The sequence below is a fragment of the Lolium rigidum genome, chromosome 6 (assembly GCF_022539505.1).
Source record: "Lolium rigidum isolate FL_2022 chromosome 6, APGP_CSIRO_Lrig_0.1, whole genome shotgun sequence".
NCBI classification, from domain to species: Eukaryota; Viridiplantae; Streptophyta; class Magnoliopsida; order Poales; family Poaceae; genus Lolium; species Lolium rigidum.
The window spans coordinates 169,911,675-169,983,763 of NC_061513.1; the positions used below are offsets into that span (position 1 = coordinate 169,911,675).

General features: G+C 49.0%; 2 protein-coding genes across 2 annotated transcripts; both read right to left on the bottom strand.

The window, feature by feature from the left end:
* Window positions 1–26,303: 26,303 nt before the first annotated feature.
* LOC124666491 lies at window positions 26,304–27,761 on the bottom strand. The gene is made up of 3 exons (XM_047203842.1): window positions 27,427–27,761; window positions 27,096–27,331; window positions 26,304–26,892 (listed from the first exon to the last, which is right to left on the bottom strand). The coding sequence occupies exons 1-3, from the start codon at window positions 27,602–27,604 to the stop codon at window positions 26,320–26,322; spliced, it is 987 nt and encodes a 328-aa protein (XP_047059798.1). The 5' UTR covers window positions 27,605–27,761; the 3' UTR covers window positions 26,304–26,319.
* Window positions 27,762–31,592: 3,831 nt separating this feature from the next.
* On the bottom strand, window positions 31,593–35,024 carry LOC124665439 (V-type proton ATPase subunit c''2). Its single transcript, XM_047202856.1, has 4 exons — window positions 34,829–35,024; window positions 34,677–34,754; window positions 32,120–32,290; window positions 31,593–32,040 (listed from the first exon to the last, which is right to left on the bottom strand). Exons 1-4 carry the CDS (start codon window positions 34,939–34,941, stop codon window positions 31,872–31,874), a joined length of 531 nt encoding a protein of 176 aa, XP_047058812.1. The 5' UTR covers window positions 34,942–35,024; the 3' UTR covers window positions 31,593–31,871.
* Between the last annotated feature and the right edge of the window lie 37,065 nt (window positions 35,025–72,089).

A 72,089-nucleotide genomic window follows, 5' to 3' on the forward strand; every position in this document is an offset into this window, starting at 1 on the left:
TCGACCAGCACCGGATTGGCCAACCACTCAGTGCGTAGCACTTCCACGATGAAACCGGAAACCATCAACTTTGTTACTTCTTCTCCAATGATCTTTCTCCTGTCTTCAGCAAACCAGCGCAAGGTTTGTCTCACCGGCTTCGCATCCTTCTGAACATTCAGAGAGTGCTCAGCCAACTCCCTCGGCACACCCACCAAGTCATCAGTAGACCAGGCAAAGATGTTCCGATTCTCACGGAGGAAGTTGACGAGCGCGGTTTCCTATGCCTCACTTAGGACGGCACCGATACGAATGGTGCGCTCAGGGTAAGCCGGATCCAGCATGATGTCCTTTGTCTCCTTGGTTGGCTTAAAACCCGGTGTGCCCAAATTACCACTCATTGCCGCTAAGTTTAGCTGGGAAGATTGAACCAGCGCAACTTCCGTTTGAATTCTCCTTTTTTCTTCCGCTATCACTAGCGATTCAGCCAGATTTGATCCGGCGGACGCGGTTTCGAGCGACACTTTGTAGTTTCCAACCACAGTTAAGGGTCCTTTTGGTGCCGGCATCTTCATCTTGAGGTACGCGGTGTGAGTTGAGGCCATGAATTTTGCCAGTGCCGGTCTCCCCAGCAGCGGATGGTAGGGGCTGTCAAGGTCAACCACCTCGAACAAGATGTTTTCAACGCAACAATTGTCACGCCCTCCGAATAGCACATCAACCCGTACCTTGCCCATTGGCGAACAGGACAGTCCCGGAACGATGCCATGGAAAGTGGTGTGTGTTGGCTCGAGCATGTTTGGTGTTATGCCAAGCGTTTGCATGGTGTGCCGGTACATGATGTTTATGCTGCTCCCATTGTCCACAGCACCTTGCTGAACCAGACCCGTGACGATGGCCCATGCATGATTGGGTCCACCACCAGAGCATATCCACCCGGATTAGGCATCACTTTTGGATGATCTTTGAATGACCAAGTCAGTTCCTGATCTGACCACAGCATATATTTTGGTACTGCCGGTATCACCGCGTTCACTTCCATGGAACGGCGATGCACACTTTGCCGGTCCATCGGCTCTGTTACGAACACAACACAGCACAAATCCGGATCGTGGTAAACATTCCGGCCCAAAGGTGCCGGTGCTGGAGCTTGGTTATTACCTTGTGCCACCTGATGAACTTCTTGCAGCTCCTGCGCCAGTTTGGCTGAGTATGTACCGGTTGCGCATTTGCTCCAGTAAGCGGCGGTGGTGGTGGCAACCTCTCGAAACCTTGGTCTCTGGCATCTTTCATCATGCCCCTCTCCATCAACCTCTTGGTCCAGGAGCAATATTTCGTTAAATGGTTTGGCGGCCTTGCCAGGTTTGGCGTGTGCCAACGGCACGGTTGGTCCATAGCGGACTCCATGGTGTATTTTTCATGATCTTGCCACGACTTCTTCTCAACCCATTGTTTCTTCGGACCCGCCCACGGCTGCGATCCGGTTTTCTGTCTTTGGTTTCCGCCAGCGCTGGAATTGTCCTGCACTGCGGCCACTTGTTGCATTCCATACCTCCGATCCAGGAAGTCTTCCCTTCTTTTGTTGTGGTGGTTGTTTCGGTACTGATCTTGACACGGTTGACTCCTTTGCACCGGCTCAGCCTGCACTCCCGGCTGCATCGGTTCTCCTAATGCGTAGCTATCTGCCACCTGAATCATTTCGGCCAAAGTGGTTGGCATATTTCTCTGCAGCTTCTGCCATAGCGGTGAACCTCTCCGGCATCCATTGCTGAACCAAGCAATGTCTTGTGCTTCTATCACTCCTTCGCAGGAGTTCCTTGTAGAGTTCCACCGGGTTAAATAATCCCGGTCTGTTTCATTCTCGCGCTGCTGGCACAAGGCAAGCAGCTGCGGTCTGTTTGGCCTCCGGTATGTGCTGCTGAAGTTGCTCACGAAAGCCATCTCAAAATCAAGCCAGCCATTTATACTTCCCTTCGGCAAGTTGTTAAGCCAAATTCGTGCTAGTCCTACCAGGAAGGACGGTATGATTCTCACGGCCCAGCGCCGGTTTCCTCCGCCAGCTGCGGTTCCTCCACCTCCAGTGAAGTATACCGCGGTCACATAGTCCGCGAGCCAATCTTCCGGCTTCGTGGTGCCATCGTATGTTTTTGTGTCACATGGCAACTGAAAGTTGCGCACTGGCGGTTCATCTCTCATGATCCGCGGGCCAAAGCATTTAGGACCCGGAGGACCCCCAGCCTCGATCATTTCGGAAAGATGCACTCTGTCCAGCCTGTGCCTCGCATCCTGGTCTGGCATACACCTTTCTCCAACACGTTCTCCCAATGGGTTCCGGTAAACTCTTTCCATTCCGGAATCGGTTTCATCGTAACGTTCTGGTATCGCGGCCTTTCCTTGCCGGTACCTTGGTGGAGACATTTCCTCCTCACCATAAGTTGCTCTTGCCGCTCGATAATTTTGCCCGGTTTCTCCTTTAACGGCATAAGCGTTTCCGCCGTAGCCATTTCCGGCATAGGCACGACCTGCCCCTTGGCTTTTTCTATCGGCATCGTGTTGCCCAGCTTGTTGTTTTCCAGCTAGAACCGTATCGTACACAGTCATCTGTTGTGCATTCTCATCATTTTCTCTTCTGTCAGGATGGGGGGACGATGCCTGCCCATGCGACTTGCTTCCGGCATTTCTTGCCGAGCGAACCGATTTTGACGCTAGAGCCGCTTTGTTGATGCGAGCGAGCTCAACTTTTTGTGCCTCAATCATATCAAGCAACTCTCTTACTCGACCTTGCTGTTTTGCCAAAGCCTCACCTGAGAGTGAGTCACACATCTCTACCGCAGCCCTAGCAGCTTTTATTGTTTTATCCGGACTGTTGTACTTAGGTTTTTCTACCATGCTCAAAGATACTGACGCACTTTTACCGGAAAGAACTTCCCGGCGCAGATCCTGCTCTAGGTTGCGACCCTTAAGCCGGTTTCCCGCTACTCTAGCATGGTTCGCGCTAACAGAAGCAAAGTCATGGGCAGCGTTATACTCACGTAGGGTTAGGTTGAGCTCTTGCTGGGCCTTGATGATGTTTGTCGCGCCGGAGAGCAGCTTCTGCCGCTACGCCTCCAGTTCTGCTTGAGCCGCGGCGGGGTCAATGTTCTGCGCGATGGGCGTAGCCAACACGCTCATTGCCGCTTGGAGAGGTGTCTCTGGTGGCGCGGTAGATGTTCCGGCGACCACCTCGTCGCGCTCGGTCAGCGGTTTTGCCGTGCGCGTGGACTTGGTCTGCCCAGCGCCTTCCACAGCAGATTCTTTGCCGGCGCCTCCTGCGCCAGCCATCAGCACCTCCACGCTGCCAGCGGCGCGGTCGGAGCGCGGCCCCCGAGTTGGTGAAGACCTTGGGGGATCTGGGGCTACCAGCATCGGCGAGGGGTACTAGCGCTCCCTGACGGTGCCGAGGTAGACGCGGTGGCTGCCGAACTCGATGATGCGACCGTTCTGCGGGTAGCGGCCGCCGTTGGCGAAGCAGCCCACGTTATCTTCGATGAAGTCCAGCGAGCCGAGGCGGTAGACGAGGCCAGAGACCACGCGCTCGTCGGAGACGGTGAGAAGGCCCGCCCGGACATGAACTCCAGCAAGCGCAGCTGCTGGCCCCATGGTGGGCGCCAACCGTCGTCGTGGTGTAACAACAGATGCCATAAGATGGCTTAAGTTGGGGCCGAATGTGCGCTAGAGGATCCGGGTGAGGGTTTGGTTAACAAGGGAAATGATGGAAAGAAACCGGTATGTATTCCTTATCTTGGCCCTTGGCTAGAGGTAGAAGATGTACAATACAAGTTTCCTTCTATCTGCTGATGAGCAGCCTAATTTGATGAGGTCTAAGACCCCGTGTGTGGCCCGATCTTGCGGATTGACCTCGAAACCAAAGGGGGAGATGGGAAAACGCGAGGAACACGAAGAACACGACGGGCACGAGGAACTCCGAGACTCACGCACGCACACCAACCCGATACACCCGATGCTTACCTCCGTGGCTCGATGGACCACGCCAATAGAATCTCCATGGAAGAGACACGCGGTAGAATTCCCGGAGAGAGATTGGGATTGGAGAGGAAGAGCTTGGGGAAGGAGAGAGAGTAACAAGTACTAGAATCTCCTTCAACAAGATCTAAGTCAACAACCAAGGTGCCTTGATTACAGAGGGATGATACCCAAGGGAGACTAAGCTCAAAGGTAGGTTTGAGTTCAAAACAAGTCTAAAGAGCTAATGAGGGGTTCCAGCTACTTATATAGTCACACATGGCCAACAAGGGCGAACAGTACGCAAAAGGATAAGTTAAGGCAGTTTGGTGGGGCACTTCCGTCGGATCCGGTTTGGGGTCCGGTCGGACCGGGCTCGTGACCGGGCAGGCCGGTCATGGGTCCGGTCGACCGGTCGGAGACCGGATTCCTGCGAGGTTTCCGGTCCTGGGTCCGGTCGTCGTCCGTACGAGGGAGCTGGTCCGGTTTCCGGCCGGTCGACCGGGCTCTGTGACCGGGCGCCCGGTTGTGGGTCCGGTCCGACCGGGTCCTGGACCGGCCAGCGTCCGTCTCTTCCTTGGAGCGCTTCGAGCGACGTCGGCTTCGGCTCCGTGATCATCTCCATGTCCAGCTGCTTCTCTCCCTCCCTTGATCTTGGCGCCTCCCCCTCTCCGAGGTCTTGATGCGCCTTCTACCTAATGACACATAGCACGTCGGCATGAGGTAGCACTCCATCCAAAGGGGTACCAAGATCAAGGGTAGTGAGGAGCGAGTTCACCTCATCATGTAGAGCCTTGGCTCGGGCTCGTGTCATCGGCCCACTTGGGGGACTTGTTGGTCTTGGTGTGGAGGTGAAAGAGTCGTCCTCGACTCTTGCTCCTCTTCATCTTCATGATATGGCGATAAGTCCGACACGTTGAACGTGTTGCTCACCAAGTACTTGGAGGTGGGGATGTCGATGACGTAAGCGTTGTTGTTGATGCGTTTGAGGACCTTGAAGGGACCATCTCCTCTTGGCTTGAGCTTCGAATTGCGGTCATGAGGGAATCTTTCCTTCCGGAGGTGGATCCAAACGAGGTCGCCTTCTTGAAATATGCGTTCCTTCTTCTTGGCGTTGAGGCGGGTAGCTTGACGAAGCACATGTTCTTGAATGGTAGCTCTTGTTTCTTCATGAAGTTTCTTTACGGCGGCGGTGCGCTTGTCGAAGTCCATGTTGATCCGCTCATGAAGGGGGAGTGGGAGCATGTCGAGTGCCGTGAGCGGCTCAAACCCGTAGACGACCATGAAGGGACTCCTTGATGTAGTCGAGTGCTTGGCGCGGTTGTAGGCGAACTCCGCGTGTGGAATGCATTCCTCCCATGACTTCAAGTTTTTCTTCACGAGGATGCGTAGAAGGGTGGAGAGGCTTCGATTGACCACTTCCGTTTGGCCGTCCGTTTGTGGGTGCGAGGATGATGAGAATAAGAGCTTCACTCCAAACTTGGCCATGAGCGACTTCCAAAGATAACTCATGAACTTGACGTCTCGATCCGACACAATGCTTTGCGGTACTCCATGTAAGCGAACAATTTCCCTGAAAAACAACGAAGCAATGTGTGAAGCATCATCGCTCTTATGGCAAGGTATGAAATGAGCCATCTTAGAAAACCTATCCACTACCACAAAGATTGAATCATGTCCATGTTTGGTGCGAGGCAATCCTAGTACAAAATCCATGCTAATATCCGTCCATGGCGCATAAGGTATAGGCAATGGCGTATAAAGACCATAGGGATTAGAGGTAGACTTAGCTTGTAAGCAAGTGGTGCACCGGCGGCAAAGGCGTTCCACGTCGCGGTACATTCTTGGCCAATAGTAGTGGGTCGAGAGCATGGCATATGTCTTCTCTCTTCCGAAGTGACCCATAAGACCACCTCCATGTGACTCTTGCAAAAGCAATTTTCGAAGCGAAGACTCGGGAATACAAATCTTGTTAGCTTTAAACAAGTAGCCATCATGCAAATAGAAATCATCCACTCCTCGTTCAATGGAGCATTTCTCAAAAATTGGAGCAAAGAAAGAATCGGAAGTATAGAGTTCTTTGATCTCTTCGAGTCCCAAGACATGAAAATCCAAGCGAGTCAACAAAAGGGTGTTTTTGCGGGAAAGAGCATCCGCCACTACATTGTCCTTGCCCTTCTTGTATTTGATGACATACGGGAAGGACTCAATGAACTCAACCCATTTTGCATGACGTTTGTTCAAATTGTGTTGGCTTTTCAAGTACTTCAAAGACTCATGGTCGGAATGAATGATAAACTCTTTTGGCCAAAGATAGTGTTGCCAAACTTCAAGAACACGAACCAAAGCATAGAGCTCCTTGTCATATATAGGATAGTTGAGGCGTGCGCCATCTAACTTCTCACTATAGTATGCCACGGGTTTGCCCTCTTGCATAAGAACACCACCAATACCAAGCCCACTTGCATCACACTCAATCTCAAAAGTTTTGGCAAAATTAGGAAGAACAAGAAGGGGAGCTTCGGTAAGGCGTTTCTTCAACTCATCAAAAGCATTTAGTTGGGCCTTGCCCCAAACAAACGGAACATTCTTCTTGGTAAGCTCATTCAAAGGGCAAGCAATGGTGCTAAAATCTTTCACAAAGCGGCGGTAAAACCCGGCAAGTCCATGGAAACTTCGGACTTGACCAACATTTGTAGGAGTAGGCCAATTATGGATGGCCTCTACCTTGGAAGAATCAACTTCAATCCCATTAGCGGAAACCACAAAGCCAAGGAAAACCAATTTCTTTTGAGCAAAGGTGCATTTGGGGAGGTTAGCATAAAGCTTTTCATGACGCAAGATGCACAAGACTTCTCTCACATGTTGTACATGGTCCTCGAGGTTTTTGCTACAAATGAGAATATCATCGAAATAGACAACCACACTCTTGCCAATGAGAGGACGCAAGATGTGATTCATGAGGCGCATGAAAGTTGATGGAGCATTGGATAGACCAAATGGCATAACAAGCCATTCATATAGACCAAGTTTGGTCTTGAATGCCGTTTTCCATTCATCACCAATCGCCATGCGGATTTGGTGGTAGCCACTACGCAAATCGATTTTAGAGAAAATCGTGGCACCACTAAGTTCATCAAGCATGTCATCTAAACGCGGAATGGGATGGCGGTAACGGACGGTAATGGCATTGATGGGGCGACAATCCATACACATCCGTTGCGTCTCATCCGGTTTAGGCACAAGAATCACGGGAACCGCACAAGGGGAAAGGCTTTCGCGAACGTACCCTTTAGCGAGGAGGTCTTGTATTTGGCGTTGGATCTCCTTTGTCTCTTCGGGGTTGGTGCGGTAGGCGGCACGGTTTGGAAGCGGAGCGCCGGGTATGAGGTCGATGCGGTGCTCGATGCCCCGAAGCGGTGGAAGTCCATGAGGAAGTTCGTCGGGGAAGACATCTTGGAACTCCTTCAAAATAGACAACAAAGACGAAGGAATTGTGGTTAAGTCGTTAGTTTCCGAGGACGGTCCCTTGCAAATGAGGACGTAGTGCAATATGGTGGATGGGTTTGCTTGCACTTCTCTCCACTCGCTTTTGGTGGCTAGGAGGACACTCTTTCGCTCACTCTTATATGGCTTGTGGCGCTCACTCTCCATTTGGTGGGTCGCTCCCTCACCTCTCACCTCACTATGGTGGGAGTTGTGTTGTGCCCTCGCTAGAGCCTTCGCATTGTCGGCGATGATTTGGCTAGGAGTCATGGGGCGCAACTCGAACTTCTTGTCGTTGACCTTGAAGGTGTATGTGTTGGAGAGTCCATCATGTATAGCCTTCTTGTCATATTGCCAAGGGCGGCCAAGCAACATGTGGCACACCGTCATGGGTACCACGTCACACTCAATAGTATCCTCATAAGGTCCAATCTTGAAATTGACGGTGACGGTATGTTGTATCTTGACGTTGCCCTTGTCACTCAACCATTGGATATGGTAAGGGTGAGGATGCTCGGAGAGTGAGGTTGAGCTTCTCACACAACTTGGTGCTTGCAAGGTTATGGCTACTTCCACCGTCTATGATGACCTTGATCGACTTGCCAACAATTCCGGCACGGGTTTGGAAGATATTGCACCGTTGTTCTTCCCTTGCTTGAGGTTGAGTTGTTAGCACCCTTGTGACCACAAGTGAGGGACTTGGGTCATGCTCACATAAGAGAGGATCTTCTCCACATTCTTGCTCATAAGCTTCTTCACTTTCCACGGCGGCTTGCACAAGGGCTTCATATTCATCCTCATCAAGCGTCTCGATATCACCATTCTCCATGGTGATCATGACCTTGGTGTTCTTGCACTCAAACGACTTGTGACCTTGGGTGCCACACTTGAACCAAGTGACACTAGAAGGTCCCGTGGATGCCTTAGAGGAGGCGGTGGAGGAGACCGTTTGCTTCATGCGACTTTGGATAGTCGGTTTCTTGAATGTTGTCGAGGACACGTCGGCCTTGGCACTTGTAGCATGAGGAGTTGATGTAGTAGGAGTAGTCGATGTAGCGAGCTTGGAGGAGAAGTAGGTCTTGGCCTTGGAGTACTTGATGTCCTCAATCACTTGGCGCTCGGCCTTCGTTGCTTGATGGACCAATTCAACCATGTTGGAGTAAGGTTGGAACTCCACAATTCGCTTGATGGGATAGTTGAGGCCATTGAAGAAGAGAGCAATGGTTTGGTCATCGGACTCTTGGATGTTTGCTCTCATCATAGTGAGCTCCATTTCCTTGTAGAACTCCTCGACGGTCTTGGTTCCTTGCTTCAACTTTTGGAGCTTGTTGAAGAGGTCGGTCATGTAGTGCGTGGGGACAAAGCGAGCATGCATCTCTTTCTTCATTTCTTCCCAAGTGGCAATTGGAGGTTCACCCTTCTCTTCTCGAAGAGTGAGGACTTGCTCCCACCAAGTGTTTGCGTAGTCCTCGAACTCAAGCGACGCCATAGCCACCTTCTTGGCACCGGAGTAGTTGTGGATGCGGAATATCTTGTCGACCTTGAGTGCCCATGAGAGGTAGGCCTCGGCATCTTCCTCTCCCTTGAACTTTGGCATGGTGAACTTGAGTCTTCCAAACATGTTCTCTTCATCCTCTAAGTTTCTTCGACGAGGAGGGGCACCTTCATCTCTTGCGGCTTGAGGAGGAATAGGTGGTCTTCTACGGCCAACCATAGCATTGGGTTGGTGTTGGAGGTGCACACTTGCTTCACTTGGTTCACGGTGAGGATGTGGTTGAAGATCTTGACTAGGTGGTTGAAGATCTTGACGAGGTGGTTGACGACGCCCAAAGATGGCCCTCTCATCTTGCTCATGTGGTGGTTCTCCTCTTCCACGTTGGTCATGGCGAGGATGATTGCGAAGATCACGCCTCGGTTGGTCTTGATGTTCATGGCCTTGAGCATCACCATGTGGCTCCATGTTGTGGAAGACGTTGTCATGTGGGTGGCCGTCACGCCCATGGTGGGCATGGCCATCCGGTTGAGGACGATCTTGTGGAGGACGTTCATGAGGACGAGCATGGCGATGTATTTCTCCTCGCCTAGAGTTGGAGCGAGAGTCTTCATGACGAGCATGTGAGCGATGCGGTCGATGATGGTCTTCATGCCTTGAGGAGGAGCTTGAGGACGAACGGTGGCCATGAGAGTAGTAATCTTGTGATGAGCTTGAGGATGATGAAGTAGAGCGGTGTCGACGATGACGACCCAAGTTGGTGATGGCGCGCTCGAGGCTATCCATGCGTCGCTCCATGTTCGCATCATTGGCCGCCATTTGACCATTCAAGTTGTCCGTAGCTTCGCGAAGGAGAGCCAAGTCTTGGTTCACAACGGAGAAGTTGTGTGCCACTTCATCGTATTGCTCATCGATGCGCGTCTCGAAGAGGGTGAGTTGCTCCTTGAACTCTTGGCGTTGCGTCCATAGGTTGTGTTGAGTAGCCAACCTCTCGGTGTTGCGGAGGACTTCTCCCTCCCTTGCATCATCTCCACTCCTATCCATGATACAAAGACAAGCACTAGGTTGTTTATGTTAGTGGAAGGAGACTACCTCGCACTCTTACCAAGGTAAGATAGTATTGAGGCAATCCACCAAGCCGAAAGCAAGATCAAGTGTATCGGGGACACACGCAAAACCACACGCAAAAGCTAGCAAATATGGTGTTAGGCGAGTGTTGTGGAAAGCCAAAAGACAAATCCAAGATCGAGTATGTTGTTAAAAGTGGGTAAGGTCCAAAAATCCAAATGTCGATGTGAAGATCACTATAAACACGGAAAAGGTTGTGGAACACACACACGAGATAAGCGGGGTTAGTGCAACCAAAAGTGAGCGGAAAAGTGTATGTACGGATGCTCGGTGTCACACTAACACAAGGAGAGGCAAAGCTTTGGTTGCAAAGGAAGAGACAACTAGATTCACACGTGACCTCTCTTCTCGTATCTCTCTTTGCTTAAAAGCTTTTTCTCTTTTGTATATGTTGGCACTTTGCACTCGTTTGTATGTATGGGCGTATGGATGTATGGTGCTACTCGCACTCTTTTTGTGTTTTTGGGGCTTTTTCACGCACTATGTTAGCGTTAGCCTCGCTTTTGCTATCTTGCCACACGAGTGTTTACTTGGGTGCCTTACTCAACGCTACACACACACCTCACAATGCGGGGCCACGTGCAATGTCTCGCAACACTAGACAAGCAATGCTCAATGGGATAGATCGCAAAAGGAAGAGGGGTTACAAGGTGACAGCTGCAAGTTATACCTGCGATGGTGGTGGTGGTGGTGGTGGTGGAGATCACCTGATGTCGAGGTCGAAGGGGGCGCGAAGATGCGCCCGGTCTGGGGCCCGGTTGGACCGGAGTCTGGACCGGCGTGTCCGGTTTGCCGGCCGGTCGGACCGGGTTCTGCGCCGGGCCGTCCGGTCTGTGGTCCGGTTGACCGGGCTGGAAACCGGGTTTCACGATTTGAAGCTTTCTCTCTCCTGTTCTTCCCCAAACCAAAACCAAATCGACCAAATCGAAGGGAAACGATGGAATTGGAGGCTCAAAGTTGGGGAAATAGTAGATCAAGCACAACAACACCAAATCCACGGACCAAAACCACTCAAAACGCAACCAAATCACAGATCGGTCAAGAGGCAATTTAGGGCTATTTTTGGGGATTTTTTTGGAAAATTTTCTAGGAACGAAATCGGGTGGGTGGAGGGTCAAATCCGCGGAAACCAAAGGCTGCTGATACCATCTGATGAGGTCTAAGACCCCGTGTGTGGCCCGATCTTGCGGATTGACCTCGAAACCAAAGGGGAGATGGGAAAACGCGAGGAACACGAAGAACACGACGGGCACGAGGAACTCCGAGACTCACGCACGCACACCAACCCGATACACCCGATGCTTACCTCCGTGGCTCGATGGACCACGCCAATAGAATCTCCGTGGAAGAGACACGCGGTAGAATTCCCGGAGAGAGATTGGGATTGGAGAGGAAGAGCTTGGGGAAGGAGAGAGAGTAACAAGTACTAGAATCTCCTTCAACAAGATCTAAGTCAACAACCAAGGTGCCTTGATTACAGAGGGATGATACCCAAGGGAGACTAAGCTCAAAGGTAGGTTTGAGTTCAAAACAAGTCTAAAGAGCTAATGAGGGGTTCCAGCTACTTATATAGTCACACATGGCCAGCAAGGGCGAACAGGTACGCAAAAGGATAAGTTAAGGCAGTTTGGTGGGGCACTTCCGTCAGATCCGGTTTGGGGTCCGGTCAGACCGGGCCTGTGACCGGGCAGGCCGGTCATGGGTCCGGTCGACCGGTCGGAAACCGGATTCCTGCGAGGTTTCCGGTCCTGGGTCCGGTCGTCGTCCGGTACGAGGGAGCTGGTCCGGTTTCCGACCGGTCGACCGGGCCTGTGACCGGGCGCCCGGCTGTGGGTCCGGTCCGACCGGGTCCTGGACCGACCAGCGTCCGTCTCTTCCTTGGAGCGCTTCGAGCGACGTCGGCTTCGGCTCCGTGATCATCTCCATGTCCAGCTGCTTCTCTCCCTCCCTTGATCTTGGTGCCTCCCCCTCTCCGAGGTCTTGATGCGCCTTGTACCTAATGACACATAGCACGTCGGCATGAGGACTCCATCCAAAGGGGTACCAAGATCAAGGGTAGTGAGAAGCGAGTTCACCTCATCATGTAGAGCCTTGGCTCGGGCTCGTGTCATCGGCCCACTTGGGGGACTTGTTGGTCTTGGTGTGGAGGTGACCGAAGGCCACCCCGCATCATAATTTCTCTCTAGGTCCGATCGTCTCGCGCAGGGGTGTGCCCCCTCTCCTTATAAGGTCTCACCACCACTGCAACCAGAACCGAACGCCGCGCAACTGGCATGCCCCGACGCACACCAACCTGGGCCAGGCCTCGCCACACCACTGCACGCTCCCTGCACTGCCAATACCACCGCTCGCCACCGCACCTCCCAGCCACATCAACATGCCGTGGTGCCTGACGGTGGCAAGGACGCCACTGGCCACCGAATGGCCACCGGAGCAAGCAATCGAGCGCGACCAGATGGGCCCCAAGCCCGCGCCCGGACGCATCCACCGCTGCCTAGCCGGCCTCGTCACAACCACCACCGTCCGCCGTCGACCATCGCCAATCACCTGAGCTCGATGACCCATGCCGCCGGCTGCCTCTCCAAGTTCCCCTCGCTGGAGGGCAGCAACCGGGGAAGAAGGTCCCTCCGCCGCCGGATCTGAGTAGACGTTGGACGGAGGGAATGGTGGCAGCCTGGCAGGGAGGGTAGTTGAGGGAAGAGGGCTCAACGGGAGATACCACTCCCGATTCTCCCTAGGAAGAAGAGAGGAAATGGAGAAAAGGAAATTGGAGGAACGTGGGGTATGTTCGACCGCTTTGACCGAGCAAAACGCTAACTGACCGGAACAAAGGACAAATCTAAACACTAATACGTGGCCAAACAATCCAGTTGTCGATTGTGGAGTTATACCACGCGAACGACAAGGGAGCAGATCTGCTACAAGAAATAGTGTCCTACACGTACTTCAGCTACAGGCACATGACGGAAGTCCCAAAACAGCCAACACTGATGCACCAAGAAAGAAAAGGGCCCTTTTAAAATTCGTACAAAGCACTAAAGCTGTGTACACGAAAAAACAAAACGCAAGCACGCTGTTAATTCCCAACCTCTCCCAAAATTATCACAAAAAATGGAAGCAGTTCACGTATAGTATAGTACTTATACTTATGCACTGCTGGATTGAGTCATCGTTTTATCACGTATGGCTCACAACTAGTAGTATCATATGAGAATAGTACACAAACCATAGTATGCGAAGAGGTTCCGAAATAAATTTGAGCAATAGAAACGAACATATACATAATCATCTCATGCAATTAACCCACGCTAAACATAATTCTCTTCAGCACATAACCATGTATGCCAAAAACAGCTAGTCATACAATAATCGACACTTCGACAGGTTCAGATGATGCAATTTATAGCCAATACACAAAGCATCAATCGTTACCCTCGAAAGTCTAGAGTTAGAAAGCACCCAACTGGCAAAGGGTAGTAGTAAAGTTCAGGCTTGAGCACCATCAAAGCTCTCCCTCGCTCAAGAGGGACAGTTTGTCTCGAACAAGGCGAGACCAAGCAACGGTAACCTCAACCTTAGAGTGGCCAAGATCACATCTGCCCCAACTTGTTTTGCATTCTCTGGCTGTGAAGAAGACACAACCACGTGCTGTTTCCTTATGACCAGTTGATGAGTAGGTAAATATGACTACTTTCAGCATTCCGTGTAATTGTACAGAAACAACATGCCTTGACAGACTAATATGGCAATCTGACTGCGTAGCGGCCATTCTATCTCGAAGCACAACTGGCTTGGAAACTTTGTGTTGAAGCTCAACTGGCTTGGATGGCGGCTCCGCAACGCAGATAACTCGGCAGCCATGTTTGAAAGGCTTCCCCTTAACAACATGGACGCCAACAATAGTGGCCTGGACTGTCTGTTGAAGTTCCTCAAAGTCCAGCACAATTTTGCATAAGTCATTCGACAGAGTGGCATCTGAACCACATAAATTGCCACTGTAGTGAAAGGCTTGACTCATCAACACTCTATCTTCAGACTCCGTTCTGCCCCTTACTTTTAGTTCAATCTCGAAGTTAACAGGGTCTATGGCCACAATTGCACGAGACGGGCCAGTCAGATGCAAAAAAGGTTCCTGCATTTCCCAGGAACTATAGTCAACAAACCAAGAAAAAAGGAATGATGATAAACTGCAAGAATTTCTTCTGAAGAGATAATCAAACACAATACCTTTTGGGTGAGGGTTTGGCAGTTGTATCTTTGACGAAGGAAAATGAGGTTACGGTTACGATCAACAGTATCTCGAGCGGCAACCACTCCATACACGTGAAGTGGCCACTTCAATTCAAGAGCTTCATTAATTTCTTCAACTTTGATGGAGTATACCTGCAAGGTGTTGGCGACCACAGCAGAATGTGGAAGGTGTCCTGATGTGCAGTGTGTAAAGTGCATGGGACTCAATGAGGCTGCAACCATGGAAGAAGAATAAGACCCAGAGGATTAATTTGGCAAGCAAAGTAAATAGCTCCTAAGGAAACAAACTGTTTACTTGAAAGATGGATTCTAGGAATTAGGAAGGAATTTCAGATGAGCAGAAAATAAGCATGGGTGCACGTTTACTCACTCGTGTCGACGAAGCTACCAAAGCGATCAACCTTGCTGGACCACAACGACTCCCAACCATCACGGTACCGAGCAAAGAGATCCTCCATGTCCGTGGAAAGCACCGTCAGCGCCTCCAACATCTCATCGGGTTCTTCTTCTATCTCTGAGTTGCTCCCTGCTGCCATCTCCTTGGCTTCCACTATCTCCAATTTGGTATCCACCCCTGCCATCTCGATGCCTCCCTCCTCCAATTTGGACTCCGCCTCTGTTATCAGCTTGCCTTCCTCTATCTCACATTTGGTCTCCACCTCTGCCATCTCCATGACTTTATTATCCATCTCCAATTTGGTCTCCGATTTGGAGTGCTCCTCTGCCATCTTCACCTCGTGCAGCTCCTTGTCTTCCTCCTGTAACCCCAATTTGTTTCTGGTGTCTAATTTGATTTTGTAGATCTTGTTCCGCAACTCCATGAACTGCGGTTCCGATTCATGGGCGTCTATGTAGGGAAGGCACCAAATTGGAGAAGAAATCGGTGCCTGGACAACCAATTTGGATCCGGTGCCGTGTCTGTAATAACGTACATCCGGTTTTCTTGACGCACCCGAATCTTCGATGGGCTGGCCCATCTGGGTGTGGTAACCCGATAAACCGTGCCGGGCTCAGCCCGAGAGTCCAGGCTCTGGTTTTCCTATTTTAGGCTTCACGCGAACGTTAGCGCACTGGGGCTATCCGTTGCTCCCGGGTGTGGATCTGGTTCCTGATTTTTTTGTCAGTTTCGCTCTTGAATTCCCAACGTGTCTTCCTCATTTCTTGCTTGCACCCTGCTCCAAATCATCTCCTAATCTTCCCACGATGACCTACCCGCACTCCATGCTGGCATTCTCAATCTTCTCCTGCAGCTTCCCTGTATTCCTTTCTCCATCTTAGTATGCTCTTCCACCACAGGAATACAGGAGCCATAGGTGGCGTGTCGGTGGCGTCAGGTATGAATCAGAGGCGAAGAGGTAGGCCACTGCAGGGAGAAGTAAGGCCCTGCATCACTGCTGCCATCAAGGAAGAGATCAACATAGGGGGTGCCCTCCACGCCGACTGATGGATACAACTAGGGGTTGCACCGGCTGTTGCAACCAAAGTTTCCCTCGCTAAATGTTAGGTGTTCAAGATCCAAGACCTTGGGGGAATGGGTTGACTGCCTCGGAAAATATTGCAGTGCCAGGTTTTTGGAGATCCAACAGCTTCGGGGATCATGTCAACTGACTCAGCAAGCATGGAGGCTCATGTAAGCACAGATTGTATTACCGGATGACCTCATGTGCCAACATCAAGCACTAGAAGTTCATCCTCCGCTGGACCCTCAAGGTCATTTTCCCTGGCCGGTAATACAATCTGTGCTTACCGCTTGCCAAAGAAACAGGCTGTCACTGGATCAGGACGGCATGTGCTTAGATGCAATTGCATGCATTTTGCTTGTCAATTTTATGATGAGACTGTAATTGACTAGCTAGCCTACCCCAACTTGCATGAGAAAAAGGCTTTGATGTTGTTGTACTGTAATTGACTAGCTGAAGAAAGTACCTCAGATGAGATTTATTTCTATTGCTTCCATAGCACTGATTCTAATAAAGCACTTGCTTGCATAAGATTAAACCCGAAGCTTTTAGTTCTACTGATACATATCAACAACCTAATTGCATCTCATTCCTTATTCTTGTGGAAGTTCATTACTTATTTGTTTGGTCTACTTTGGTTTCTTGCACTGTTATGCTTAGTCTTGGCCCTACTATATTATTTAGTGGATGTCCTTGCAGGTGAAAAGTTAGATGATGGGAGAACACCGGGAGTCTGTTGGTAGGGACAACTTGAAAGCATAAATAAAAGGAGGATTCATGGGGCTTCACTAATTGATAGCATTATCTAGGGGGTGTCTAAAGTGGATTTACAAACAGATATATTATCCGCACAGTATGTGTTTCTGGGCAGACTATCAATACTTCTACTACTAATCTATGTTAAAGTAATTGGTGATACTATGGATGAATCATGCATCACTAATGGACATGCCCCTGTCAGTGAGAATTTCTTGATAAGTGACATTCTATTTTAGTTTCACCAATATTAGGATGAATGGTCATAGTTAGTTGGCCACATTCTGGAGGGAACCCATGTTAGTTCCAGGTTTAAGTTCAACAGTATGCTTATGAATAAAATTCATCTAATGTATCACAATATATACATTATTGTAGACTGAGGATGAGACTACAAAGATTGCAAAAACATTTTATCAAACTATAATCAGGCAATTCCAGTCATAGTACTACATGTTTTAGTTCGATACAAAATAGAAAGGGAGAATACTACATCTCTTCATTTTCACATGTGATTTCTGACAAAAGTATTTTCTTTGGAACTAGTAGTAACTTTCCAACATATTCTCATGTAGACAAGATAGGTATGTAGTCTAGAAAAAGATAGGTACCAATGTACCATAGGCAAAGTCAGTGCATCATTTCATAAAGCAACAGAATACCCAATTCAGACTGGCTCCAATTTGGCATAATGTCCCGTAAGGCGCTATTTGGCATAATATCCCATAAAACACTATTTGGCATAATATCCCATGAGACACATTATATGTCTAAATAGTATTCAGGTCTCGAGACAATGTCATGACTTCATTTCTGGGATGGGAGAACTATTTTTCAATGAAAAGGCAGGGTTGCGTCCTAGAAAAATGAAAAGACAGGATTCCTTGAAAAAGCAACTATAAAGCACCTCAGCAGCTCTTTGCTTGTCATGGTCCCTACTAGCCTACAACACCTACAGACCTAGCTGGCAAATTCTAGCTGCACTGAGCCAAGCAGTAAGAATCTGGGTGCTGCTGATGCCAGGAAAATTATGGTGTCATCTGATCAGCATATGCATGATCCAACTAAAGCAGACAATTCCACACCAAAGATGCTAAAGAACATCCTTACAAATGCTCAATCGCATCACTTAATCCATAGCAAACAGTGTCTCCACGCCAACATCTCAGTTGTATCAGGGATCATCATGGTGAACAACAGCTACCCTTGTCAAAATGCACAGCATGCACATAAAACATAGATATACCTCAGATAAAACATAGCTATCCAAAATGGCACAACGTAGAGATAAAGCATAGCTATACCTTGGCTCGTGTGATCTTTTATCCTTACATATATTGCAGCCCTGGTCAGAAGCTTCAGGGGTGGTGGAGCCAGCCAATCCTCCTAGTCCAAATTGACCACCGCAGCCCTTCTTCACGACGGCGCCACCCATCTCGTTAGCCTTATCGCCCTCCTACAGAACACAAAGATCGCCATCAACACGCTTTCGCACCCAAAAGTCTGAAACCTCACCCATCAAAACAAATTGAACTCGGTCGTACTCACAACGGCGGCGACAACAACATTGAGAGGAATGGACCACTAGGTCAAAATGGTGAAGAGATCAAACGGTCAGCAAATCACCAAGAATCCTTCCAACCTGGGCACGAATTACATACTTTAGATGTTTCCTCGATGGCGATCTGATGTGAATGAGAGGACAACCCTTCATACATATCAAGCAATCGGCCATATCAGCTTCAAGAATTACTTGACAAAGAACTATGCTAACAAACGAACCCTGCTTCTTGAAGAGAAAGATTGTGCTACCACGAAAGGTCTTGCTGATTTTTTGCTAAAACAGTATGCATGAGAAGATAATTTATTAACCAATACATAAATAGTCAGAAATATTGTGAGGACAAACAGTACCAGCAGTCCAGTACATTTTTTTTTGAGTGTTCACCGGGGAGAGCAAAGCTCCCACCTGAATATATTTCTCATTGCGTCACGAGGACAGGGGTGAAAAACGACCCCAGGGTTTTGCCAGCAGATGTACAGGGGGAGGGGAGACACATCCAACGCGTGGGGATGGGCTCAGGATTATTACAATCGGACAGGAAGGAGGTAGGTGAGCCAGAGATCGACGTCGGCGCGGTGGTCCAGAGGGAGACGAGCGCGCCAAAGGATCGCGTCATCACGGCAGCGCTTGCGGACCAAGGAGAGCGAGGGGGCGAGCCCATCGAAGACGACGCCGTTCCGATGCTTCCAAAGGTGCCAGAAGCAAAGCAGGCGGAGAGTCGAAGCCGAGCGAGCAGGGGTAGAGGCCGGCAAGGGGCAGACCGGAACCGTGGCCAGGTCGGCATCGTCGGCGACGGAGGGGGAGCCTAGAGCGGACCAGAATTGGCGGGCGAAGCTGCAGTGGAACATAATGTGGGCAGGTGTTTCGAGGAGGGCGTCGCAGATGGGGCAACGACTGCCGCTCGCCTCAAGGATCCCTTTCCGAAGCAGGTTGGAGCGGCATTGGATGCGCCCCTTCACCAGCAGCCAGGCGAAGAACTTGACGCGGGGCGGGGCAGAGTTGTGCCACACAAAGCCAGCGTTCCCGTCGCGGACGCCGCCGTCGGAGCAGAGTTTGTACAGCGCGCTAGTCTTCAGGCGCCCCCCATCACGAGCACACAGGGGCAGTGTGCGGCCGTCCGGGGCAGCGGAAAGGCGAGTAGAGTTCAAGAGGAGCTGCAGCTCCTCGCGTTGACGCGCCGCAGTAGACGAGAGCCGATTCACCAGGAAGGAGTCCAGGCCAGCGTGTAGAACCAGTTGGACCGTGGCCGCGGGGGCGGTGGAGTGGGAGAACAGCTCCGGCATCGCCGCGGAAAGGGGGCCGCGCGGGAGCCAGTGGTCATGCCAGAAGGCGGTCCGCGCCCCATCGCCCAGCTGGACCCGCGAAATGGCGCGGTAGAGCGGGAGCAGCCGCATGAGGGAAGCCCAGTGAGAGCCGCAGAGTGTCGTAGAGCGGCGGCTCGTGTCATCCAAGGGGGAACCGGCGAGGGCGGTCCAAACCCAACGGGGCCATGACTCGTCAGGATTGGCGAAGAGTCGGTGTAGGAGCTTGGCAAGGAGGCAGCTGTTCTGGACCTGGAGCGAGCGCACCCCGAGGCCCCCTTCCTCCTTTGACCTGCACACCACGTCCCAGGCGACCAAACATTTGGCGCCCGACACACGGTCTGCAGCAGCCCAGAGAAAGGCACGGCGCAGCTTGTCCAGAGCGGTGACCACGCCAGGAGGGAGCTCCATCGCGCCCATGGCGAAGGTGGGGAGAGCGTCCAGCACTGAGTTCAGCAGCACCAGGCGGCCGCCCGGGGAGAGGAGAAGGGCGCGCCACCCGGAGAGGTAGCGGTCGGCCTTGGCGATGAGGGGGGCAAAATCGGCGAGGCGGAGCTTCTCCGCGGAGAGGGGCAGGCCGAGGTAAGTTTGAGGAAACCCCTCGACACGGCATTGGAGCGCGGCCTGAATTTCCTCCAGCACCACGGCGTCGACGTGCATGGGCACCAAAGTGCTCTTGTGATAGTTGATTTGTAGCCCAGTCGCCTCCCCAAACTGGTCCAGGAGGAGCTTGAGCCGCCGCGCCGCCCCAGTTTCCGCGCGGAGGATGATGAGTGTGTCATCCGCGTACTGGAGGACGGGGCAAGGCGCGTCGTCGAGGAGGGGGTGCCGAAGCGTGTCGTCGCGGCGCACAAGCCGTTGCAGCACATCAGCCACCAACAGGAAAAGGTATGGAGACAGGGGATCTCCCTGCCGCAGCCCGCGCAGGATTTTGATCCACTTCCCAGGGACACCGTTGAGGAGAATAGCAGAGCGCGAGGACGAGAAGAGCAGGTCCATCCAGTCGCACCAGAGCTCAGGGAAGCCGCGAGCCAGCATCACGGTGCGCAGGCTGGCCCAGCTCACCGAGTCAAAGGCCTTGGCGAAGTCCAGCTTCAGCACGACGCACGGAGCGCGTCGGCGGAAACACGTCTGCACGAGCTCGGTGGCGAAGACGAAGTTCTCGGCGATGCTCCGCCCGTTGAGGAAGCCAGTTTGGTCGGCGTCGATGAGCCGCCCGATCTGCTGCTGGAGACGAATGGTGAGAGCCTTGGAAAACATCTTGACGTTACAGTTCTGCAGGGACACAGGGCGGAAAGAGCTGGGGCTCAGCAGGCCCTGCGACTTGGGCAGGAGCACGATGTGAGAGCGGTTGATCCGCTCCAGGTCCAGAGCGCGGGAATGAAAGCATTCAAACAGCCGCAGCACCGCAGGGGCGACCGTGGGCCAGGCGGCCTTGTAGAAACTGGGCCCCAGCCCATCAGGGCCCGGCGCACTGGACCGGTCGAGCGAGAGAAGGGCCGCCTCCACCTCCTGGCCCGTGAAGGGGCGGACCAGCTCGTCCCCGTTGATCCTGGGGCAGCCGCGATAGAGCTCGACGACGTCGAAAGCCGGGGAAGTGTCGGTGGAGCGGCCGAGCAGCTCGGAGAAGAAGGAGTGGAGGGCAGCAGCCTTGGCATCATGGGTTACCAAGGTGGCGCCGTCGACGACGAGGGAGCGAATCGAGTTCCGCCGCAGCCGTTGCGAGGCGCGGGCGTGGAAGAAACGCGTGTTCTCGTCTCCCTCCACCACCGCCCGAAACTTCCCACGCTGCTTCCAGAGGGCCGCGCGCTCGAGCACCAGGCGCTCAAGAGTAGTCCTGCAAAGCACACGCAGCGAGAGTTCGTCGTCCGAGAGGGGACGACATTCCTCGAACAGATCAAGCATGTCTATAAAAAAGGTACAGTTATATTGGTATTTGGGATTGAAGAGGTGGGAGCGTCTCCAGACCTTGGCGGCGTTGCGGAACGCTTTAAGGCGAGCGGCAAGGTCACCGGCGGCGTCTGAAACCGTAGCAGCTCTGGTCCAGGAAGGGAGAGTGGTGGGGAGGAACAAAGGGTTTAACAGCCACGCGTTCTCAAAACGAAAGCACGAAGACCGGGGGATTTTCGTGGAAGCGGTGACTAGGATGGGGACGTGGTCAGACGTGGGACGAGGGAGAGAGGAGAGGGAGGAGTTAGGGAGGGCAAGGTTCCAAGCCTGATTGAAAAGGGCACGATCGAGGCGAGCCAACACCGGCGTAGCCCTTTTATTCGACCAGGTGAAGAGCCTGTCAAGGAGAGGGAGCTCAAAGAGGGCAAGCGCTCTAATTGAATCGTTAAAGGCAGTGGCCAGACTGAGGTCGAAGTTGGCATTGTTTTTGTCAGAAGGATCCCGAATGAGATTAAAATCTCCGACAACGAGCCAGGGCAGGGGAAGAGCGGGCCAAGAGCCTCGAGCTCGGCAAGGAAGAGCGGAGTGAGGGAGTGGTCAGAAGGCGCGTAGACGTTGGTGACGGCAAAGACAAGGTCGCAGAGGGTGGACGAAAGGGTCGTGGTTAGGGAGAAGCGATCTTTGCGCGAGGCGACTAACGAGTAGAGCCGAGGATCCCAAGCAGTCAGGATGCCGCCAGAGCTCCCCACAGCGTCAACCGTGACGAACTCAGAGAGATGCGAGGGAAGGAAGGAGGCAGCGTCGAAGCGATCGACCGAAGCAAGTTTAGTTTCCTGGATACATATGACAGAGGGAGCAGCGGAGGAAATCGCATCACGAACGATGGGCCGTTTTTTAAGACAGCCAAGCCCTTGCGTGTTCCACGACTCGATGGTTACATCACGAAAGCCACTAATCATAACCACTAGAGGCACCAGAGAGATTACAGAGGGGGATACATGCTGCGAAGGCAGCGAGAAGATGGACAGGCGGGAGGGGGAGGATACAGGGGTGGGCGCGCACGCGTCGGCCACCAAGACAACAAAGGCGGTGATCACACATCAGCACCGTCGGTCACCGAGCTGGAGGAGGCGCAGATGGAGGCCGACAGCGCCGCGACCGCGCGCTTGCGGAGAGGTTTGGCGCACGACGCAAGGGCGGCATGCTTCTTAACCTGCTTCTGAAGAGCGGCGGTGCAGCCGCCGAGCGCGTCGCGGAGCCCACGGATCTTCATGGCCCGAACCGCAACAGGCTCGTAGAGCTAGGACTCCTTCAAGGCAAGGCGCTGGCTCCTCTTGGAAACCAGCGGAGCGGGCTCACCCTCCCCGGTGTCCACGGGCCCGTTGGCAAGCTCCGTGATCACCACGCTATGCCTCCGCGTGGCGGCTAAGGGAGGGCCGGATCCAAGAGTGGCCGAGTCCGCCACCGAGCCAACCCCGCTGCACCAAGAGATGGTGAGCGAGGACAGGGAGGTGGAGGAAGGCGACGATCCTTCGCGAGCAGGAGAGGTGGCGACGCTGTCAAGAATCGCCAGCAGAGCATCATGTGCAAGGCCCGCCGCGCTGCGCGCGCCGGGAGCGTGCTCGTCGACGTCGTCAAGGAAGCCAGCGCCCGGAGCGGGCGGAAGACGCGGGGGCGCGAGCGGCGCGCGCCCAGGACGGTGGCGCAGGTGCGGCGGCGGTGGAGAGCTGAAAAAGGGGATGTATTCCCCGTCAGCATCGTAGGAGTCCGCCGCGCGCCAAACCCGCACCTTGCGGATGGAGATGAGGCGCGAGCCCCAAGGCTTGCGGGTGAGAAGGACCTCCGCGGGCACATGCTGGGCGTGTTTCAGAAGCACGACCGCACGCACAACAGCGAGGTCCTCGCCGGAGAGGCAGGAGGCGTCCACCTCGAGAGCGGTGCCGAAACTGCTGAGGGCAGCAGCCACGTTGAGCTGGGTGACGTGCTCCACCGGGACCCTCCGAGCAAGGACGAGGGCCACCCACTGCATGTCACAGGGGACACGATCAGCTTCTTCCTCGCGCACAAGGCGAACGGTGGCCCCTTCCAGGTGGAAGGGTTGGTGGAGAATGGCTAGCTCGCGGTCCTCCTCCGACCGGAACCTGACATACATGTCGCCAAGCGAGGAGGGAACAAGCACAACCTGCAGACCAAGGAGATCAGAAAAGATCGCTTCCGCGATGGCCAACCCAGGGGAGAAAAAGGGGGGGAGGTCGTCAACGTAAGCAACCGCCATGCGACGGGCAGCGGCCATGTCCCCAGGAGGCATGAACACCTCGTCGGGCGCAGCATCAGACTAGCATGAATTGATACACTGGAAGACTAAAGAGGTAATTGCACTAGACATACATAAAGTTGTCATCCATGTGCAAATTCATACAACTTCTTGCAACTTGTGATGCAGCGGTACAGATAGTTGTCATTCCGGTGCAAAAACATACAAAACCAATCAGAACCTGACACTTGTCCGCCATGCTGGCTCTAGACCATCTTAAAGTCTTTAACAGAACTCCCTTAAGTTCCACACAAATTGCATCGCAGTCCTATTCGCCCAGGCTCTGGATATTTACGTGAAGCCTCCATTCTCTTTTGATTTCTTGGCGCTGTACCTAGCTGAACTATGGCTGACCTTCCTTGCCCTGCGTCGCGATGGGAAGTTGCGACCCCCTAAACGACCGTTTCATTTGAAGTTTGACACATACATCTTTCACTGAGATCCCCTAAACGCTTTCACTGTTATCATTATATCTCTTCCTATCCCATGGCTATCCCATGGCTGCGGGCATCTCTAATCGTGGCGGCGCCGTCTGTTTGCGACCACGCGGACCGAAAATACTTTGTACCCTATTCTAGTGGCCTGACGCATAGTGTTTGATCCGTCCGCCGAGATGCAAACGCCGCCAAAATATTCGGCATGTTTGCGTCTGCGTGGACAACACGGTCATCCACACGCTTCTCGTACGGGCCCGTCTGGCAGCGGCACAGATGATTCGTCTTCAGCGCGGCATAACTTACGAGCGGCATGCTGCAGCTTTTTAGGTCCAGGTTAATGGCCTCGCCTTCCACGCGCGTGCGCTAGTGGGCGGCATCGCAGTGGCAGGATATTGAAGGCGAGATGGCGTCCGATCCTTTTACATCGCCCATTTTCTCGACCACGCCATTGCCAGACTCCGCCGTATCCACCCGACTGATGTCATGGGGAAGAAATCTTGGCCGTTCCGCAGAACCAAGAACGACCACGAGGCTAGTGGCTAGCGGTCCGGCAAGAAGTCGTGGGGCGTGTGGTACGAGCGCCGCCTCTGGGAGGAAAACCGGCCGGTGCCATGGCCGGATGCTAGCCTGCTTGGAGGAGGCTGATACCTCAACTCCAGGCGCATGCCGGTCCCTTCCGTGACACGCGAGGGCTGAGAGCGTCGTGACGCACAGGGAAGGCCGGCGACTCCTCCGGCCATGCCGACGTGTTCCAATGACCGCGCTCCAACTCCTACTCCTTCAACGGTCTGGGATCCGTGGCCACCTTCACCATAGCCTCCTGCGCTACCGATGGCCTCGCCGCAGTTGCCGCAGGCTCTCATTCCTCCTCCACCGCCGGTGTACCAGCTTCCGTGGTGGAGGCCGGAGTTCATCGACCTTGTCAGCGACGACGAGCAGTAGCCCATAGCTAGGTTTTAGCAGGCTTTGTTGGCCATTTTATGTCTTTTTATGTATTTTTATTTATGTAAATTATTCGTTTTATCAATGGAAAAAATTATGCGTCGGCCCGCTGGTGACACCCCTAGACGCAAACGGACGCGCGGTCGATTTCGACCATTTGACCCGATTTAAAGGGATGTTTCGCGTCCGTTTTTACGTTCGAATCCGTCGCTCCGCTGGAGATGTCCCGAGTCTATTGCATTGGTGAAAATTGGTGATTCAATAGAGCGTGGCAGGTCCACTTGGGTTTGAGATTAATTAGGAATATCAAAGCGCATCTCAAAATAAAAGAATCTCTTGTTAAAAAAAAAATCTCTGGTGATACGTACGTCCCTGTACGTGTCGTACTTTGCCTGATTCTCAACATATTACTGAGCCCTCATTCCGCCGCTCCCCTTCACCTCCGGCTGCCGTTTCGGCACCGTGAGGTGTGGGGGAGCTCCGGTCCTCGTCGTGTTTAGTTAGGTTTGCTTCTAGGTGTGTGTGTGCCCTCCCGACGAGATCGAGACGGTGGCGATGGCGTCGGTGATGTGGGCGTGGTCCTCCCCCTCTTTTCCCCGTTCCGGTTTTGCCGGGGAGGTTGTGGAGGTGGTCCGTCTGGCGCTCTTCTTCGTTTTGTCTTCTCCGGCCGGCCGTGGAGGTGAGGGGAGGAGGAGGTCGGAGTGGAAGCTCTGGTTATTGGTGGTCCTGATGCTTCTCTTCGTGGGGGCTTCTCTGGCCGGCCGTGGTGGCGAGGGGAGAGGCCTTGTGGAGGAGCAGCTGGAACTTTTGGGGCGGTCGCCGGCGGACTCTGCTGGTGGTGTTCCGCGACGCGAGGTTGGAGGCTGCTGCTGCGGCTGTTGGTGGTGTGCTGGAAAGGGGTCTGGCTTCTCCCGGCGGGATGGGATCCTGCCTTGGCCAGATCTGGAGCAGATGGTGCTTGGGGTGCGTCCCCGGCTGATTTCCGAATCAGCGTTCAAATCCACCTTCACGGAGGTGGTGGTTACTGCAGCTCGCTTAAGCCTTAGGGCTCGGAGCTCATCCTGCTCCATGGTTTGTCCATTGGTGTGCTGTGCTTCTCCTCGGGTGGCAACGACGGGGGATCTCGGCGTCCATTGGCGAGGTGGTAGACGTCGGGCGGATGCGGTGGTTCAGGCGATATCCTCTGCGTCTTTTTCGTCTTGTACTTGTGTTAGTGTCTGTAATGTTTTCCTCATCGCATGAATACAAGTTCTTCATCAAAAAAAAAAGCAACAGAGATCTCCACCTCATAGTCATCAATGTAACATAAACCATGACTTACTTGCTCTTTTGGGCATCAAAGAATATATGACCGCGGGGAGCTATATCCCCAGATCGTGAGTAAGCATAAACAATAACTTTGAGCCGTCTGCCTAATTCAACAGAAACGACATGCCTTGCCAAATCAAGATAACCATCTTTGCACACGGACATTGCTCCATCTTGAAGCACAACTTGCCGAAATGAGGGCTCAGTAATATGTTGAGAATCAGGCAATATACCATTCAGAGGTGTTGAGGAGCAGACAACTCTACATCCATATTTAAAAGGAGGCGAACTATCTTTTTTTTTTGCAGGTAAACTACCTTCAACAATACGGACACCAACAATAGTGGCCTGGACCGATTCTTCAAGTTCCTCAGAGCTTAACACTATCGTGCAAAGGTTAGTGACAAGAGGGGTATATAGGGTACATAACCCACAATAATTATCCCTGTAATACCAGGTATCGGTCATCAATACTCTATCTTCAGACTTTGTTCTTCCCTTCGCTTTTAGCTCGATTTCCAAGTGAATAGGGTCCCGAGTCACAATTGCACGAGACGGACCAGTCAAGCGCAAAAATGGATCCTGCATTTGCCATTAAATAATCAGTTTTGCTAAGCTAGAAGTATTTTTCCCTCCCCCCTGCATGCATCTTGTGATTGTCTATTGTTCAATAGAGCATTGCTTGACAAGTGTTTTAACAGAACGTAATTCTAGATTCACCTCCTTTGAACTAATCAACAAGTGCGCAGATAACTAGAAGAGAATATAAATAGTATGATAAGAACCTTTTGAGTGAGCGTTTGACAATCATCCCTTCCACGCAGGAAGATAATGTTGCGATTGCGATCCACATTGTCTCGGGCAGCAACTACACCGTACACATCCAGCGGCCATGTCAACCCAAGAGCCTTTTTTATTTCCGCGACTTTGATGGAGTAGAACTGCAAGGTTCTCCCAGTAGAAGCAGCATATGGGTTGCGTCCCGGTGCACAGTATGTGAAGTGCATAGGACTCAATAACGCTGCAGCCATCACAGAAGAAGATTATTACAAGTAAATTCTCCCGTCCTACTTGTTAGGCATAAACAAGAAGCAGATCAGTGGCATGTTAACTCACTTGTGTCTTCGAATCGACCACAGCGTCCAAACTTGCTGGACCACGACTTTTCCCACTTGCGACGGTAGTCATGAAAGAGCTTCTCTTCCTTCTCCATGGAAACCCTCGGCGACCCCTTGTCCCTCTCTTTTGTTTCCTCTGTCTCCAAGTTGATTTTTGTCTTGTCCTCCGTCTCCATGGAGATCCTCAGCAGCACCTCGTCCGTCTCCTGGGCTTACTTTACCTCGCTCAGTTTGAAATCCCTCTCGCACGCGATTCTATAAATATTGTGTCGCAGCTTATTGAACAGATCGGAGATCGAATTGGATTGATGTTCCTCAGGAGGCAAAACTTTTCAATCTCCTCCAAGATTGACTCTCCGGATTCATATCGGATCCTCCGCTCCCGCATCACCGTCGTTGATTCTCCCTTGTCCTCAATCCTAAACTGCGTTTCCCGGGTCAACCCCAAATCCGTCAGTATGTCGACTATGTCGCCCATAAGGATCTTGACCTCGCCACTGATTAGCTCCCCCTCCTGTTTCAGAGTAGGCTGGTGCCAATGCATCACAGGTTATAGCCTCGCCACGTCAGTTTTTATCAAGGAAAAAAATAGCGCGCTATAACAAAATAGCGTGGATCTAAAAATAAGCTATTAGCATGCTATAGCGTGCTATTAACGCGAATAGCGCGCTATAGCGCCTAAATAGCGTAGCGTCGACTCTCCAGATATACTATAGCGTGCTATTAGCGTTGGAATAGCGCGCTATTTTTTTTCCACTTTTTACCCTCACTCTCACCCCACGGTGCCAGTGTACGGGCTATAGTCCCAGCTCTCACTTCTCTCTCCTCCACAGCACCCAACGGCTTGCTGACGTGGACGAATCAAATCGCGCCACCCGCTCTCGCCTCGCTACCGCCCCCACCCGCCAGCGCGCCGCTCCCGCTCTCGTCCCCTTCTCGCCCTGCTCTCGCCTCCTCTCCGCGCCGCGCGGCGGCAGGCCGGCGGTAGCGGGCGGTACCGCCGGGCGGTGGATCCGTCGCCCCGCGCTGCTGTCTCGCCGCCAACTCGCCCCGCTATCGCCCCGTCGCGGGCGATACCGCCCCAGCTCTCGCCCGCGTTGGCACCAGCCTAAGAGCATCTCCAACACAGGCGCAGTAATATGGCGCTGCAAAACAAGTTAACCAACTTCAAGCGCTACGCGCTGTGCCGAAATCCCCTCCACTGAAGATGCTATTTCGCAGTATAGTTTAAAAAAACAGTAAAAATATAATTAAAATAAATAAACGACTAGTCTACTCGTCGTCGGAGGTTGTCTCGGTCCAAACGTCGTCCGAGCGAGGATCATTGTCGACCCAAGTCGTATTTGGGTTGTCGAGGTCGAACTCGGCAATGGCCCGACGGCGGTGCCAGTCGGACCTACGATGTGTCATGAGGTCAGCGAAGAATGCCTCGGTGTTATCGACTTCACTGGGAACTACGCCCTCCACTGGCGCATCAGCTCCTCGTCGCGCTCGGCGATGGCGATCCGGCGTTGCGCCTGGCGGTGGCGACGACGGCCCTCCTCGTTGACGAGGCATGGCGCGTGCGCTAGGAACTCTGCCTCCTCCAGCGACTTGACATTCTGGAAGTTGAGGTCGTGTCGTGGCCACCGGAATCACCACGTGGCCGCGTCGTAGGCGCGCGTCGCCAGCTCCGGCGTGTTGTAGGTGCCAAGGGTGAGGCGGAAGCCGCTGGCGCGAAGCTCTGCGTAGAACGTCTCGTTCGGACGCGCTCGGACGCCACGGAAACCGAACGATCCGCGGCGATGCAGTGGCATCCCGGCGACGAAGGAGCGGAGGCGGCGGTGAAGGAGAGCGGCGACGATACGTGGCGCAGGGAAGCGGCGGGGCTTGGCGAGGCGAAGCGGCAGGTGAAACTTTCTGTGGCGGTTTGTTGCGCGCGCAAGCGCGCGCGAAGCGACGCGGCAACTTTGGCGCTCGGGATACCGTAATAGCGCGTGGGAAAACATTTCTTTCCCCCGCCGGTTTGGTGCGTTCACTGGAGGCGCGCGGGAAAATTCAGTTAAAATGCGATAGTGTGCCATTTTGCGCGACTGTTGGAAATGCTCTAATGATGTGTTGGGTGAGAATTCCAAATGACATGGCTATCTGAATATCCCGCCTGCTTCGCCATGTGGATCTCCTCAGTATGCTCCAAGAGCAAGTCTAGCAGGCCCCAAATTCACTCGACCCGTATTGGGCGTGTAAAGGGCCATATAAATGGCTTTTACGGACCAAAAACGCGTCCCAAATATCACGGGTTGAGAATAAGGGCCTGATATTTGGGACGCATTTTCGGCCCGTAAAAGCAGGGTTTTAGACAGATTTCCATACCAAACATGATCGTGAATACGATGTGATGCATAGTTCATAGTTTTTACATCAAATTATTGCGATCTTAGCAAAGTTCAGCCACGGCGGTACCAAAAAGTTACAGCTCGCCGTCAAGCATCATCATCGGCATCAAGCATCGGCACCGGCAGAGTGGTCGAGGACGCCATCACCACCACCACCACCACTCACCGGAGTAGACGCACCACCATTGCTTGCCCCGTGACCTTGACGCAAGAGCCTCTTGCTCGTCATGATGTCCTCCTTGGTCTCCTTCCACCATGCCAATTGAACCTCGTCCATGTCCTTGGTTGGCATCATCATGATCTCCTTCTCCTCGGCCAAGAGCTCCTTCATCGCTTTGGTTTCCTTGAGTGCGAGCATCCTCTCATCGAATTCAGCCTTGCGCTTGGCTTCTTCTCACCGAGCCTCCACCTTTGCTAGCTTCACCTCTCAATGTCACGTCCTCGATCTCGGTGTAGTTGGACGAGCGCGGCTTCGCATGTTGGGGCACACCCGGCTCAATCTCGACCACATCATCGTCGACCTCTTCATCGCCAACCTCCTCGTCGTACTCTTCATCGCCAATCTCCTCATTGAACGGAGGAACGCCATCAGCCACGTCCACGGAGGAGTCGTTGAGGGCGCTTAAGAATTCTGTTGTAGACGAATCACCGAACACGTTGTGGGTGTCGTTGACGGCTTGAGGCGGAGGCGGCGGAATGAATGGAGGAGGGACGGCGGCCTTGGGCGGCGGGGGCGTGAGACCGACACGATTCGTGGCCTTCTCCTTGGACGGCGGGTTTCCCCTTGGCCCCGCGGATTTGGTCTTCGAGCGACCCGTCTTCTGCTGCGCGGGCGCCGGCCGTTGCTGCGGCGGCGGTGACCCCCGCGCGGCTGAAGACGGGTCACTCGAAGACCAAATCCGCGCGGTCGAGGGGAAGCCAGCCGTCCAAGGCGAAGGCCGCGAACCGTGTCGGTCTCGCACCCCCGCCGCCTAAGGCCACTGTCCCTCCTCCGTTCATTCCGCCGCCTCCGCCTCAAGCCGTCAACGACGCCCACAACGTGTTCGGTGATTCATCTACAACGGAATTCTTAAGCGCCCTCAACGACTCCTCCGTGGACGTGGCTGATGGCATTCCTCCGTTCGATGAGGAGATTGGCGATGAAGAGGTCGACGATGATGTGGTCGAGATTGAGCCGGGTGTGGCCCAACATGCAAAGCCGCGCTCGTCCAACTACACCGAGATTGAGGACGTGACATTGAGAGGTGAAGCTAGCAAAGGTGGAGGCTCGGCGAGAAGAAGCCAAACGCAAGGCTAAATTCTATGAGAGGATGCTCGCACTCAAGGAAACCAAAGCGATGAAGGAGCTCTTGGCCGAGGAGAAGGAGATCATGATGATGCCAACCAAGGACATGGACGAGGATCAATTAGCAGACCAAGGAGGACATCATGACGAGGAAGAGGCTCTTGCGTCAAGGTCGCGTGGCAAGCAGTGGTGGTGCGTCTACTCCGATAATTGGTGGTGGTGGTGGTGGTGGCGTCCTCGACCACTCTGCCGGTGCCGATGCTTGATGCTGATGACGATGCTTGACGGCGAGGTGTAACTTTTTGGTACCGTCGTGGCTGAACTTTGCTAAGATCGCATCGATTTGATGTAAAAAAAACTATAAACTATGCATCACATCGTATTCATAATCATGTTTGGTATGGAAATCTATCTAAAACCCTGCTTTTACATAACTCCTGCAGTCCAAACATGGCACATATATCATACTCAACTTGTAATTGCACGAAGCAACACTGAGCAAAATGTGAGTAAAAATGCTTATTCTCGAGTTCAATGCTCTTATTCAGTAGGCAGCCCACGTTCTGCAAAAGCAATAGCACCTACAAGATACCTGGCAGGCATGGAGTCTTTACAATAGGAATAGTATCTCTACTATTAGATGCATCAGAGCACCAACATACCGTACGTGATTTACCAAAAATGTGCAAAAGAAAAAAGAATATAGATAAGGAGCAGTTGAACACATGTTGATATTCCGAAAGCTTCACCGAAAATAATTTACAGATTCCCAGATGGATGGACTTAGACTTTCGTTGGCCATGTTGCTTGCGCTGACATGATTATGCCCACAATCACTCCAAACAGGCCCAAAGCACTGCCGAAGATCTCAATCACCAGGATCTTTACAAAGAGTGTTGAGTTCTGAGCATCAGACAGTGCACAGCTACTTCCAATTACTCCCACGCATACCCTGAAGATTCGAAATTTGATCAACTCGAACCATGTAAACATAATACAGAAGTAAACAAAATGTGAACTCTGGCACTTACCCACAAACAAGATTAGCAAAGCCAACAATAAGACCTGAGGCAAAGATTGCATAACCAGCTCGCATGGACTCTGGATCATGCATTCGGGCTGTTGGCACACTTTCAAGCTTTGTTTGGAGAATGATTGCCACGATTACACCATAAATTGCAACAGCCTCGCAGAAGATGACACTGTAAAGCAAAGGAGATACATAGGTACCAAAAGTTAGAAGGCAATAGCCACAATATGCCAATCAGAAGATTGAGAATTAACACCAGATAAATTTCTACTACTATATAATTAAATGCAAACATCACAACCAGTTATGCTAAATTCACAAGAATGTATTTCTTTTCTTTCTTGCCTCAAAAGAGGCATAAATCATTAGATGCCAAGATAATCCCATCTGATGGTTTTTAGTTGAGTGGGTGAATTTATGGGAATTACTGACGACATAGATGCAATCTTTCTAGAACCAGGAGGCTCCCATTTCCTTGCAGAGATACTGTGTTCTTACTGAGACACAGATGCAAATTATAAGCCAGATATTGAACTTTATTGAGATGCAGAAACTGAACTTCATGAACATCTTGGCACAGAAAGGAGCCACGCGCATGAATTGACAAATTAAACCGTCTTTATCTATTAAGGATAAGACCCAGCATCATCCACTCATGCAATGCAAATAATTAACTGCTTTAAGCTACCAAACAAATCCCAAAATCAAGTAATCCATGTTGTATTATCCACTGCAAACTGTTTTAAGAGTACTCATATGCATGACGATGTAATGTAAGTGCCCTTTGGCCCAGAAATTACAAAGGACCATGCTGAGTTGAAATGAGCAAAATGACTAGCAAGTTGTAGTAACGATAAGACCCAGCACCATCCACTCATAAAAGAATAATCAATTGCTTTAAGCTACCAAACAAATCCCAAAATCAAGTAATCCATATTGTGTTATCCACTGCAAACTGTTTGAAGAGTACTCATATGCATCACGATGTATTGTAAGTGTCCTTTGGCTCAGAAATTACAAATGACCATGCTGAGTTCAAATGAGCAAAATGACTAGCAGGTTGTAGTTAAAAACATATCTTTTATTCAGAAGATGCAGATGCCATTATACCAGTGCTATCATTAACGAAACTACTGAAATTCATCACCAGGACTCCATCTTTATTTCTGGTCAGACTATACAAAACGTGAAATATGGTGTACTGAATAAATAGGGATAGTGCAGATCTCAAGTTACCAAATAACAGACCAAACACTCCACTAGTATCTCATATATTTTTCAAGCGTGTGCTATAGTAACAAAGCAATTTTAGTTTGTGTATTAATAAGTGTATAAAACGGTCAGTTTAACTCCAAGGTTCCTGTCAAGACTTGGGGTTTCTCCAATACAGCATATGTACTTGTATGCTTCCTCCTCTAGCTAGTTCCATGTGCTAGATGACATTATTTGTGAAGTGAAAACACCTGACTTTACATATGTTAGCTCACATGATGCAAGTGTTTGTAGCTTATTAAGACTAATAGATTAAGCATGAACCATTATCATCAGTGAAAAGCCTACATTATAGTTACACTGCTATCATTCTAATGGACATTCTACAACTACAACACAACAACAATTGAACAATAAAAGCAACAAACACAGCGTGAATGATGAATGAAATGATACAGGCGAGCTAAAGAACAGGACTGCACCCCACAAGATCATTGGACGAAGTTGATTTCCTTTACCAGCCCTAACCATAACAGAGGAAAAGCAAAGCAAAAAAAAGAAAGAGAGAAGAGCATGTAGCTTTGACTTTCTATCTAGCAAGATCCAGTGAAGTTGGGAACCGTGAGGATTCAGGATGCCTGACTGAGACAACAATTGGCTAAGGATCTACTTCCAGGTTAGACACCACGATAGTTTCTTCACATGGTAAGTAAAAGCAGTAACAAGAACTATCAACAAAGAGCGAGTAGAGGTGAATTATATATGACAACGAAGCTAACAAATCAAGAGTTTGCAAAAACAAACATAACCCTTTATATATACCATAAAGGCCATAGACAAACTTAAGTGATGAAAGGGCACTCAAGTAAAGTTTCAGCTAGGTGGTAATAAATGCACATTGTTGCCAGCCAGCATTCGTTAAAAGGTGTGATTAGTGTACTCTTAAGTGTATTTGGATAGCTTGCAACTGAGAAGATGTCCTGTTCTTCCTACCAAGAGATCTATGTAACAAGTCAACTCATACAGAGTAATCCACCGGAGAAATAATCCAGGATGCACAAGTACTTTGCAGAACAAGACAAGAGAATGGCAAGCTGCTTGAAGCAGCACTAAGAGAACAATGGTACTTCGCTCTATACAACTATCCTCCTAATAAATTTCCACGAGCACTGACGTTAGCTATAAGCTAACAGACCAAACAATGCCCAACCCGTTGAGGGCTTGATGCAGCCTCGCATAATCATCAATTTCAAAGCGGCACCAAATCAGAAATCAGGAGCTAACAGCGAGCGAAGCAGGGCCAAATCTAGCTACCGCGGCGCAAGCGAGACGGCAGCAAGTCTGACCTGATGAGGTTCTTGGAGGTGATCCTGGGCGCCTTGATGGCGGCCCCGATGAGGCTGCTCCCCGTGATGAAGATCCCCCTGCGAGAGAGCGAAGCATAAGCAGATCCGGCGAGCAGATGCGCGGGAAGGAGGGGGGCAAGATTTGGCCTCACCATGCCGCGCCGAGGACGGAGACGCCGATGGACACGGCGATGCCGATGGCGGCGAAGGTGTAGGGCGAGATGTGCACGAGCGCGCGCGCCCACGACGACGAGTCCGACGACATCCTCCCGCCGCGATCTCCTTCCCCACCGAATTTGCTGTGTGTGCTGGATCGGGGATTTTTTTCTTCTTCTTCGGGATGGTTTGGATCGGTGACTGCACGGGGAGAGGAGAAGGAAGATGTGTGCGTGGTCTGCACGAGGACCACCCAGCCGTGGTGGGCCCAGATGGTGTGCGGACCGTCCGATCTGGCTATGGATGGCGCAGAGAAGATCGTGGCGGGCCCACGTGCCTGTCTTCAGACCGAGCGCTAAGCCCAGATCTTTCGGACGGGCCAGGGCTGGAAAGTTGTTGGGCCAGTGGAGCTCGCTCTCACCGATCCAATTGGTCGAGCCCGCTCAAAGAAGAAACGGAACGGACCGTCTCGGATACGGACATGGACTCCGTTTCGAATAGCTTCCCACGAGCCATCCCATACATAGCATCGCACCGGGATTGTCCAGAAGTCTACTCCCGATCTACCGACTCGAATTGTCGCATCGACCGCGAGAAGGGAACAGGTGTCGCCGGCCGCCACCATGGACGCCGAGAAACTCGAGTCGCTGCTGGAAAGCATGCTCCAACTGAGCCTAGACTCGCCGCAAGATAGCGACGGCGTCGCCGATCAACTCGCCGCGACTGTCCTGGCACAGCCCGCTGCCGCGGCAGAGAACAGCCGTGTAGGTGTCGATCGATCGGCGGGTGACTGGGCAGAGGTCCTCGTGAGCCAGCTGGTGAGCGCCACCTCCGTGGAAGATGCCCGGTGCCGCGCCGCCAAGATCCTCGAGGCCTTCGGAGGCAGCGTCTGCTCTCGCGCCGCAAAGGTACACGGCGACAAGGACGAGTTGCTGAGAACCGCCATGCAGCATAACTCGCTCCTGAAGAGGGCGGTAGTAGCGCAGCACCGGCGGCGCCAGGAGGACGAGGAGAAGGGCAGGGAACTCCAGGCTCAGATCCTCCGGTACCGGGAGCAGGTCAAGCGGCTAGAGGCGGACAAGTACGCACTGTCCGTGCACCTCAGGAACGCAGGGCCCGGGAGCTCCATGCCGGGGAACTACCACCCGGAGGTTTTCTGAACAGGCATAATTAAGGACACACGGTAGGAAATCGATCAGAAAACGAATATTAGCAGGTTGATTTCGATGCCGTGGGGATTTCCATTAGCGCGCGCGTTGATTTCCATGGCGTGAGGATCTCATCCTCCGTCCAGGTAACTGTAGTACGATTTCTTTTTCTTTTTTTCAAAAGAGCAAATTTCACTATTTTTTGGTAAATTGTTTTAGAGAATCTAAATCTCACAATTTAGTAAGTTTGACTTCGTTTTCAAACAGCTTAGGCCACATGACAGGGGCAGCGGTTCTATTCGGTTTTCTGTAGGCCGGACAAAAACCAAGAGAACCGTCTCCTGCCATGTGCATCTAACCCGTGGGCTTGGATTATCGATGTTCAGTGTCAAACTTATCAAATCGTGAGGTCTAGGTTATCTAAAACAACTTACCACAATGTTTTTGTTTTTTTTTCTGTGAAAAATTCCTTTTCTTGTGGTTTGTGAAACTCTAGTCCTAATAAATGTGGTTTTGTGAAATTTGATATATTCAAAGTGAGGGGTGCCCGACCTGATTTCATCGGTACCAATTGTCAGTCTAAGTAAGTTTGTTAACGGGTGTAGAGCCCTAGTTGGCATAGGTTAGTTTGGTCCTAGACTTATCTTTTATGCTCAAACTCTTCCGTTATTTCTTGTTGTAATAGTGTACACAACTTTATACCATAAAAAAGCAGTTATACTTGCTTTAGTCATTATGTTGTTGGAGAGGCGTCAAAGTGTATATATCATTTTGCTATTAATTTCTTTTATCGAAAAAATAAGAAAATGATTGTTAAGTAAGAACGAACCGTAGTTAAATCGACGTGTTAGCTAGGTTTGCTCTCTATCTTGCAATCCGTAGGTAGATGCACACATCGGTCACAGCTTTTCCTTTTTGTCTGAAAACTGAAAATGGAAGGCAGTGTTGACCTTCAGACTGTACGCGCGGACCAGAAAAAGGCTCGTCCTGAATCTACATGTACCTACTGCAATGTGACCACTGACCAGCCCACTCGCCACTGCATTGTACCTAGTACGTTGACTAAATCATCGATTTCTCCCATGTCAACCATGAGAAAGTTTGACCTCCCACTCTGAAACTTGTCTTCGTAACCTTTTCTTGAGCGTACATGCTACAAACATTTTAAAGTTTCAGTTCCAACATAATCCATGATTAGTACATAGATATTGCAGTCAATCTCCCGAGCAATGAGCCAAACAGCACTCGAATATGCTGTGTTAATTCTTATTCCCTTTCTAAACAACAATATTGGAATGGAAGCCGGTTTTCTCCTCGTGTTATCAGCAGCCTTACCTACTGCATGGTGTGATGCGGCGCCTCCGTCAGTCAAGAGACTACATGCAGGATTGACCAGTTCGTCCATTCCATATGAACCTCCGAAAATCTCCATGACCTGCCTCTGCCACTTGCCCTCGATCTGGCCAACTCTACTTTTATAGCTAGTGTAGCTTAAAAAGGATTAAGAACATTCCAAGTATCCGTCAATATGGCTATGGGCAAGCCAAACCACTGGGTATGCCAAAACAGCATGCACTGTTACGTGATCGGACGGTCCATGTCACACCATGCATTCTTCTTAGACAAAAGCTTAAGAAGGATGTCTCTGCTTGTCTGCTCAAATGAGAACCTTCCGTTTGTTGTTTGCTCTTTAGAAACAGAGACAAGAGTTTTGTCTCGTCTCATTTATTAAGAAGAGAATTGCCCGATTTTAGCGGAAAACGGACGGTAACCATCTCAAGCACCCTTGCATACTGTCACAAAACATGACCGCCGTGAGAGCACACCCAGCCAACCTGGCTTCCGTTTGTTTTAGGTGTCAACATCTAATGAGAATCATCAGTTTTTCCAAGACGCCGTACTCTCTCAGAAGTCAGAACATATCAAGATCAACAATAGTATGCACGAACATATCAAGAGTAATTATACAATGTGGTGATGTTGCCAGAATAAACTGGAGAGCAGCTTGTTGAATTGCTACGCACGTACGTATGCGCTTTCGTACAGCCTCTGCCTATGCGGCGTCGCCTTTCTGCTTCCGGCGTTGAAGAGTTCTCGTGGCGTCTTATTTTCGGTCGGGGTCTGCCCCCGCTACGTCGACGTCTCAACATCTGACCCCTGCCTCTGATAGCTTATGGATGTTCACGAACGAAACCTGGTCAGTTTTTCTTTGAGCTTGAAACCTGGTCAACTGATGCAGTTTTCAGACAGTATGACATCGTAACGAGCAGAATAAAATGACCGGCATGTGTTGCTGCTCGTGAGGCATTGGGTGCTGACCTCTATCAGTGCGTGTCCCATTCGCATTCGTCCCGACAGCTTAGGTGAACCTCTCGATTTGGATATGTTAGAACATCTCCAGCCGCATCCCTCAAAGCGTCCCCCAAAGGGATTTGGGGCACGCTGGACCAAAAAATCGTTTCAGCCGCGTCCCCCAAAGCCCATTTTTGTCCGGCGCGCCTCGATACGGTGTCCGGCCCCCCGAGCCCGTCCCCGTCCCACAGGGGACGCTCCGGGCACGCCGGACACAACGAAAAGCGAGGCGAACCGACGCGGACCCGGCGCGTCAGCGGCTCGGAAGCCTAAAACCCCGTCGCCTACCTTTGGTCAAGCGACGTTAATGGCGTCCCTGTTTTCCCAGGCGACGCAGGGACGCGTCTCGTCGTGCATGGCCGCGTGGCCGTCCGCGCCGGCGTTATTGCGTGCAACCACCCGCTGCCGCCGCTGTTTAAAGACGCCCTGCAGTTCTCACCGCTCACAAACCATCTCGTCGTCGCCGCCTCCCCCCTCCCAGATCTTCTCCTCGCCGCTCCAAAAATGTCGAGCTCGTCCTCCCGCAAGATCGCCGCGGCGATCGGCTTCGGCCGCGGCAGCCTCACCGTGCCGGAGGTGTGGGCGTTGTACAACGCCCGGTATCCAGTCCCACCGGACATGCGGCGGCTGGAAGATGGTCGTGAACGGCATTGGCGTTCCGCCGCCTCCGAAGACACGCACGGACCAATGGAGGGACGCCATCAAGGCCCGTCGGGCTCAACTCATTGCCGAGGAGCGGTTGGATCCGACGTGGGCGGCCAACAACAACGACGCCTGGTGGACGACGTACTTCAAGGCGAAGTACGACGTCGAGATGCACAGCACCGACGGGCTCGTCGGCGGCCCAACAGCTGGAACAAGGATGGCCGCGCCCTGTTCTGGGGCGTTCCGGGGCGCACCCTCGAGAACGTCATCCGCGGCATCCGCAACGGCGCTCCAAGGTTGGAGATGCCGTCGTCACCGCCGCCGTCTCCTCAATGGCAGCCGAGGAGGACGACGTACTCGTCCTCCTCGCACTCTTCTTCCTCGGGACCGGCGCGATCGACGCCATCCTCGTCGTACCGGTCAGCGCCCTACACCGTCCCCAAACGGGAGGTGAAGGAGGAGCCGGCGACGCCCGTCAACACGAGGCGTGGCGGTAGCGGCAGCGGCAGCCGGCGGCAGCAAGGGAGGCGCGGCGGCGCCCTCCTCGTCCCGAAGCCGGAGGTGAAGGAGGAGCCGGAGGAACCATCGCAGGCGGCGCTGCTGGCGGAGTACGAGCGGCAGCAGCGGCTCATCGCCAGCAGCGACGACCCCGAGGACTGCCCAGGTCTGCGGGCGGCGTTCTTGGCGTCCATGAACAACAAGGACGCCTGGAGGGGCGACCTTGATGCGGCGATCGCCATGTCCATCCGCGACTCCGGCAAGCCGCTGGTGGACCTCTCCGACGACGGCGAGGTAGGACCAAGCGGCTTGGTGAAGGACGAACCCGTCGACGAGCGCGTCAAGCAGGAGGTCGTCACCGACGACATGTACAACTTCCAGCAGTACTACGACGCCTCCGGCCGCCGCAAGTGGTTCTAGATTAGGTTTAGTTTAAATTTAGTCAAATTTCGTTCGAATCTATGTAAGTTTGGACGAACCTTAATCGAATCTCGTTAAGTTTAAAATTTCCGAAATTTTGTTTGGGGGACGCGACTGGGGAGCGACGTCCCCCAAACGCGGCACGAACGAAACACGTAACCCAAACGCTCAATCCGGCGCGTTTTGGGGGACGCGACTGGAGATGCTCTTAGAGCATCCTCACCTAGGGTCCCTAGATAAACAACGGCAGAAGGGCCGGTACTGCGTTGTTGAGGACCCGGTAGTACCCCTCACTACAGGAATGGTGCGCTGCGCCAACGGCCAAATGTCGGGGCCGTCGACGTACGTCCGGTCCAGGGTAGCGGTCCAACGTGACCCTCGGCATATAAACACCCTCGGCGTAGAGATGGCTACGCCGATGGCCACCCTCGGCGTACACAAGGCCGTCGGCGTAGCACCAACATGTCCTCCACTCCCGCATCGGCCGTGACGGCTCGGTTACGGCGTCAACGAGGCGCCGAGGGTCACCCTCGGCATAGGGCATCCCCCACCTATGCCGACGGCTACCCTCGGCATACTTTTTTTTCTATTTTCTTCTCTCTCATTTACTTTATATTATGTTTGTATTATTTATGTACTAGTCTGAATTATGTAAAAATGGTTCCTTTTTAAAAGGAAAAAATGGTAGATGGCATATGTAGGTCCCACGAGTGACGCTCTTCGCAGACGGGTCAACCGGAGCCAGTAGGCCCAACATCTGCTATCGATGTACATATGTCCTAAAACAAATGAAAAATTCCATTGCTAACCCTAACTCTAACTCTAACATATGTGTACAAGTGTGATGTAAGGTTTGTCTAACCTTGCATGTACTCGGCGTTGATGATTTCCGCATACATGGGCTAGCACTTGGTAAAATCCAGGATCTGTATGTGGAAACTCCTGCTACGGCTCATCCGGGGCCTATTTTATGGTAAATTATTCCCATCCTATGGTTTCCATGTGCATGTGTCCTAAACAAACCAAAGTAAATAAAAAAAGTCCATTGGTAAACCCTCGCACGGAGAAAGTTATAGGGGTAGATCTGCAGGGTCCCCGCCCTAGGGTTTCCCAAGATACAGATCACCAAAGCGTAGGAATCGCTGAAAAACTTGCATGTATCCCTAACATATGCGTAGAAGTGTGATGTAAGGTTTTCTAACCTTGCATGTACCCGGCGTTGATGATTTCCGCATACATGGGCTAGAACTTGGTAACTGTGTATGGAAACTGACCGGATTTGAACCGGGACCACACTTTCCTTCGCTCAATAAATGGAGGGAAAATGTTTTTAGGTCTGGGACGCGTCATTTTATGTGCTAAATGTTTTCCGTTTGGCGCGTTGGCGGATGGGTGCACCCGCGCCCGGTACGGCCATACCGCATGTCCTGGCGGCCCCGTTTTGCACAATTGGCAAAGTAAACGAAGCCAAAAAGTCGCGCGGAGCCGCGTGGCGTTATTTTATGTGTCCTATTAACCACTGCAAAAGACGGAATTGGGATACGGCAATTATCTTGAAAAACCCTTCACGAATAAGGCTACCACGCCCGGAGTTCTTTGGCTTTTAGTGGAAATGAGTAGGAAACGACCCGTTTCACCACATAGTTTGTCGAAACGAGGCCATATTTGGCACGTGCGTGGGCCTTAGGATGGGAAGCAAGGTCTCGGTCGTGGATTTCCAATCCGACCCACGAGAGACGGTTTTTCCATTTTCGGGGTGCCGGAAGGCCTTTTTTTGTGAAGCAGCTACATGGTGCGCATTTTATTATTGCGTGAGACCTCCGCGCAGCGGTAGGATACGTCCTACGCACCACCTATCACATGCCATATGCGCGCGGTAGCCATCTGGGAATTCCTCCCGCTTCCTGCGGTGTCCCGCCGAATCCGTTGGAAACTGACCGAATTTGAACTGGGGCCACACTTTACTTCGCTCAATAAATGGAGGGGAAAATGTTTTTAGGTCTAGGACGCGTCATTTTATGTGCTAAATGTTTTCCGTTTGGCGCGTTGGCGGACGGGTGCACCCGCGCGCCCGGTACGGCCATACCGCATGTCTCGGCGACCCCGTTTTGCACAGTTGGCAAAGTAAACGAAGCCAAAAAAGTCGCGCGGAGCCGCGTGGCGTCTTTTGATGTGTCCTATTAACCACTGCAAAAGACGGAGCTGGGATACGACAATTATCTTGAAAAACCCCCTTCACGAATAGGGCTATCACGTCGGGAGTTCTATGGCTTTAGGGGAATGAGTAGGAAACGGCCCGTTTCACCACATAGTTTGTCGGAAAGAGGCCATATTTGGCACGTGCGTGGGCCTTAGGATGGGAAGCAAGGCCACGGTCGCGGATTTCCAATCCGACCCACGGGCGACGGTTTTTCCATTTTCGGGGTGCCGGAAGGCCTTTTTTTGTGAAGCAGCTACATGGTGCGCATTTTAGTATTGCGCGAGACCTCCGCGCAGCGGTAGGATAACTCGTACGCACCACCTATCACATGCCTTATGAGCGCGGTAGCCATATGGGAATCCCTACCGCTTCCTACGATATCCCGACGAATCCGCTGGAAACTGACCGGATTTGAACTGGGGCCACACTCTCCTTCGCTCAATAAATGGAGGGAAAAATGTTTTTAGGTCTAGGACGCGTTATTTTATATGCTAAATGTTTTCCGTTTGGCGTGTTGGTGGACGGGTGCACCCGCGCGCCCGGTACGGCCATACCGCATGTCCCGGCGGCCCCGTTTTGTACAGTTGGCAAAGTAAACGAAGCCAAAAAGTCGCGCGGAGCCACGTGGCGTCATTTTATATGTCCTATTAACCACTACAAAAGATGGAATTGGGATATGGCAATTATCTTGAAAAACCCTTCACGAATAGGGCTATCACGTCTGGAGTTCTATGGCTTTTAGGGGAAATAAGTAGGAAACGGCCCGTTTCACCACATAGTTTGTCGGAACGAGGCCATATTTGGCACGTGCGTGGGCCTTAGGATGGGAAGCAAGGCCCCGGTGACGAGGGAACACCTCGGCAATGCCTACGTATTGTAGACTAGGGTTTCGGGAGAGAGCGACGATGGAGATTCCGGGGACGAGATTAGGCACACGACGTACCCAGCTTCGGGTCCCCTCGGTGGAGGATCCCTACGTGCTGCTAGCAATCCAGTATATGAGCATAATATGTTTACATGGTGCCGCCATAGGCGGAGCTATGTTGTCTATATTCTGTCTATCTGTTGTTGTCCCTCTTTCGGGTGCCCTGGCTAGCTTTATATATGCAACCAGCCTAGGGTTTTACAAGAGTCCTAGTCGACTATTTCTTCGGGTTGCCTTGTTGGGCCTTCTCCATATTGGGTCTCCTCCATATTGGGCCGAGCCTGGTATACTAATAATGGGTACCCGAAGGGTATGCCCATGTCAGTAGCCCCCGAGTTTATAGGGAAGTCGAAGACTTGCGTAGAAACTCCAAGCATAACCATCTTCGAAGTCGAAGAAATACAAGGCAAGGTCCATGTCGTAGATCATGTGTAGCGTAGATGATGTCGACGATTCTTGAAATTATCGGGTGCGCGGTAGCGCTCCCGATGGGAGTAGCCCCCGAGTCTATGGGGAAGTGCTTGCACTTAGGCATAGACTCAAGTTGTACTACTCAATGAAGAACTTAACTATATTTCTGGAAGACTTGATGGAATCCATGTGCTCCCGATGGGAGTAGGCTCCACTCGAGTCGTAGAATCGAGTTGAGTCTACAAACCTTAATTGCCGTAGATGCTGTCGAAGTTATCTTTCTATCGGGTGCGCGACCGGCGCTCCCGATGGGAGTAGCCCCGAGGCTACGGCCAAGTGTTTGCACTTGGGTGTAGGCTCAACTTGCTTTTAATCGACACCACAATTTTTCCTCTTTCTTGTATCTTATCGGGAGAGTGAACAATACTCTCGATAAGAGTAGCCCCGAGCCTATGGGCAGGTGCTTGCACCTAGGCATAGGCTCGAGTTGTACTACTCGATAAAAAACTTGGCGCAGCCCCTCTTTTTATCGACTTCAGGCCGTTGCTATTTTTATTTGACATCCATATCTATATTGTACAGGGATAATGGTAGTTGGGGCTAGTTCATCTGACGGATCGGTACTAGTTAACCGCTCTAGTGGCAATCCGCAAAAACCTACTTCAAGATCACGTCCCCGGACATGATCTCGGGATACTTGGTGCTAACTCGACGAGTGCCGCTTAAGGTCTTACCATCTGTCGAGCCCCGGTCATGTTTTATCGGGTCCACGAGCGCGTCCATTGGGATATTTCTTCACATCTGTTGATGTGGAAAAAAGTAGCAGAGCGCAGTCTTTGGCGATGCCACGCCACACAGGACGAATCCCGGGGTCTTACCTTCGCAAAGTTTTGCGGCATTCAGAGATTATTCGCGACTTTGGCGCTCTGAGAATATTTTGTCAAGTGCCTTGTTCGGCTGATGCAATGACCCATTTTGCGGGTTCTTCTATTTTTCTCTCGGGCTTGATGAGACAGCCGAATATATTGGTTCTTCTATATTGTCGGGTACATCACCGATGCTCTTGCCCGGAACAATATGACGAGTCAATGAACCCGAAGATTTGTCCACCCTCTTTTTTTTTTTTTTTGGGTTCCTCCTTGATGAAAATTTCGTCGAGTTCCTTCTTCAGGAAAATTTCTTCGGGTCCTCTTTGAGGATAATTCTTCGGGTCCTCCCTGAGGACAATTCTTCGGGTCCTCTTTGAAGATAATTCTTCGAGACCTCCTTGAGGATAATTCTTCGGGACCTCCTTGAAGATAATTCTTCGGGACCTCCTTGAAGATAATTCTTCGGGTCCTGTTCTTTCTTGAAGACAATTTCGTTGAGTTCTCCCTGTAGACAATTTCTTCGGGTTCTCTCTTATATACTTTGAATTTTGCTTTCTCCTGCACAAATAAACAAACTTTTTCTATCTTTTCCTTGACTCTCTTTTTCGCATGCGGTGTCAGATGCTCAAATTCGATGATATGTAAAGTGAATATATGCCACGCAGCCCCCGAGTGTCGGGTGCGACGAAAGTAAATGATAATCAATTTTATGTGAAACAAAAGAACACTTAGCTGACGAAGTCGATGCGATGAAATCTTCGAGTGCCGAGAAGAAGTCGAGCTGAAGTAAAAAACCACCAAATACCGAAAGTAAATGCCGCCATATTGTTGATGAAGAAATAGCCGAGCCCCCGAGCGATGCTGAGGTGATGTCATGATTGTTGTGTAGGCGCCGTGTTGCAGTTGTGACCCGCGGCGAAGTTGTTGTCGAGCCCCCGAGTATTATCCGTGTCGCCGAAAGAAGGCCATTAAGGATGAAATATTGAAGATGAAGTCCGAGATGAAGTACTTGAGATGAATCAATATTAAAGATTCCACGATCATATATTGAAGATAAATCCGCCGATATCATAGAGGATGAATCCATTGACCCGAAGAATCCAGTAATAACCATAAAAGATGAATCCGTTGATATCATAGAGGATGAATCCATTGACCCGAAGAAAATAGTTCCAGTAATAGTTATAGATGATAAATCCATGTAACCCGGAAACCATTATAACCCGAAGAAAACCAGTCCAGTAAGCCGAAGAAAATAAATCCATTAAGCCGAAGAAGATAAATTCGCTAAGCCGAAGAAAAATAAATCCAATAAACCGAGGAAGATGTATCCAGAGCCGAAGAAGATATATCCACTGCGCTGAAGAATGATATATTCCACTGAGCCGAAGAATGATATATTCCGGAGAAGATAATTCCACTGAGCCGAAGAAAATAAATCCACCAAGTAACCGAGTATATTTGCGGTAAAGTAATGGCACAGCCCCCGGGTATTTTGGGTGTACCGAAAGTAAATAATAATTGACTCTTGAAAGAGGAACACTTAGCTTTTTTTTTTATCAGGTGCGGCGAAGCCGACATGGGAACAGGTCGTCCGACGGACGGAGTCGACGAAGCGGACGCAGCCGAAGAAGTAGAACCGTGCTGCATTTAGCCAAAAATATTCGACACGGTGGAAGTAGTCGGCACGGAGGAGAGAATCGCTGAGTTCGCGGCGGGAGAGCCCCCGGGCGTGGCGAGTGTGCGTTGTCGGGTTCATGGCGGACGAGCCCCCGAGCAATGATATGATCCTTTACGTGCAAACACACAAAATACCTCTTATGTAATAACATTAGAACACGAAATAGTATATGCTAAGTAGTACAAGGATTATTTCAGTTGAATTTAAAAATTTAGGACGCAGCAAATAATTACTGAAGTAGTATCGTCTGATTATTTCTGAGTACGTAATGCTTTGAGAGATCTAACCGTAGCTAGATAGGAATAGGACAAAACAAATAGTAATTTCAGTGCGTGTATGGTGTAGTAATACTTAGCTCTGCTTTTTGGATGACGGAAAACGACTCGATGTTTTGGATTCGTGAACAAGAACGTGCAGTCGCCTCTCTCCAGGAAACTCGTGATGCTGATTGATCTGGTCCAGGGTGGTGCGTGTGTCCACCTGAGATTTTTTTTCTTGCGACTCGACTGGATGGATTTGATTGATGCTCGACCTCACGTGTTGGTCACGTTTCCTTGAATCTCAGCAGTGCATGATGACCCGATTAATTTTACTAGTGTTCAACCTCATCCGAAGGTTGTTTTCTCCATGGATCTCGACAATAGCATACGATGATTACACCTCATGCACTGTGGCGGCTGTTGCGCTGCTGGCGGTTGTGACGGCACCGTTCGCGAATAGCTGTCCAGCGTTGCTCTCAGCCGCATAACTCATCAGATTGAATCCAAATTTTCCGATCTCCCGATATTGTTGATGATGCTGCTGATGAACTTGAAATTCCGATGGCTGTTGATGACGAAGTCGATGGATCCCGCCCGGATGATAAAATCCAGTCGTCGCGATTCCCCACGGTCGGCGCCAATTGACGAGGGAACACCTCGGCAATGCCTACGTATTGTAGACTAGGGTTTCGGGAGAGAGCGACGATGGAGATTCCGGGGACGAGATTAGGCACACGACGTACCCAGCTTCGGGTCCCCTCGGTGGAGGATCCCTACGTGCTGCTAGCAATCCAGTATATGAGCATAATATGTTTACATGGTGCCGCCATATGCGGAGCTATGTTGTCTATATTCTGTCTATCTGTTGTTGTCCCTCTTTCGGGTGCCCTGGCTAGCTTTATATATGCAACCAGCCTAGGGTTTTACAAGAGTCCTAGTCGACTATTTCTTCGGGTTGCCTTGTTGGGCCTTCTCCATATTGGGTCTCCTCCATATTGGGCCGAGCCTGGTATACTAATAATGGGTACCCGAAGGGTATGCCCATGTCACCCGGTCACGGATTTCTAATCCGCCCCACGGGCGACAGTTTTTCCATTTTCGGGGTGCCGGAAGGAATTTTTTGTGAAGCAGCTACATGGTGCGCATTTTAGTATTGCGCAAGACCTCCGCGCAGCGGTAGGATACCTCCTACGCACCACCTATCACATGACATATGCGCGCGGTAGCCATCTTGGAATCCCTCCCGCTTCCTGCGGTGTCCCGCCGAATCTGTTGGAAACTGACCGGATTTGAACTGGGGCCACACTTTCTTCGCTCAATAAATGGAGGGAAAAATATTTTTAAGTCTAGGACGCGTCATTTTATGTGCTAAATGTTTTCGGTTTCGCGAGTGGGCGGACGGATGCACCCCCGCGCCCGGTACGGCCATACCGCATGTCCCGGCGGCCCCGTTTTGCGCAGTTGGCAAAGTAAACAAAGCCAAAAAGTCGCGCGGAGCCGCGTGGCGTCATTTTATGTGTCCTACTAACCACTGCAAAAGACGGAATTGGGATATGGCAATTATACGGCCATACCACATGTCCCGCGCGCCCGGTACGGCCATATCGCATGTTCCGCGCGCCCGGTTAAAGGGGTAGATCTACGGGGCTCTGAGGTTAGGGTTTCATGTACCAGAGGGAATCTTCAGGTAAGATGATATAATTATTTTTACTACTTGTTCCTATGGAGGCACCGCCGATGGAGGTCGGTCAAAGGGGTAGACCGCCCGATCGAATGGGTAGACCGCGCACTCAATTTAATGTCGACGTGGTAAAAAAGGTAATCTGGACCTAATATAATATATACTAGCAAACCAGGGTCCACCTGGTCGGCCCGGGCGAAGGAGCTAAGCCGAGGGTGCCCCTCGGCGTAGCTAGGGATCTGGGAACACTTGGTCAACTTGCCCGCACTCGTTTTCCCCAATCCCGCTCGCGTTTTCCCCAAGTCCCGCGCTCACGTTTTCACCTTCCCGCCACCGTCGCCTCCTGCCCGACGCCGCCGCCACCTGCCGCTCGCGTCGCCCTCCTCCCGTCCCCGACCACTGGCCCCCGGTTCTCCTCCCGTCGCCACTCCTCCCGTCCCCGCCCTCCTCCCGTCCCCATCCTCTCTGCCCCAGCCCTCCTCCCGTTGCCGCCCTCCTCCTCGCCCCGGCACTCCTCCTCGCCCCGGCCATCCTCCCGTCGCCGCCCTCCTCCTCCTCCTCAACACCCCTCTCAGTACCCGGGTATGGTAAGCAATTTTAGCCTTTTTTTCATTTTTGTATTTCTTTAATTATTGTAATAGAAATTGATGTAGAAACAAATAGAAATAGAATTGATTTGAAATAGAAATAGAAATAGAATAGTGGAAATAGAAATTGAAACCAATAGATAGTGGGGATAGAAATAGAATAATGTAAATAGTAGAAACAAATAGAAATAGAATTGATTTGAAATAGTAATAGAAACAGAATAGTGGACATTTGGAAAGAAATAGAAATGTGTAGTTGAAATAGAAATGATATGTTTAATAATGGAAATAGAAATGCAAATGTGAATTTGTTCTAATAACATGGATTTGTAATAGGCCATGCCGTGACCGCCTCGTCGTGAGCACCCCGGCGTGACGATCCCGGATCTTGACGCGCTTCTCGACGGTCGTCGACATCAACACTCGGTTGTTCAACTACTTCCTCTACAGCCGAGGGTGAGCTAAATTTCCAAATTCTTCTCCACATTTTATTTATGTCACTAGATTCATTTTCCATGTCAAGTTGCATAACCTAGGTGTCACTTCCCGTCCTCAAGCGTTACACGGATAAATATGCATTAGTGGTCGGCATATTTTCAACCGTAACGCTTGCGGCATTTACGGGACAGCCGGCAGATCCGTAGTTGGGTACGTTCTCCATGCTCTGCTCCGGTCCGAGTCCGGATGCACATCCTCTTGGCTTTTTGCCGAGACGTGTATCGGGAGAGCAGCGGGGAGGTGCTGCTGAAATTTTGTCTCGGCCGGGGTAGAGCATGGAGAACGTACTCAATCTACAGATCCGGCGGCAGCTAGGAGCCCACCTAGTAGAGATGTAGGTTGATGCATTCGTTTTGCCTGGTAAAAAAAGTAAAATATGATGCATTTATTTCCTCCGGGGTTGAGCCCACCTAGGAATTGGATATTTCCTCCGGGGTCCAAGGGGCGCCTGCCTAGCAACATGATTGGAGCTTTTCTTAGGAAATTCTGGCCAGGCAAGTACTATCCCCTCGGCACGATCCCCGCTGGACTTATGAGAATGTCCCTGGCGTAGGCTTCCCGATGGCTGCTGAGGCCGTGATGAGAAAGTTTTGGGTAAGACATATTTTCTCGAGCTTCATTCATATTTGATGACTCCAACGTGCTAACTCATGACTCTCACAATTGTTTTTTCCATGATTGAAGTGTTTTTATCGTGTGGGCGCCCGATATTGAGGAGATGGCGAAGATGACTTTGCGGGCGACTTGTGAGAGGTTGACACCGCAGGTGTGGTACAACCAAAGGATCACGTCCGCTAGTCACTTCTGGGCACAGAGAGGCGAGATGGTCCACAAGCCGGACATTGTCGGTAAGAATGCTAAGGACGAGTACGTGATGACGGTGGAGGACTACATGTCGGTGAGTAAAATGTCAATGAGATTCTACATTGCTACGAAGTTGCAATTGCATTATATTGAGTTGAGTATTGCATTTTTTAGGTTATCCCCGATTGGGCCAAGCCGCATGTTGAGGCATGGTAGGAGATGGTTAGGACGAGGTGGCTCAAGCTGGACGAGGACTTTGCAGCCGTGGCGAGGCAAACGCGGAGAACCGAGGCGACAGTGGCACACACTGCGGGGGAAACCTCAGCTACAAGCGCTACGCGGGGAAGACGGTATGTATACATTTTATTTTCCATCAGGTTCAAAGTTGATACTCACAACATTTCCTTTCGCGATGCAGAGGGCCGAGTTAGGACCCGGGGAGGAGATTTCTGACATCGAGATATACAACAAGATGTGGCTTAAGAGGCCCGATCTCTCGCAGCCTCAGCCCTCGCTCCCTGAGAACTTCGGCACCTACGCCGAGGACATTGAGAACTATTGCGCGATGGTGAGGCATCATCACCCGGAGGTGGATGACCCCATGAGCGCGGAGATCGACGAGGAGTCGTTGGTCCTGTCGTCCGGAGGGTTGCCGCATGGCCGTCTCAAGATGCTTAATAAGGCCGTCGAGCATACCCTCACCACGACCTTCACGCGTCTCAAGGCGGGCCTCACCAAGGAAAGCCCCCCTCTCCCGCCTCATCGTCGGCCTCGGCATCCCGCATACGACGTAATTTTCCCTCATTTCCATCCAATTGCCGATTTTCGTTCATATATGGCTAAGTGCTAACGAGATATGAATTTTGTGAAATTGTAGCCTGACTTCGAGGCGGCCTACGTGGCCGCTCATCAAGAATATCAGGAGGTCTTTCACCGGCACCAGAAGGAGTTCCAGGAGTACATGACGCATGTCCATGTAAGTTTCAACCTTTCTTTTCACAAATGATGACAAGTCCCACTTTCCCCTAGTTTCATGCTTTATTTCTGCAAAGCCTGACATGTAAACTATCTTCCAGGCGTCGATGGTGGCCACTCAAACTGGACAGATAGCGGACTTAGGACCGTGGCCTCCCTTGCCGGGGTCGGCGCCATTGATGCCATCGAAGGAAATTTTCGCAGCGACATATTATGGGAGTACACCGCTAAGTTCTTCGGCAAACCGAATACTACGGCTTTCCTTTGCCTCGCAAGTTGCTAACATCTAGGGAACATGTATGTAGGGAACGGGATGTTCCGCGAACCAGGGTGGTGGGAGAGAGATGACACCGGTTCATCATGGTGGTCCTTCTCCCGGTGCTACTCCCGCTTCTTCTCCCGCTACTTCTCCTGGCCCTTCTCTCGGTGGTTCTTCCGCAGCTTCTACTGCAGCAACGCATCGGCCAGGGCCGGTGTTTAGCGGCGACGAGCTCCTCTAGCTCTCCCATGTATCTTATCGACACTATGACACTATGTATCCGGAGCTATGTTATGAGACTACGGAGCTATGTTATAAGACTATGATTTGTAGCTATTTGAACTTCATGTTATGTCTATTTGCATTGTCCTGTGAATTATTTGTGAATTATTTGTGATTTTATGTGCTGCCAAACCTGGAAAACGCTCAAAACATCAAAAAAAAATGGTCAGGGCTACGCCGACGGGTTCACCCTCGGCATAGCCTTGACATGGACCAAATGGTCAGGGTTATGCCAAGGGCCTTCCCCTCGGCGTATAGCCGGCAGAGCCCACAGTGCCTGACACGTCGCAGCCTATGCCGACGGCCTCCCCCTCGGCGTAACGTCGGCCAGAGCCCCAGCCCGTGCCACGCCACGCGCTATGCAGACGGTGGCACGCTCGGCGTATCTCCAGCCAGGAGACCCCAGCACGTGCCATGTCGCTTGTTACGCCGACGGTCGCCCCCTCGGCGTAGCGGTGACGGCCGTCAGACGGACGGCGACGTCAATGTCGCTACGCCGAGGGGAGGACGTCGGCGGCGGCCACGTCACGGTACGCCGACGGCCGCCTCTACGCCGAGGGCGAGGCGGTGGTACGCCGAGGGCCGCCGGCCGTCGGCATCTGGCTAGATTCATGTAGTGCCTCTTGATATAGGAAAGGGTTCCCACACCGGCCACCCCTATAATTTTAGGGACCTCGGGAATTTTCATTCAAATTTAGTTATATTTTACGAAGTTAAAAAAATGGCTATAGTTTAATTAAAATCTAGCCTACTAGTTACCAGTTGGGGGGCGCGACAGTCCATCCTCGCCATCGTTCATCCCCTTGGCTGTCTGCTCCATCGCCTTCCTTGACAGCCTTTCTTCACGCATCCAGCGGTGCAACATAGCCGCAGGTATCGCTAGAGATCCCTTGCGACGCTGGGCCTTGAGTGTCACCCACCACTCGCGGGACGCTTCGTTCTGGGTGACCGTTGCTTCTTCGAGGGTAACCTCCTTGGCCTGGCGCTGAGCGGAGCTCGAGCAGCCATTGTCGCTTAGCCGCCTCCTCCGTGGACACATGTCACACTCGAAGATGGTGGCATTGGTCTCGTCGAACACTTATTCTCTAACCCTCCTGTCCCGCGCCATGTTGAGGGACGCCAGTATAGCCGCCTGCTCCGGATCCTTGACAAACTCCTCCTCCGTGGCCCACTCCACCTCCTCCTCGGCGACCACAGCATATGCGTTCGCTGCGAGCTTGGTTCCACTAGTCGAACCCGGAGTCATCGGACTCATCGTTGAAAGCGAAGTACGCCTGCTCAAGCTCAGGCTCAGGTGGCGGGGGCCACAGGCTTGGGCTGCAGAGGCATGCAACCAATGCAGCCCAACATGGAGTAGGTAGTGGCGAGACCACGTGACAAAGGCGAGTGTGGCGGGAGGTGTGGAGGATAGGGCGACAAAGATGAGTTCGCGGGAGGTGTGGAGGCGTGTGCAGCAGGTGGTGCTATAATATAGGAGGATAGGCGTCTCCGCTTAGGAAACTGGCACATCCATTAAGACGGCGAACCACCTCATCTGAGGCATCTCACTAAAGCATGGAACAGCGAGCGGGGACTGAAGCGACATACGGGAACTAAAGCGGCGAGTGGGAGAATGAAACTAGGGAATAGTTGTGGAATTGGTTGTGTGGCGGCCAGGTGGGACCCACGGGTGAAATTCGACGTGGCGCGGAGCGTCGACGCACACACTTCCTGATGAGCGCAGATTGCACACCGTTGGGGAACCCCAAGAGGAAGGTATGATGAGCATAGTAGCAAGTTTTTCTCAGTAAGAAACCAAGGTTTAATCGAATAGTAGGAAAAATGCGTGACTTCTGAAGTTGTTCCTAGCTGACTAGTGGCAGGGCGCACTACCGGCGTCAGCAACAACGTGGAACCTGCACACAACACAACAAAAATATTTGCCCCAACTTACAGTGAGGTTATCAATCTCACCAATTTTGCTGAAACAAAGGATTAACCGTATAGTGTGGAAAGAGATGTTTGTTTGCAGTGAAATTAAAGAAAACAGTGTCTGCAGTAAGTAAATAGAACAATATGATTTTATCAGTGTAAAAAAAAGACCGGGATCCACAGTTCACTAGAGGTGTCTCTCCATAAAGATAAATAACATGTTGAGTGAACAAATTACATCTGGGCAATTGACAGAATAAAGATCATACATGAGAATATGATTACTATGAGATTCCGTTTGGGAATTACAACATAATACATAGACTGTAATCCAACCGCGTCTATAACTAATAATCCACCTTCCGTTTATCGTTCGAACCCATTCCAGTATTAAGTTGCAAACAATAGATTATTGCATTAAGCAATGTGTGTAAAGTAAACAATAGAATTATCCATAGACAAAACATTGTTGTTTTCTCCCTAGTACCGACATCACATCTACAATCTTAGAAGTTATTGTCACTCTTCCATAAACTAGAGGTATGAACCTACTATCGAGCATAAATACCCCCTCTTGGAGTTACAAGCATTTACTTGGCTAGAGTATCTACTAGAAATAGAGAGCATGCAAGATCACAAATAACATATGACAAGTATATAATCGATCTCAACATAGTATTCAATATTCATCGGATCCCAGCAAACACAACATGTAGCATTACATAACGATGATCTTGATCATGATAGGCAGCTCACAAGATCTAAACATGAGGCACAAATTGGAGAAGATAACCATCTAGCTACTGGTATGGACACGTAGTCCACGGATGAACTACTCACGCATCACTTCGGAGGAGAGCATGGCGATGTAGAGGTCTTCGGTGATGATCTCCCCTCCGGCAGGGTGTCGAGAAGAGCTTCAGAACCCTCCCGAGTTAGGGTCGGCGATGGCGGCCGCGGCGGAACTTTTCGTGGATGGAAGCTCGGATGTTTAGGTTTTTCCCGAGATCGTGAATAAATAGGCGAAAGAGCGATGTCGGTGGAGGCCAGGGGGCCCACACCACCCCTTGGCGCGGCCAGGACCTAGGCCGCGCCTAGGGCTGGTCTGGCCGCCCTGTGGCCCCTCTTCGTCTCTCCTCCAGACTTTGTCTTCGTTACGGAAAAATAAGATCTTCGGCTTTTGTTTCGTCCAATTTCGAGAATATTTCCTGTACAACTTTTCTGAAATACAAAACAGCAGAAAAGAGGGAACTGGCATTGTGTCATCTTTCAATAGGTTAGTGCCCGAAAATGTATAAAAGTGTAACGAAGTGTAATCAAAACATATATAAACTGGTGTAAAACAAGCATGGGGCATCAAAAATTATAGATACGTTTGCAACGTATCAGCATCCCCAAGCTTAACTCATGCAGCCAACACAATCTTGATCAAGTTATTGTAAAAACATTGTGAGATGGGATCAAAGTATTCTAAACATAGGCATGATAGACATAATTCTAACAATAGAATTTAGGAACTGTGTTATAACATGAGAAGTAACTCAAACAAAGGATCAGAAATAATTGTGTACCGAAAGTAACTGTTTATTTTTTAGCATAGATAGAACATAGCAAAGTGGTACTCATTTTGTCCTTTATGGAGTAGCAAAACATAAATGCCAGGACACCTTCAAAGTTCAAAGGGTGACTAGATACAAGTAATTTGAGAACAAGCAATATCATAATCATGAATCAATCAATAATAAATTTTGGGACTATGCACATTATACTCAGAATGACAACTATGCTCCCTTAATTGGTGCATAAAGCAAGAATATGAAGACTCAACATAAAAGTAAAAGAGAGGGTCCTTCGAAGAAGGAAGCAATATTAACAAGTTTTATAAACCTTCCAAAAAGTATGGTACTCATTAGTTTTGAGCTCTCATTACCCCTATCATAAGTATCTTGAATAGTTAAAGATAATGTGTGGGCAAATATGAGTAATATGCTTGAAAAATCACAAGTTGAAAATCTCGTGCCCCTTGAATACGAGTATCTAAACCTCATGCTACTCAACTTAGGTTCCAAGTAAGTTCTTGTCATTGTAAGTATACATGTATCATTGAGAACGCCAACGGGTACCTCCTGCCCCATGATATAGGAGCATTCCCATACCAAAATGACAAGACAAACAGACAATGAGCATCTCATCAATCCTTTTATTTACTATGGGCATAGCTTTTTATTGAAGTTGCGTCACAGAATGCTCACTGTGGTTCGCTGTAAATTTCCACCATGAATGATGCATGACTTAAGTTGGCCACCCAGGCGTTTCTCTAACACATATACAAACTCCATGGACTTAAAAGTTTTCATTTTATTTCACACCACTAGGCATCCATAAACAAAATAACATGATATCAACTAAATAGGAATAAGTGCAATATTGAAAGCGTGCCTCATGAAAGCATGGTTGTGCTAACTCCCAACTCGTAATTTGCAACAATATAATCTTCATAAGATAGTCACAATGGTCTATGTTTATTAAGTGCAAGAGTAAATGTGCCATTAAGTTCGTGAGAGCTTTACTAACTAATTTTCTCATGACAAGATTTAATTTGGAAGATAGATAAAAACATGATGAATATAATTGGAATAGCAATGATGCTAGTAGGTAGATATGGTGGACCCTTTGGCAACTTTGGTTTTTGGTGGTTGGATGCACGAGTAGAGCTCATACTCAGTATATGTGAAGGCTAGCAAAAGACTGGGAGCGACCAACTAAGAGAGCAATAATGTTCATAATGATGCATAGCGACAAAACATTATTAATCAAAGCATAAAGTGATATTACAAGTCAAAAACTAAATGATCATGGAGGCTTTAGGTAACTGGTTTGTAGTCGTAACATGGTGTAAACATGTGCCAAGTCAACCCAATAAAGCATCAAAGGAGAATACCATAATATTATGCTTTTTATGATGGAAATAACACATGATTGTTTCAATGGCACATTATGCACTCTCAGCTATTTGAGACAAGTCATGCTACAACAATAACTACTAAGCATATGATAAGAATGACATCAAACATGACATGCCAAAGTCTATGCCACAGTCTAAACAAGCTTCTCTTTGCATCACTATAAGCATGAAACATTTTACTCGTCTCCAACACCAATCAACTCATTTGAAAAAAACTCCCATAGATAATAATCAATAAGGACAAGGGAGATAATCATACATGAATAAACAAAACTAACAAGGTCTGAACAAAATAAGAATGGAAAACCAAGAGCTAAATGCGAGCACTAGCAAACTAGAACACTCGCAAAACAATAAGAGCGAAAATTAGAGCGTTCTATGCAATTAAAACGGAGTGTGTCATTATACAAAAAAATATGTTGGGATCTAACCATATGGTACAGAAAACAAAAAAAACTAAACTAAAAACAAAAATAAAGACGCTCCAAGAACAACACATAGCATATAAAGCAATAAAAATATAGCGTATAGAAAGATGACCTGATGCTTTGTTGATGAACAGGGGATGCCTTGGGCATCCCCAGGATTTGACGCTTGTACCTCTTGGATATTTCTTGGGGTGACATGGGTATCCCCAAGATTGATATTTTTTCCATTCTTCATCTCATTACATCATTCTTCTCTCCCTACACTTGAAAACTTCCTTCATACAAAACTTCACACAATTCTTATTAGCAGCATTACTGCAATCAAAATAACAAATCCACTTGGGTTAAATTCTAACATATATCAAATATCTATTAAAGCATTAGATACTGTAGCAAATTCTTCAAAAATCTCTTTCCTCAAAAGAACTCAAAAGGAAAGAGATTAAGAGGTGAATGCAAAGAGTGACATAAATCTGTTAAAACAGAACAGCAGATCAAGATCAATTTTATCGAAAATCTGCTGTTGCTCAGATCGAAAAGTGGTAAACTAACTAAAGTTAGATAATAACCTGGGGCATATGCTCAAAATTTGGCAGCTCAAAATTACGTTATGGCTGGGAATACGAATTTTTATGGTGACAGAACAGAATATGTTTCCAGGACATCAACCTCCCCAAATCTTACTTTATTCCTATTATAGGCTATTTTTGGCACAAAAACGAAAAAATGATAAGGAGAGGGTAATAACTTCCAAGACTCAACAAAAGAAAAATTACAGAAATAAACATGGTTTATCTCCCAAGAGTGCTTTTCTTTAACGCATTTCAGCTAGACGCAGAAAAAGAGCTAGCATCAAGTATTTTCAAGTGAAGAAGCATCAACATCATAACTTGTTCTAATAATTAATAGAATCAAAAGATGACTTCTTTATTTTTCTACGGAAGTGTTCCATACCTTTCTTGAGTGGGAATTGATATTTAATAATCCCATCTCTCATATCAATAGCAGCACCAATAGTTCTAAGAAACGGTCTTCCCAAAATAATTGGACAAGAAGCATTGCATTCAATATTCCAAACAACAATCAACGGGGACAAAGTTATTATTAACCATAATAAGAAAATTATTAACTCTCCCCAAAGGTTTCTTTGTAGCAATATCAACAAGATGAACATCCAAATAACATTGTTCCAACAGTGGCAAATCAAGCATATCATGGATTTTTCTAGGCATAACAGAAATGCTTGCACCAAGATCACATAAAGCATTCCAATAAAAGTCATATACTTTCATATTAATGATGGGATCCCAACCAATAGAAGTTTCACGTTTTAATTTCTCTTCTCTAATTTTTATGGGAGCATTTGTAATATGTTTCATGAAAGCCATATTTATAGCACTAGCATTAGGACTTTGAGCAAGATTTTGTAAGAACTTAATTACTTCAGATATATTTCAATCATGAAAATAAAAGTCATTATTATCAAATGTAAAATGACTATTGTCTCCCATACTCCGAAAAATTTCAGCACACTTATCAGAAATAGTTTTAGTGGTTCTAGGCAATGTTGTAGAAGGAGTGGGGACTTTTCCTACACCAATTATTTTACCATTAATAGTAGGAGGCTTGCTATCATTTGAAACTTCAGTATTACTAGTGGTGGTGATGGTACAAACTTTAGTTATGCTATTGTTTCTAGCAATTTCATCCTCTCTTTCCCACCTAGCATGCAATTCCGCCAACATCATAACATTGTCATCAATTTTAACTTGAATGGCATTCAAAGTATTACTTTATTTAACATCATGAGGCATAACCTTTACTATAATAAATTCAACATCATGAGCAATGCTATCAACTTTAGAAGCAAGAACATCAAATTTTGCCAAACTTTTCCTCAACAGATTTATTAAAAGCAGTTTGTTTACTAATAAAGTCCTTAAGCATGACTTCAAGATTAGAGAGTGCACTTCTATTGTTGATGTAGGAATTACCATAAGAATTGCCATAAGCATTACCATTATTAGAAGGATATGGCCTATAATTATTTCTACCAAAATTATTCTTATAAGCATTGTTGTTGAAGTTATTGCTTTTAATGAAGTTCACATCAACATGCTCTTCTTGAACAACCAAAGAAGCTAACGGAATATTATTTGGATCAACATGAGCTTTACCATTAACAAGCATAGACATAATTGTATCAATCTTATCACTCAAGGAGGAGGTTTCTTCAACATAATTTACCCTCTTACCTTGTGGAGCTCGGTGTGCCATGCAGAATAATTTATCATCATATCATCAAGAACTTTTGTTGCAACCCCCAAAGTAATGGACATAAAGGTACCTCTAGCAGCTGAATTCAGAAGGTTTCTTGACAAAAAATTTAGTCCAGCATAAAAAGTTTGGATGATCATCCAAATAGTCAGTCCATGAGTGGGACAATTCTTTACCAAAGATTTCATTCTTTCCCAAGCTTGAGCAAAATGTTCAATATCAAATTGTCTAAATTTCATTATGTCACTTCTCAAAGATATAATCTTAGCAGGAGGATAATATTTTCCAATAAAAGCATCTTTGCATTTATCCCAAGAATCAATACTATTTCTAGGCAAAGATAGCAACCAATCTTTAGCTCTTCCCCACAAAGAGAAAGGAAACAATTTCAGTTTTATAATGTCACCATCTACATTCTTATACTTTTGCATCTCACAAAGTTCAACAAAATTATTAAGGTGAGAAGCAGCATCATCAGTACTAACACCAGAAAATTACTCTTTCTTTTTTTTGAAGCATGTACAGTAGGGAAGACCCCTACTGCTTCATTTTTCATATATAAAGCCAAAAGGCAGACTGTACAATGCATAACACTTACATGATGTTCACAATGTATCTAACCATTGTTGCATCCCTTCCTTTAGACTAGGCTTTGCTCTATACATAATCAAGGCAAAGGATTCCCTAAACATAGCAAAACACCTATCCTGGCTAATAGGAACATTATCAAAGATAAATTTATTTCTGTGATTCCAGATTGTCCAACAGCCAATAATCATAGCCTCCTTGAAGAAGATACTGTTATTCCTCTGCTTACCATCTATGAGCATTTCAATCAACGTGAGATCAGTGTCCCATTCCAAACCCAGCCTCCACTAGAAAGTTTGACTAAAATCACACTGGAAGAATAAATGGATCATGTCTTCATATAAGTCATTCTGACATAGCACACAGTCAGTACTTTCAACAAAAAAATTCTTTCTTGTCATCAAATCCCTTGTGTTGAGTCTATCCATGAGAAGAAGCCAAAAAAAGAATTTATGCTTAGGTAGGAAACATGATTTCCATATCCATCTAAACGGCACAGCTGCCTCAGGTGGATTCAAGATAGCTTCGTACACTTTTTTTGTAGAGTAGAAATCCCCCCATTGGAAACCCCATATATCTTTCTCCATATTACCAGCTAGATCAGCCAGATTGTTACTCAAATTATTGCACTGCTGCATAGCAATGGTAGATAAGGGTAAATGAAAGAGCTGATAAATATCTTCTGTATTTCGTTATATAGCATTGCTGACAGTAATATGTTTGTTCTTGGCAAAGGAGTGTAGTTGAGGAAATGTTGTTCTCATTGCATCATCCTTCCAAATATCATTCCACAACAGGGTAGTGTTGCCAGATCCAACCTTACATTTTGCAATCTTCTTAAAAGTCTCAATAAAAGCAGTGCAGTCCCTCCACCAAAATGATCCTTTGGTAGCCTTATCATGTGGAATCCTCTCATCATTATAATGTGCTTCCCAGATTAATTGGACCCAAGGTGTATCATGCCTATTGAAAAATTTATATAGGAATTTGATGATAAGAGCTTGATTCTGTATCCTTAAGTTAAGAACCCCAAGCCCCCCATTTTTCTTTGGCAAACAGATATCATCCCATTTTGCTAGACATTTCCCATGCCTCTGTATATTCTTATCATTCCAAAGAAATACTCTGCATGATTTTTCTATATGATCCAAGATAGTAACTTGTACTATAAGAGTGCACATAGCAAAAATAGGCATGGCCGATATAGTAGATTTGATTACCATTAGCTTACTGGAATATGGCAGAAGATTAGCAATACCAGCAAGCCTCTTGTCAACTCGATGGGCAATGTATATGAGATTTTCAATCTTAGGTCTAGTAGTACCCATAGGTAATCCAAGATAGGTAAAAGGTAGGCTTTCAGCTTTGCATTGAAATAAATCTGCAAGTTCTTTGCATCTATCAGAAGAGATATTTATAGGCACCATAGATGTTTTGTGATAATTAATTCGAAGGCCAGTAGAATTGGAGAATCTCTCCAGAATCTCCTTTAGTTTGAGTAATTGGTCAGGATCTGCAGGGAAAACTATTAATGTGTTGTCTGCATACTGTAGAACTAGATATTTTTGTTCATAAGATCTGTCAGTGGGTAGAACAATTTCACCATCCTCCCATGCCTTGTTAATGACAATTTGCAGTAATTCTGCAACAAGCACAAATAAGATGGGTGACAGTGGGTCTCCTTGTCGCACACCCCTTTTACATTTAATAATTTTTCCAGGTACTCCATTAAGTATGATGGAGGTTGATGCACTTTCTAGAATCTGCTTTATCCATCCTATAAATTTATCACCAAAACCCAAATGCTTGAGCATGTAGAGAATCGTACTGAATTCCACTTTATCAAACGCCTTCTCAAAGTCAATTTTGAGTATAACAATATCCTTTTTTGATTTATGGCAAATATCCAGATATTCAAAAGCCCATGCAAGACAATCCTGTATATTCCTGCTCTTTATAAATCCATACTGGTTTTTGTGTATAAGAGGAATGATCACTTTTTGCAACCTATTTGCTAGTAGTTTAGTGATGATTTTCAAAGCCATACTAACAAGTGAAATAGGTCTAAAATCAGCAACAGATTCAGGGCTTGCAATTTTTGGTATGAGAGTAATGTAGGCAGTATTGATGCTCTGAAGATCAAGGTTTCCTTCATGGAAAGCAGAACAAAGCTGATAGAATTGGTGCTCAATAGTATCCCAACTTTTCTTCATGAATTGCCCATTAAACCCATCAGCCCCTGGTGACTTATCATTTGGCATTTTCTTTATAATATCATCTATCTCTTGATGAGAGAAAGGTGCTTCCAATTCTAGGAGATCATTATTTGCCATATGCTCAGTAAGCTCAAAAAGGATATTGAGATTTTCAGATGAGCCCAGTCTATCTTTATAAGCTTGCCAAAGTAATGCGGCTTTTTGGTCATGTTCAGTAATAATTCTTCCATCCTCAGCTGTTAAACTAGCAATATAGTTGTGCCTATAATTCCTGGTAGCAATTGCATGAAATTTTTTGGTGTTTTCATCACCAAGCTTTGCCCATTTAATGTTTGCTCTTTTCCTCCAGTATTTTCTTTTTGCTTCCAATAAATTCAGAGTATGTTTCTTGAGTGCATTTCTGAAGTTTCTTTCAATAACAGATAAAGCTCTCTGATCCTCAAGCCCATCCAACACAGCAGTAACATAACAGCAATTGTTTATCAACTTGCTTAGCTGAGAGATATTTTTACTCCACTTCTTGAGGGCATACCTAAGATTTTTGAATCTGGCTGCAATATCCTGCGCTGGGTTTCTATAAAAACCTTTATTATACCAATTTGCTGAAATCACATCAGAGAAACCATCAAGGTCTAACCAGAAATCTTCAAAACGAAAAATATTTGCCTTGGGGATAGAGCTGCCTATTTTCACTTGTATAGGAATATGGTCAGAAGATAGTCTGGCAAGAGGGATAGCCATAGTGTCAGGATAGATAGAGGTCCATTAAGAGGATGTGAAAATCCAATCCAATTTCTCTAGTAATGGTTCTTGCTGCATATTACTCCAAGAGTAAGCTCTTCCTTTAAAGGGAATTTCTTCCAAGTCAAGATGTTGGATAATATTATTGAAGAGCAGCATATTATTGTTATCACCTCCTCCTCTGTTCCTATTTTCAGGACTTCTAATGAGATTAAAATCTCCTAGTAACATCCATAAGCCATGATCGTCTCTATTAAGTGATAGCAACCAGTTACAAAATAATGTTCTCCCTTCAGCATTTTTAGGTCCATATATATTGGTAATCACCCATTTCTCATTACTCATACTGCATGTCAGCTCAACAGTAATTTCAAAATTATGATAATGTAACAGCTGACCAGAGAACTGAGAACCATTCCATATGATGATGAGTCCACCAGAGCTTCCAATAGATGGAGCAAAAGCAAATCGATTAAATCTCCTAGGACAGAAATTCCTGAGGTATGCTTGGTCAAAAAACTCTCTTTTTGTTTCTTGAAGGCAAATGATATTACAGTTACTCTCATCAATTTTTCTATAAATATCATCCCATCTGGTTTGTGAGTTAATACCTCTCACATTCCAATCCAAAACACACCATGATATATTCATTAAAAATAATAATGTTCATGATTGATCCCACTGTGAATGCACAAGTGTAGATCCATAGATATGTGATATTCTTCAGATAACTGTCATGAGTGGATATTATGTATGGGATAGGGAATGACCATATAGAGATCATGTAACAGATATTTTGCTCATATGCTTTGTGGTTACTGTCAAAGTATTGCACGGCATAAAAGGAGTATAACCAAATATAGTATCTGAGACGATGAGAAATAAAAACACAAGAGATTCTGCTAAGTCTGACGAACAAAAAGAGAATGATCCTATCGATATGGGAGCTAGGGATAACTAGGCAAATATTGTCAGGCTTACCTACAACCTTACTACTGATACAATTACACATTATCATTTGAACCATCAAGGAGCACTTCATCTGACACCGCCTCACGCGGCATCTGGCACAGGCCAGTACCAATGGCTTTGACTGTCTCTAGAGGTAGATGAGGTGGTGGTGGAGCATCTGCATCACGTGCCATAGCTTCAAAGCGAGGAACCAGATTAGTGATAAGAAGATATGCTGACTGTTCAGAAACTGCTTCTGTACCTTCAGATACTGGAATGAATCCAGCTGCATCAACACTAGCCTGATCCTTGTAACCACCAAGATTTTTTGCAATTCTCACACTTCTGCGGACAGGGCCAACATCAACTGGTTCCTTCTTCTTTCTCTTATTTTTCTGAACAAGCTTAACAGATTCTTCATCTGGCAGAGGAATGGTTTCAAATGGAGCCTCCACAGAATTACTAGTCTCCATGGCATCAAATTGCAGGATGAACTTCTTCACAATTCCCTCATTTTCTGTTATCTCCACCATTTTGCAGCTTGCTCCCGTGATGGCTGTGCCACCTAGACAAGAGATAAGCTCATTCCCATTATCAGTAACAGCTGCAAGCAAATTCTGGAGGGTAGCAACTGGATCTACTGGATCATCTGGTCTGATATGCACCTGATCTTCATGCAGAGGTGGTGTAGCTGGGTGGTTTAGCATAGGCATCTCTTCAAGTATTATAGGCTGATTCTCATCACCACCAGGTGCAGGCATGCCTCCTGGTTGCTGCTGGTGCTCTGCTTGATTAGCTCCTTGTGCACCATGTCCTCCATGACCGTGGCCTCCTGCCCAAATGTCATCAAATCCCATGGGCATGGGATGGGGGTTGAGATCACCAGGCGGAATAGGATCTTCATCTGCTCCTTGTGCACCGAGTAGCTTGCGTGTCAGGATTGTGACAGGACAAGTCCAAGAGTCCCCATTGCCCAGATCGTTGTTATTCTGCATGATAACAATGTTGAGTGGAAGAGAGTATCAATGTTGTACGGGCGTATCTTAACCAGAATTCTTCCCTTGTTAGATGAATCTTTGTTCCAGACCACGAATCTACCAAAAGGTGCCATGATAAGCATGATAGTTTCTATATCCCAACATTCCAAGGGGAAATCCAAAAGCATCAGCCAGCATTCGTGACTGAAAACTGCATTGCGGTGGTTAATACCTCTGTTCTGCGACAGGAAGCGGAGCACCGTCTCACCAATGAAGTGGGGGCTGTAATCAATCGCAGCATCACGTTCTGCCGCACTGTGAAACTGAATGAGAGCAGCACCCTGTCCGCAGCGAGATGAACTCTTCACACTCCATCCCTTGCCTTCCAGAAAGTGTTCGATCAGAGCAATCGAGGCGGCGAACTCATGCGCAGGGGCTTCAGGTGCAAGGGTGGCGATTGCCCAGTCGTCACAGATCAGGGGCAATTCTCCTCCAACCACCACATAGCTTCTCTTGGTACGTAGGGGGGCAGCAGGGAGGGGCTCAACACCAGGTGGCGGGTGAGGGTAGGGATCCGATGGGTAATTGGCCATGGGTGAGGAAGGAGAGGACGATGGACAGATCTCGCTATAAGGAGGAGGGTTTACTAGGCAATCAGGACTCCTAGAATACCTAACCGAAGGTTTTGCTTTGATACGATAGATCGGTTTAGATTTTCTGTTTGCATAAGATAGACATTGCTTGGCGATATGACCGTAAAAATAAAAAACTCTGCATCTAATCTGATTAGAACAATCTCGTGAAACATGTCCAGGTGCTAAGCATCTACTGCATTCAGATAAGATGGTTATGGAACAATTGCTTACGTGATTCTTTGGATCATTGTTCGTCGTGATCGCATGCAACGGATCCTGGTGAAGTGGGCTTTGTAATGGTGTAAGCAGAGGCTCCGATGGCGTCCCATTAGCATATGTGCATGGCCACTTGAAATTTGAACCAGAAACTGTCCCTCCAATATCAACGGGAGCCTTCGGATCTTGTGCAATCTGATTTTCATGATTTTTCGACGAATTAACCACAGAAACAAAGCTTCGTGAAGGATTAACCAAGATAGCATTGGAACCCGTGAGAATATTATCTGGATCCGTCAATTTCTTTCTATAAACATGCGATCTAAAGAAGAGAGGCCTTCTAGATCTGACCATAGACCATTCTGCATCCGACTCTTTGTGCCAATTTGAAACCTCAGATTCCCAATTCGGACCTCCAGATCCCCAAAGATGGAAATAGCATTTGAATTCCTTTTCAACATATGATTTTGTTCTTTGAATAAGGAATCCCACAGCTTTGGAGCAGACTGAGAAACGAAATACCCTTCCGGAGAGATGAACAATTTCAAACGAATCAAAAGCTCCACCCAAACATGCAGAAAGTGCCAAACTGACGTTGATTTCATTCAAACGAAAAGAAGATCTCCCAAACGAGACAACCAGGAAGAAACGTGACGAGGAAGAGATGGGGTTTACCGGGGTGGAAAACAAATCACGAACCTTTGCCCTAAGAGAATGTCCTGGCGATAAATCCAAAGAGTGAGCAATGGAGTTGGGATCACCATAAGGATCATAGGGCGCCATCATGGAGGTCGTCAGATCTGGATCGAGGATCCCCTAGGTGGATCGCCATTGGAGTCGCCCGAGGTGGAGAGAGGTGGGCTGAAATTTCTCTTTCATAACAAGATTTAACAAAGCAGGCTTAATTTCATAGGAAGTTGCTTCAGTAGCAGGTGGAGCAATATGTGTACAAATAAAATCATTGTTGTTTGTGCTAGTAAAGTCACACAACTTAGTGTTTTCAGGAGTACCTATTTTAGCAAAATTAAAACAGAGCAACAGAAATAAAAGCTATAATAGAAACTATTTTTTTGTGTTTTTGATATAATAAAGCAAACAAGACAAAGTAAAATAAACTAAGCAAAACAATAACAAAGTAAAGAGATTGGAGATGAGAGACTCCCCTTGTAGAAATCCTCTTTCTCCCCGGCAAAGGCGCCAGAAAAGTAGCTTGATGAGCGTTGATTGCACACCGTTGGGGAACCCCAAGAGGAAGGTATGATGAGCACAGTAGCAAGTTTTCCCTCAGTAAGAAACCAAGGTTTAATCGACCAGTAGGAGAAAGGCGTGACTTCTGAAGGTGTTGCTAGCTAACTAGTGGCAGGACGCACTACCGGCGTCAGCAACAACGTGGAACCTGCACACAACACAACCAAAGTACTTTGCCCCAGCTTACAGTGAGGTTGTCAATCTCACCGGTTTTGCTGAAACAAAGGATTAACCGTACAGTGTGGAAAGAGATGTTTGTTTGCGGTGAAATTAAAAAAAAACATTGTTTCTGAAAGGATCGTATGTCGCACCTAGAGGGGGGGGGGGTGAATAGGTGCTAACCAATTTTTAGTTCTTTTTCAATTTAGGCTTGACACAAAGGTAAATTCTCTAGATATGCAACTAAGTGAATTTACCTATATGACAAGGCTAACAACTAAGCAAGATAGCAACACAATATATAGGAGATAGAATAGGATAGAGGTAACCGAGAGTGGAGCACGCGGAGACACGGAGATGATTCCCGTAGTTCCCTTTTGGAGGAGTGTGGTTGCTACGAAAGCCAAACCAACAACCACGAAGGCTTCACTCAGATCTCCTGTGAGCAACGCCACGAAGGCCTAGCACACTTCCACTAAGGGATTTCCTCGAGGCGGAAACCGGGCCTTTACAAGGTTCTTGGGGCACACATCCACAACCAAATTGGAGGCTCCCAAATCTGTAACAACACAACAATCAACAACAATACATCAACAACAATCAACTAGGGATCCAAAGAGGAACACTAGCAAGAGGGCCCTCAAGCATATGAGGGTGAAATGTAAATCGCTTCGGTGAGGATGTAGATCGGTGTCTTCTTCTTCGAATCTCCAAAGATCAAGAGCTTTGGTTGGGTGAGGGAGGAGATCTTGCAAATCTTGAGTTCTTGAGGTGGCTCTAATGGTGGTGAGGCTTGGCAGAATTTCTTCAATGATTGAGCAAGGAGGAAGGAAGAAGAAGGGGGGTATAAATACCCCCTCTCAAAATCCAGCCGTTGGTGGCTTTCGAGGGCCGGATAATCCGGCTTGAGTTGGGGCCGGATAATCCGCCCCCCCCCGGAAAAATCCGGCCCTGGAGAAAAACCGGCCAAAAGTCCGGCCCCATGCCAGAGAAGTACTGAGCCGCGTCGCTCTGGTCCTTAGCCAAATTTTGGGGGCCAGATATTTTGCAAATATCCGGCCCGGATTATCCGGTGCAAAAAGTCCGGCCTGGGGAATTTCCGGTCAAAAATCCGGCCAAATGTCCGGGGCAGTACTGAGCCGAAATATCTTGAGTCCTTAGACAAATTTTGGGGGCCGGATATTTTGCAAATATCCGGCCCGGATTATCCGGCCTGGTGATTCTGTTACTACTTCCTCTTGACTCGTTTTTCCACACAAGTCACTCATATACATGTATCTATATAATCCCTGCACCACTTCATCAAACATTAGAGTATCACATACATTGACATCAAACACACAAAACATATTATGAGAGATGTTCTTTCAGTTTCTAGTAAGTAAACAGAACAGGATGATTTTATCAGTGCAAAAGAAAGAACCGGGGTCCATAATTCACTAGAGGTGTCTCTCCATAAAGATAAATAACATGCTGGGTGAACAAACTACAGTTGGGCAATTGACAGAATAAAGACCATACATGAGAAGATGATTACTATGAGATTCGTTTGGGCATTACAACATAATACATAGACCGTAATCCAACTACGTCTATGACTAATAATCCACCTTCCGATTATCGTTCGAACCCCTTCCAGTATTAAGTTGCAAGCAACAGATTATCACATTAAGCAATATGTGTAAAGTAAACAATAGAATTATCCTTAGACAAAACATTGTTGTTTTCTCCCTAGTAGCAACAACACATCTACAATCTTAGAAGTTATTTTCACTCTTCCAGAAAACTAGAGGCAAGAACCTACTATTGAACATAAATACTCCCTCTTGGAGTTACAAGCATTTACTTGGCCAGAGTATCTACTAGCAACGGAGAGCATGCAAGATCACAAATAACATATGCCAAGTATATAATCGATCTCAACATAGTATTCAATATTCATCGGATCCCAGCAAACACAACATGTAGCATTACATAAAGATGATCTTGATCATGATAGGCAGCTCATAAGATCTAAACACGACGCACAAATTGGAGAAGACAATCATCTAGCTACTGCTATGGACCCGTAGTCCAGGGATGAACTACTCACGTATCACTTCGGAGGCTGGCATGGCGATGTAGAGGCCTCTAGTGATGATCTCCCCCTCCGGAAGGGTGCCGGGAAGAGCTTCAGGACCCTCCCGAGCTAGGGTCGGCGATGGCGGCCGTGATAAAACTTTTCATGGATGGAGGCTCGGGTGTTTAGGTTCTAACCAAGGTCATGAATAAATAGGCGGAAGGGCGAGGTCGATGGAGGATAGGGGGGCCACACCACCCCTTGGCGCGGCCAGGACCAGGGCCACACCTACGGCTGGTCTGGCCGCCCTGTGGCTCCCCTTCGTATCTCCTCCGGACTTCGTCTTCGTTACGGAAAAATAAGATCTTCAATTTATGTTTCATCCAATTCCGAGAATATTTCCTGTACAACTTTTCTGAAATACAAAACAACAAAAAATAGGGAACTGACACTGTGGCATCTTGTCAATAGGTTAGTGCCGTAAAATATATAAAAGTGCAACGAAGTGTAATCAAAACATACGAAAGAAGCCTGGTGACCGGGTGTATACGTGAGCACGCGGTCTTTACTCGACACGTGTCTAACGTCTGTGTATTCTGCCGTTTGAGGTGGGAACGAAAAATTGTTTCAGACCGTGTCCCACCCCCATCTCCTCCATCAACTCCTTCCCCAACCATGTAATTGCCCCGCTCCACCCACCCCGCTCCCCATCAGACCAACCAGGTAGTGCTCCCCTCCCCAGTTCCCAGCCTAGCCACCTCCTACCCACAGCTCTCCCCGTCGGTGGTGAGCTCCGCCGCCGTGTGCCTGCTGCCGGCCCACCCACAGGAACCCACCCGCGTCCATGGCGTGGCCGGGATCGCGCGGACGCGGACACGTCGCCGTTCGTCCTCCACGAGCGCGCGCCGTCCGCCCTCGACCTCCGCACGTCGTCTGCCGGCCGGATCTCGTCTGCATCAGCCCGCCACCGTTCGCCCACTCCACCACCGCGCTTCCTGGTCCGTCCTCCACGCGTGCGTCGTCCGCCCGGCGGCAAGTCGCAGAAGACGCGGTCGATGGGGGCGGTTCCGGGACGCGCGGATGGCTGCGTTGGGAGCAGCTCGTCATGGGGGGACCAAAAGGAGGTGGCACGCCATCCTGGGTTCACCGGAGCGTGGCCGGCGGTGAGGTCCTGCGGCGGGGAAGAACGGGTCACCATCGATGTATCGGACCATAGGAGGAAGGGGATCGGGAAGAGGTCGAGGAGACGCGCAATATCACCAGGAACGCGCGGAGGTGGTCGGAGAGGACGGGGATGGATGGACGGCAACACCATCATCGGCGAGATGCACCAGGCCGGAGATGGGGACGACGACCGTGGCGACGTTTTAGGAGGCCCCCGACTCGATTGGCTGGACGAGGAGGTGCGTGGGGCCGAGACGGTTCTCCTGGGTGTGTCGGCGGGCCCCGGGGTGGTCGGAGACGGCCGGGCGACGGTGAGCGGTGGCGGTGGTGCTCGTTGGCTTGCAGGGAAGAAGGGAAAGAGCGGTGGCGGTGGTGCATCGCGAGGGCTGCCTCGACGCCGCACTCTTCCTCCTCCGCCTCATGTCGCACGAGTCGCGCCTCGCTGTCTCCTACACCACCCTCATGCGCGGGCTCTGCGATGCCACGGAGGTTGAAAAGGTCATGGAGCTGCTGAACGGGATACTGCAAGGCTGGGAGTTAACGCGTTCATGCGGACGAGATCCGACCGGCAGACGATGTGCGGCGGCGCTGCGCGCGTGGAGGACAGACGGCGACACGCGGTGGTGGAGTGGGGCGGACGGCGACGCGCTGATGTGGATGAGGACGAACGCGTTCCTCCATCTCCCAGCTGGGCGGCTCCTCGCACACCCGTTCGACGACTGCGGCCTCCCCTACCCAGAGTGTGCCCGGCGGCGGCTTCCCCTGCGGACGCGTGCTGGCGCGCCGGCGACCGGCCTCCCGTCCCGAAGCGTAGCTGCCGGCGGTTTCTGTGGTGGTCTGGAGAGAGGAGCACCGGATTTCTGAGATAGAAATCGCTACAGCAAAGTACAATGTAGAGCATCTTCCTTTTCTTAATCCCTCCACACGAAATGGGTCCTAGACACTTTGGCTGTTACTACTCAGGCATGCATGCTAGCGATGGATAGAAAGTTCACAGAACCGTTTGGGCTCCGTTTGTGAGGCTAGCATCTTAAAGCGAATCCAACGGTGATGATCGTGTGCTCACGTATACACCCGGTCACCAAATCCACTCTCTCAAAACATATATAAACTGGTGTAAAACAAGCATGGGGCATCAAAAATTATAGATACGTTTGCAACGTATCACTTCCCACCCCAACCATAGGGACCGGCGTGGAAGTGCCAACTATTCTATTGAGCTCGAAAACCCACTGGCTACGTATGTAATGGAATCAATATGATTAGGTAGAGTTCGCCATTGACTATGGACAAAGAAGGACTTCTCAAGCATGGAACTTATTTATGAATCTATAAGGTTACACAGTCGAATTCGGAAAGTAGAGAAGGGCGAGAAAAAGATTTAGAGCGCCCCATGGCAGCATGGATATACATTATTTTTCCACACAAGTCACTCATATACATGTATCTATATAATCCCTGCACCACTTCATCAAACATTAGAGTATCACATACATTGACATCAAACACACAAAACATATTATGAGAGATGTTCTTTCAATCTCCCCCTTTTTGGTGTTTGATGACAATATACGGATTTGCAAGGAACTCACTATTGAGAGCAAGCATGTTGGCAAAACATAGAGGCACTCCCCCTACATGTGTGCATACAAGTAATTTGCATTTGAATACGAATACACAACATATAGGTGCGAGGTGCCTCAACACAAGAGGTATCCAACATGAGCTGAAACAAGAGACATAGACATATATGAAGTTGAGACAAGGTGATAGAAATCATACCCATATGGAGATATATAATACCGGATATATAACATCACACACCATATAATATACCTTGATCTCAACATAAAGAAATCCGAAAACCTTAACAATGTCTCACAACCACACAACACATAGTTTTGAACAAACAAACCAACAAGCCAAATAGTTCAAATAAACGACATAAAGGAGGACAGAAGCAATAAAGGAATGATAAACGCATATGCTTGTGCCCTAACCATGCAAATCCCAGAAGACCTAATAGAACACTTCTGCCCCTTTGGCATCGAGACGCCAAAAAGGGGAAAAGCGCGATGCTACTCGCCCCATGGAGATCACTCGGATTCCTCTTCGGACTGGTACTCATCTTCGGTGTCAGCGGCAGGAGGAGAGTCACGAGTGAAGACGGCCTGCTGAATGCACTGCTCAAGATCATTCCAAGGAACCTGAGAAGAGTGCCACCCAC

Coding starts and splice junctions, on each gene's coding strand:
- LOC124666491 (XM_047203842.1), bottom strand. CDS start 27,604: ATGGAGACGGAGGACAAGACAAAAATCAACTTGGAGACAGAGGAAACA. Junction 27,332..27,426: donor TGGTCGATTCGAAGACACAA/GTGAGTTAACAT, acceptor TGATGGCTGCAG/CGTTATTGAGTCCTATGCAC. Junction 26,893..27,095: donor GTCAAACGCTCACTCAAAAG/GTTCTTATCATA, acceptor TGGCAAATGCAG/GATCCATTTTTGCGCTTGAC.
- LOC124665439 (XM_047202856.1), bottom strand. CDS start 34,941: ATGTCGTCGGACTCGTCGTCGTGGGCGCGCGCGCTCGTGCACATCTCG. Junction 34,755..34,828: donor TCCGTCCTCGGCGCGGCATG/GTGAGGCCAAAT, acceptor GCTCTCTCGCAG/GGGGATCTTCATCACGGGGA. Junction 32,041..32,119: donor TTTGCTAATCTTGTTTGTGG/GTAAGTGCCAGA, acceptor TCGAATCTTCAG/GGTATGCGTGGGAGTAATTG.